The sequence below is a fragment of the Solea senegalensis genome, linkage group LG1, assembly GCF_019176455.1.
Source record: "Solea senegalensis isolate Sse05_10M linkage group LG1, IFAPA_SoseM_1, whole genome shotgun sequence".
Lineage (NCBI taxonomy): Eukaryota > Metazoa > Chordata > Actinopteri > Pleuronectiformes > Soleidae > Solea > Solea senegalensis.
Genome location: NC_058021.1, coordinates 10,706,166 through 10,775,126, shown reverse-complemented (window position 1 = coordinate 10,775,126; position 68,961 = coordinate 10,706,166). Strand labels below are relative to the sequence as shown.

Here is a 68,961-nt window from a genome sequence, read left to right as displayed (position 1 = left end):
CGGGCTTGTCTCTCCTGTGTGTCTTTTACACTGGTTTACCAGCTCAGCAGCAGAGAAGACAGTGATGTTCCACTTCAGGTAGCTGTCACACTTCTCACACCGGCGTGTGCCTGTTTTTATGTAAATGTGACTGTTTCTGTGGCAGTCTGTTGTAACAACGTCATTAGTCGGAATCCTTGGCATAGGCGTAAAAAGGAGGACAGCGAAAGGTTGAAAAGAAGTGCAAGGAGTCAGTAGGAAGAGAGTTTGTGATTCAGGGTGCTCTGGCAAATCTTTCCCTCTTCAACAGCAAGTGAACGCTGGGCGTAATCTGCCTGTCAGCCCTGTTTGGTTTTCAGGAAGACAAAACAGAAATAAAGTTCGGAACCCAAACAAGTTCATTAGGAAAAAGAAACAATGAGCTGATTGCATGATTAAAAGCATGACCCGCCTTTCCTCAAACACAACTATTTCATGTTCACATAATCTGGAACTACAGCAGCAGCGATAACATGAAGTGGCTGTTCTGCTGAGGATTCATTGAGGTCACGCCCTCTGCTCATGTTCAGGTGACCGTAAGAAAATGGTCATGCAATCACCCGCCATCCCTCATTGTGACTGTTGAAAAGGTAGACAGGCAGCCATGCTGTCCAAAGGGGCAGAGTCAAGTAAAGGTAATTGCTTAGCAAGAGAATGAAACAGAGATAGGCTCAGGGTGAAAAGGGGGAGATGTGACAGCCTGTAATTGGAAATGGAGAGAAGGAAGAGGGTGAAAAACAATGGGGGGGGTTAGGGTGGAGGTGATGCACCTCATGCAAACCTGCTGTCATAAGCCATATGCACTGTGCCAGAATGTGACACATAACACATGGCCACACATGTCATGTTACCACTGATCCTGCATCCTGCAGTGTGGCACAAGTAAACACAGCTACGCATGTCTCAGACCACAAACTACAAACACAAGTCTTTGCTTATTTCCAGCAGCCACACAAGTGAACCTATCACATTGTATTCATCATGCATTCATTATGACTGAAGGCTGTGTGCAGGGTAAATATTTAGCCTATAAAAGTTCATGTAATGAGAGTGATGTAGTCACAAAAAGTGAGACGAGTGTTTGTTGAATTTGTCCCTACACCACAGCCATGAAACATGGCAACCTTCCACCATTTATTTACATGCATCATCCCTCTGAAACCATGAAAATGCCTCTCATGCACAAAAATGTAGTCTCAAGATGGTTAAAAGATGGTTGCATGGACAGGAAAACACAGGAACAAATGATTTCTCCTCTTTGTCCACCTTCCTTTGCTGCAAATCTCTGAGGGCAAGTAGAGAGACTTGTCAGGCTGTGTAGTCATCAAGCCCAAAGATCTGCAAACATGCACTGTTGCATTCGAGCGTGTCTGTGCTCTATTGGTAAAAAAACACAGCAACCACTGAGGACAACACGCAGCCTTCATGTCTGTGTGTGAGTGTAGTGTTAAGCGAACGTACCCAGGACTGAAGCGTGGTCCTTGATGTCTCCTCATCTGTCCTGCTGTGTGCGACTGGGTACCTGTTTTCTCTGCTCTTTGCCCACAACTTGCAGACACAGCTCCGCACGTGCCAGCTCTCCACTCCTCAGATCCCCCTCAGTCTGTCTCACTCTGAGACTCTGGCATCAGCAGCTGTACAAAACCTGCCACTCTTCCCCCTCCTCTTTATCCTCCTCCCTCCCTCCCTCCCTCCCTCCCTCCTTTCTGGATCTAGCAGGCTCGTATCTACACACCTCCTTTCACTCCCTGTTAGTTATGGTCTCCCCCCTTCCCAAAAAGGCATTCACGGGAGGAAGCAAAAATGATGTTTTTTTCCCCGAGATTTTCTTCTCCTTCAGACAGCGCCTCTCAGCCAGTCAGGGCACCTTCCATCTCCCCCAGCATGGATGTGGGATGAGAAGAGGGAGGAAGGGAAAGCAGCGTGCTGTTGCTGTTGCCTCTCGCTCTCTCTCTCTCTCTCTCTCTCTCTCTCTTCCCCACTACCACCACTCCATCCCATTTCTCACTCACTATCAATGTGACTGTGCTCTTGCTGTTTGGACTTCAGTGAGCTGCCGGGCGTTGGGCTTAGGGAGTCTCTCTAAATGGCCAGGGAGGAAAAAAAGAAAAACATAAAGAGTGAGAGCAGATATTAAGAAGATGGTGACACAGGAGGGAGGAACAGAACTGCACTTTGAGCCCAAATGATATCTAAAGGATAGAAATAAGTATAGGGATGGATAGGAATGAGGAATATGGATGTGTAAATTTCACTCTTGTGGTAACAATTGTTCTAATAAATTAAAATAAAGAGCAAATGCATTAAATGTTAGGGGTAATAAGCATCTTTCGCTGACATATTAGGTTTTTGCAGGACAATAGCTCGTCATTGGAGGTGAACACTATCCTTCCTTTCAATTACCTTTGTAAATATCCTTGTCCTATTTGGGCTCAAGGAATCAAAAGACAGATTTATGTTTCGTTTTTTGGAAAATGCAGTTAAAAGAAATTGGTATATCTTTCATGCAGCCATGTTTCTCATCTTTGACAGCTGGTAAGTGTTTTCCAAAAACAGATGCTTAGCTCTGTGACTGATATGGAGGATGAAACATTACACACAGTATAAATAAGTAAATAAATACATAATGATAATGATAATAATAACAATAATAATAATACAGAAACAATAACAGAAAAAAACTAATAATTACAGCAAGATGTTGGATGATGTTTATCGTCATGAACAGAAATAATATAATATTATTTGCATCAACTCAGTCTGTCTTGAATTAATTTTATTTCTGTATACCTGACTTAAACACACATTTCTCAAATAGCCACTATACAGATCAAGAAAATGCAGTCTTTGGAGAGACACTAGCAAAGATCAACTTTCCACTTTTGAAGTTAAAAGTTGTGGTTTCAATAAGCTTCAGCGTCCGTCCCAAAAGGTGACAGAACTTTTTTCTTTGACTGGCCTCAACAAAACACTCACACACTTTCATACTGTTTTCTAAATGTAATGTTTACCCATTGTATGCAGTGACTTTGCTCTTACTTGAAAAGACGGCGTATAGAGGCAGAGGTTGCCTGCAGTGACATCAGACTTTCCCAGGTGAGCCTGCAGAGTTTTCTGAAATGACACAGTATTCCATCCGTTAAATGCTGTCTCACTTTGCTAGATAGCTGTTACACTCCTGCCTTCTCTCACATGTGTGAAGAGCGTTTATGTTTAAAAGTTACGCACTACATCTTTAAATGCATCTGTTGGGGCTTGTGTTTTTTTTCTGCAGCAAACTGCTCCAAAAAAAAAAGAAGTATTGTTGGTGCGGTTGCCTTGTCAGGGTAAATCAGATCACAAACACACAGAGGGGGGGCGAAATACACAGAGAAACACACTCTTGGCGCTCAACTGAGTGCACCACAGGTCAATAAGCTGCTCATCACAGGTGGGAGGAAAGACGTCTGACCTGCGACTCTGAGGCCAGGGGTCAGTGACGGTCAGGCATGCCACGATACTCGGTGGAGCAAGAACCCAGCCAGCACTCCAATCTCTGAACTTCATGTGGAATTAAATAAATAATTCCCAAAAAACAACAAGTACTGCTACAGCTTGGAAATACAAATGTTTTGTAGCAGTCTGTGCTTGCGGACAAGTGTCAATAATGCATATAGTTGTAGGCTAGTTAATAAGTAATATCAGAGGGATTATTATTAGTATTATTAATAATAATAACAATAATACTAATAATAATAATAATAATAATAAAGGTTGCATATCATCTCTCAGCCAAACTCAATTAATAAATCTGTAAATCTATGGTATTAAGCTCATGAACAGTGGGAACAAAAACATGTCATGGTTCAAAGCTGCAGCGCGTAACCTTGTGTGACTTTCATTATTCTGTCTCTGTTTATCACCATGAACAGAAATAATGTAACATTATTTGCTATCAACTCAGTCTGTCTTGACATAAAACAAATCCCTTCCTGTGTGCAGCGAGGGAATGTCTCCAGGCAACATGAGATCTTAACTCCGCCATATTGAGAAACACAGAGAGAGAGAGTTGTGTGGCGCTGATAGGTTTAATCAGCATTTGACAGTGGTTTGAGTGCAACAGACATTTGTTTATATACATATATAGATATATGTATGTATATATATATACTTTGTTTTTTTTAAATAACACGCTCAGCATATAACGTGAAATTGTGAGTTTTCTTGCCTCTTCTCTCCTCCAGGTGCTGAACTGAACACATGAGCCACATGAACAGATTCCTCTTTAATCAATGAACAAATTCACCGCAGCAGTGACCATAATTAAGGTTTTCTCTTTGTCCGTGGCTGCTCATGCTTCTGTTCAACTTATAGAGAAGTTTGCTAGTGAGGCTATTTTACAAACTGAGATAAATATTGCTCTGGACTCAACAGAGAAGCATACATTATGTTTCTTCACCGATGTGTGCTCCATGGACAGCGTATGCAAAGTGTTTCCTTATAAAATACATTGATTTTAATAAAATACACTACTTCAATATTACATCTGTATATACCCACACATACTGTACAGGCATACTGACTGCAGAAACCACAGCTCTCTGTAACCAGACCTTGTGCTTTGAGGTCATGAAATCATTTCCATACATCAGGTTGACTAACAATTGGTCTCTTTCTTTAACAATATAGCAAATATATCCTTGTCGTAATAATCGCATGTACAAAATGTCTTCACAGTGGGAGCTGAGTGTAAAGATATTGGCTGCAAATCCCTGCCTTTTTTTTTTTAACCCAGCGGCAGCCAAGGGACAATCTCCTGTCTCCAAGTCGTGTTTTTTTTGGGGAGGACATTCATTTGCACTGACATTTAAGACAGAATGAATGACATTTGAGTTGTGAGTATATGTGAGCCGGAGGTCAGAGAAAAATGCATCAGATGGATTGGATGAAATACAAAAGATCTGAAAACAAGTCGTGCTCTTAGAGAGGGACAACTGAAACTTTAAATTCTAGTTCATTCATTATAGAGGTAAATTTAAAGAAATAAAGTATATCTGATCATCTTCAAACCCAGTAACATACTTACGGTTTAGCTGCTCTGTCATGAAACTAAGGCTGAAATGCAACTTCTCTGCATTTCAGCCTGTTCACAACAGAGACAGTCAATAGAATAGAATAGAATAGAATAGAATAGAAATCATTTATTCATCCCCATGGGGAAATTGTTTCACATAGATGCAATACAAGAAAATATTATAAACATAAAATGTAATTTAACCATAAAATGTAAAATGTGCAACAGTGGGAAAAAATTGTGCAATAATAAAGGAATGGCATAAAGGAGTGCAATGGCATACCGTATGTCATGGAGAGAAAACCTGCATTGTGCAAGTGCGCAGTCTTGCACAATGCAAAGTGCCAAGTGGAATTACATGACTATGATGTAGCCACACTCAAAAATACCACATACCTCTCATGTGACCCAGGCTATTTCCTATCAAGTAACTCTATACTGAGGATGCCACATTCTCAAAGTCCAAATCATAAAGTTGTTACATGTGCAAAATGTATGCTCAGTACTCAAATGCCCATTTAGTGCCCAAATTGTCAAGGGGATCCGTCCAGATCTGGATGCACTCGGGAGCAAAGAGTGACACTAACACACTATTGAACTGAAACACTGATATTGATTTGGATAACTTAGACAGCTTAAATCTCAAAACAGCCGAGTATAGAGTCCTATATCCTACACTGGAGGCGCAAAAGAAAGACATCAACTGTCAGTGTCAGAGTAAATGTAGAGGTTACATCACAAAATCACAGCTGCCACACAGCAAAGTTGACACAAATGAGGAAATAATAAGGTTCATATTAAAATGTATGTCATAAGACTGCAGCATTTGCAATCAAGATAATCTGACGCATTTGTGAATATTGTGGTTTTCATACTGAAAGATGACGTTTTCCCCTCAGACTATGCGACAGGCCTCTTTGTGCGACGGTAAGGTTGTGGTACTCTGTTAAGAATCAAACATTGAAGTTTTTTTTTTTTTAAGAATTTCAATTGAGAAAAAAACTAGTTGTTTTTTTTAATGCAATTAGATTTTCTGCTCCAGCGAACCCACAACATATCAGATAAAGTTAATAATGATTTGCACTTGTGTTAATCTCTGGAGGTCAGACCGAAAGTGTTTATCGGAGTCTGCACCCTAATAAAGTGTCTGCCCTCCAGCTCAACCTGTGGCAGCTTATTCACCGCTACCTGAGCCGGGCCTTGACATGTCAGGTAATAACTTTGTTTTCTGTGCAGCTCATAACAAATAAACTATTTTTGTTTGCTCTCTCTTGTTCTTGCGCCTTCTCACTTTTCTTCCCCGTCTATTCACGGCTCGACTGTGGCTCGGATAGAAATATTACTGATGACACAGTCATTTACAATGAATTAAAGGATGAGAGGTTAGCTGTGGTGCTAACTATGTTTGCGACGCAAGGTAGTTATGCACACACACACACACACGCGCACGCAGTTCCCCGCATTTGTACGTGCATGTGTGTAAGGATGTGGGTGTTAGCGGGAGTCTTATCAGTGGAAACAGACCTGGACGTGAGAAGGGTGGCAAGCAGGAGGAGGATGTGGAGGTGGGAGGGGGTGTAAAGGAGGGATGTGGTGGAAAAGTAACACTGAAATTTATGGCTCTGCTCGCTTGCAAGGAGACTGGAAGCAAGCTGAGACGGGGAGATGGACGGAAGACTCATGGAGGGAATCAAAAAGGGATAATGCATTGAACAAGGAGATCTGACAGATAAAAGACTAAACAGTGGAAGAGTGGGAGGGAAACGGGGTGCGCATGAGACGTGATCTGGGTGGAAAGTGTGTCGGGGGGGCGGGGGGGCACATGGGGGGGTCAGAGATGGGAACAGCATGGTTGGAGTTGGAAAAGATGTCTTAACAGTGATAAGGAGGCCGGCATGGGCAGATGAGGAGAGATAGGCTTGTGAAATGAGGTTTTTGATCGACTCATAATCTGCGCAGATGCCTCGAGTGTAGGCAGTTTCCACCATCTTGTCTTTTTTTTTGGCTCTTATCCAGAATGTTGTCATGTGGCTATAACTTGGCCCGAAGGCTACACTATGCGGTGCATTATTTTCAGTATGTGGGTACACAACAATAGCTGAGACCCTGATGATTTCATGCGTGGCATTCTGAAGCAATGTCCAAAATGGCTCCCGTCTGCTGTGAAGCATCTGATATTTCTTTGAATAATAACTGTAAAAATATCAGACCCTGCATTCTCATTCTCACTCCCTCTACTTTATCCTGTCTGTAGGCAGAGAGCACTTGTCCTTTTAAAATTCTTATACTATATTAATTGTTATATTAGCACACTGGGATCCTGCTTGTCTTTAAAGGATCTACATCCATGCCTTTATTTTCTATTCTACACTTTAGGCTCTGCTTCCCTCCCTTACCTTAGACTGTTAGAGCGTGTGAGGGTTATGATATGATTTGATATTTTCTATCCTGTGTAAAGGGAATTATGATAATACAGAAAAAAGACTAATCATATCTGGGAAGGAAAGAAAGACAGAGTGTGTCGGTCTCTAAGAGAAATCTGTGGATAACAAAATGAAAGAAAGAGGCTGGGAGAGATGGTGTGTGTTTGTTACCTCTTAAGCACCTTTTATGAGTCAAGAACCTCATTTCTGAGGGACTTGCTCATTTTAGGGCTAAGATTTGAATTATGATTATGGTTAAGGTTAGGGATAATGTTTTGGTTAGGATATCCAAATGGATGGAAGTCAATGAAAGTCCTTAGAAGGGGTGTGAGCGAGAGAGAGCCATGACAATGAAGCTGACAGAAGGGCAAAGAAGGCAGAGGGAAGGGACACATGGGGGAGAGAGAAAGAGAGGGAGAGAAAGAGAGGGTGTGATAAATATGAGAGAGAGCAAGATGATGTGAGAAGAGCTGTTGTTTGTCCTCAGGCTGCTCTCTTCAAGGAAGGACAAGGATGTGGGGGTGGTTAGTAACATTTACTGACACAAACTGAGGGAGAGAGAGAGAGAGAGTTAATTTTTACAGCAAGCAGCCACCAATAACATTATATAAGAATGATCAAAACAGAAGAAACCATGGTAACTGTAATCCAACATGCTCTGCCTTCACATATAGAGACAAAACAGGTGTGACAGTGCAATCACAGAAAGAATCCATCTTTAATAACACATGCCTGGTGTCATTTTTTTTTTATCATGAGGTGGAGGAGAGAGGGGCTTGCAGTCTCAAAGCGAAGAGTTATTATTGCCTATCATGCCTCTGCAGACCACCAGCCTCTTAGTCAGACAGATTCCTGACAGGAGTCGAGACGGTGACAGGCGTAAGTTCCCCAGCACGAGCACATTTCAGGCCACAAACATTATTAGGCATTATGGACAGAAGACTGGGGAATCTGGGTCACTGTCCAAAATTACCCCCCTCTCTGCAAACTCACTGCTGTCTGGAGCTCCAGCTTAAGGGGGATGATGGGGGATAAATGAGGTAGCTCCAGAGAATGCTGTTTCTCGAACCAGAGCTTAAAAGCTCATTTACATCTGTTTTGAACCCACAAATGGCTAAACTTGACTTTAGGTGACCTAAATGCCAGGTGCCCCACCTGTCTTTCACCCATAAACCACCAGACTCTCACCAGATTATCGATCACTTGGCCTTTTCCTCGAGTGTTTGTCCTGAAGACATTGCAGTACGAGAGATTCACAGTGTGTCGACCCAAAGCCTGTAGCAGACACATGGAAAAACAGAAATAATAGCATACTAACATTTTCTAAGTAGCTTATAGCTGAGGGTGATGATCACAAAAGTAAAAAAAAATTAACGTGCCTAAAAAATAATCATGACAGTCCATAAAATTGTTGTCAAGGCACAAAACACGGCATAAACCTATAGTGGTAATGTTGTTGTTGTTGTGGTGCAGGGCTTTGAATAGATTTCAGAATAACAAAGATCAATTATTAGGCCACGCGATACAAAGACAAAGTATCACAAAACTGAGAAAGACATATTTGTGTGGAGCTGTGAACTTATTTGACAATGGTTTGACCTCAGTGGACATTTGTTAACATTTAAATGTTATGTGCTACAGCTTTGTGTGACATCACCAACTATCAAACACTGAATAGTTTTATACACCAGCACTGAAGTATAATCTCTTGCTGTTCCCTGTCTTGTCTTTCCACTACACCTCAGGGAAGAATGATTGGAATGGCTTTGGCGCTGGTCATTCTGTCTTTCACACAGCACAGATTTAGATGTTATGCTTCATTCAGTGGAAAGAAGAAAGGTCTGGCTGCTTCTTAATGTCGCCTCTAATGGTCAGGAGTCCTGCGGGAAGCCGCGGGCTCTCGGAGTGAAATAGCAGCTTGAGAGTGGAGTCAGCTGGCAGACCCACTGAGGCCTTTTATACAACAATTAAAACTTTACTATTGAATCGAAAATCTCACTCGGGGGGGCACTGCAGAGAGGACAGCAGCAGAACAGCTATCAAACACATGTGGAGCCCAAAAAAAGGTTAAATCAGGTGGAGGTCTTCTCATCCGTCACATTGTTCTTATTCTATGCTCTAAAGATGAAGCACTGAATGTGAATTAGATGAGATGAGGCGGTGGCTGTGTTCAGCTACCTCTCACCACCACCTGCTGATATAGCATTGTTTTCAAAAATGTGTCAGGAATAAATAAATAAAATGTATAGAGCACCATCTATGTGAAGCAACACATTTTTATTCAGAGGATAACAGGACATCTGTCACATTCACTTATGTAACATTCCATCACATAATTATTCTTGGCCATATGGATTATAGAACAATTCTGAGTATTTAACCAAGCATTTGATTGCAGTATGTCGTTTTTTTCTGTGCCTGGATTGCGATGATGGGAATGATGGAACTGAGGGTTTGCTGCAGGACTATGTTAAATCTGCACTCTGTAGCTTTTAGTGAATTGTGCTGTTGTAGATGTTGTTATTCTGCGTCTGTTTGGTCTTTGTGAACAGAAACAATATAACATTAGTATGCTGCATCTTTCGTCTGAAAACGGTCTCTGTCAAGCAGTACTATTAGTGACTGACGCATCATTTCCTGTTTTATTTTGAAATTCACATGTTTTGTTCACTTCCTGTCCCCCCTTTGATTATGTTCATCTGTCCAGATGTGTTCCACCTCACAGGTGTCCTTCACTAATGTTCTCTGCCAGTTTGTCCTTTAAATCAAGCAAACCAGTATTCTTGTTTTTGGACATCTCTGCCATTGCTTGCTTTATTAAATCTTGAGAATTTTTCACAACTGATTTGTGCATTTTTTTTGGGTTCAACTTGTTCAACATGTAATTTTTAGAATTCTCCGTTCTTCCACTCTCTACATTGGTTTATGTCGCACTGGATTTATGTTGGAGGAGCTGTGTCCTCACAGCAGTCCAGCAGAGTTCAGATGCAGTCCAACATCTGAACTCTGACCCTTCCCTACTCCAGCATCGCAACCTCTCTTTGCTTGTTTCCCCACAAACACTACCTCTATGACTTAACTGCACACGGCACTTTATCTTGCCTTAAGCACTTTAGTTGTGGTCGGTCACTGTGGAGAGTATTTACATGTTTACGCTTTAGATGTCTCATGTCCCAGCTGTGTCCTATGTTGTGCTCTTTGTATCCTTTAATTGCAAATAAAGTGTTCTGAATTAAACTGAATTAAATAAAATGCATGCATGTAGAGAGTTATATGTGCCTATTAAAAGAAACCTTTTTTGTTATATAATTTCTTTTTTCCAGTGCATTTTTTTACTCTTCTGTTTAATTATGATCAATTATCACTCTTTTTTGTTTTTTTTGCCCATTTCATAATAGCTTTTATTGTGCTGTGTGACACTGTGTGGGTGTCCAGGTATGCAAAGCCGCTATGAAGTAGGAGCCGAATTGTATTTATCAATATTATCACATTAGAAAGACAAAGCTGAACAGTAGACCACCATCACCTGCTGATATGTGTGTGTGTATATATAAATATATATATATATATATATATAATATATATATAAATATATATATTACATTACATTACATGTCATTTAGCAGACGCTTTTATATATATATATATATATATATATATATACACACACATATATATACACATATATATATGTATACTGTATATATGTTTATGTAAACTAATCGTATTAAGACACATGTGAGACACAATTGTTTATACGCACATTCAATTTTCATTGCCTTCCTTACCCTGTTACTTGTTGTAATGTCTCCAATAGACCAGCAGAGCAGAGCCTGGAGGAGTTCTTATACATGCTGGCTAGAGATGAAATGGGGGAAAAAAAAAAGATGAGTATATTAATGGGAAGCAACAGGAATAATGTCTTGTGACATGTGGTTTGAAGTGTGAGGATCACATATTTTCACTGCAGATGAGCAAACACAAAAACACAGTTATTGTGGTGATGTGTTTGCCCATCCAGTGATCTTGGAGAATTGTTTGTGGCATGTGAAAAGCCAGAGGACAAAACACAGAATCCCATTGATTGCTCCTGATATTAGATTCTGTTTCCTTTTTTTTTTTTTTCCCCCTCGATGTGACAAGACTCATCTCATACCTGAGGCTCCTCTCACCTTCCTGTTAGTGTGGCATTTCATTTTCTTTCAGGCCATCGATCTGATTTGGACCACACCGTATCATTATCTGCTTTTTATGGGGTGGTGGTGTTCAAAAACAAAGACTCATAGGACGCACACCGCGCAGTATATACCCCAATATTTGACTTTCTTCAACAACACTGCTATTTTCAGTCACTATGTTTCCTTAAAAGTTATATTTGCACTTAAACCTAGTCCCACCTTAACAATAACACTGTGACCTCAGTGAACTAAATTATTTTATGCAATCGGTTTTTTTTGGTTTATGTTGGAGAACTTTAGCGCACTTGCTTGTAGAGTTTTCTTTTCATATTATTTGCATGATAAACATAAACTAGAGAACTCAGAATGAAAACTCTGCCAAGACTCCTCCGTTTTCCCACAGTGTCAGTATACACTCACTGGTGATCTGTATCTGAATCACCACCAAAATCCAATCATTTCTTTTTCGTGCCATAACCTACATAGAAAAGGTTTTATAAAAATCCATCCTTTACTTTTGGATTATTCTGCTCACAGACAGACAAATACAGACAACACATTTCAATGAGAAACAAGTGAAACAATTATTGAATTATCATAGATTGAACAGAACAATGTGATGGTGGTGATGTTTGGTGTCCTTTTGATGGACGAGGAATGATGGACCAGATGAGACTGTGAAGCCTTGATGATGATGATGGGGAAGGTGTGCATGACAGAAAGAGACTACATATTTAAAAAGGCGTCTTGCAGTGTTATCAGGGTAGATGAGAACAGCTGATGAACAGCTGATCACGCCCCAGGATATGACAGCTAGGAAGTGAAGAGTGTGTGCATGACAGAGATGAAAGCAGGAAGTGTGAGAATGAATGTATAAGCTTGCAACAGAGTAATCTTCCGGACTGAACTTATGCTAGAGCTTCATAGCCTCATTGGTGGAGGTAATAAAGACTGGAAATATAACAATGCAACATTTTACCAATAAATTAGAAATATCCTTCCAGCAATAGCACTGTAATAGAACAATAGCATAAAGAAATGTGGAAGCATTGTAAGACCTTGTGGCGCAACGGTAGTGCGTCTGACTCCAGATCAGAAGGTTGTGTGTTCAAATCACGTCAGGGTCAAGATTTTATGTGGCGGCGAAAGGAACTGAACCCATAACTAGAGGATGACTTGCTCAATCGTGGCATGGGCTGAGGTTTGAGATGCCCCTGGTACCCATTGGTGCAATGGGTGTGTATTCTACTGGTGTGTAATAAAATGCAGAGGATACATTCACTATCACTAATTACTGTGTGTACAAAAAATACTAATTCTAATTCTAGTAGGCTGTGAGAACAAATGTTTGATTCAAACACACAAACATTTTTATTTTGCGTTGTAATTTGTTTTTTTTTGCATTTTGCTAGCAGTTTTTCTCAGCAGGGACTGATATTGTTTTTTCCTTCTTTTTCAGAGTACCCTAAAACTTAAAACGAGTGAAACAATGAAGAACTGACAGAGGAAGGGAAAAGGAGAAGAATGCAGTCAACACATTGAAGAAGAATATGTAAAAAAAAACCACACACATATATATAGCAACAAAATCTAAATAAATGTATTCACAGCAACATGTATAAAACATTGCAACATTCGAATTGTGATGAGCTACAGTAGGACTATAACACAGTTGGTGATAGACAGGCACACTAGGTTTACTAGAACACAAACTGAGTTCACAGACAGCCGCAGGAGTCAGTTTCAATGCTGGCAGGTTTGGTTGCCAATGAGCTGCTGGTTCAACTGGGAGCTACATGACTGTATGGGTTGAGCTGTCCAATAATTTTTGGGATGGTATTTTATGGAGACTAAAACCTGGTCCTGAGGTAGAACCAAATTCTTTGACAAACTGGTTAAGACTTGAATTGGGGTTAGGTTAAGGATAGGTTAGACATAGTTAAGGTTGGCTTAGGTGAGACTATGCTAATTAATCAATGTCAGTGCAAGTCCTTTAAGGGATAGATATGTATGTGTGTGTGTGTGTAGAGCTGCAACTAACGATTATGTTCATAATCAATTCACCTGACCATTATTTTCTCGATTAATCAATTAATTGTTTGGTCCATAAAATATCAGAAAACCAGTCTTTTTTTTTTGTCCACAAACCAAAATTATTAACTTTTAATGATTTTTTTGTTATCCAGAGCAAAGAAAGAATTCACATTTAAGAAGCTTAAACAATCATAAATCTTGTTTTAATCATGAAAAAAGCTTCAAACCAATGAATTGATTATCAAAATAGTTGTCAAGTAATTTAGTAATTGATTAATAATCGATTCATTGTTTCAGCTCAATGTATGAGTGTGTAGTAAGGACATTGGCTGGTCCTCACAAGTTTTAAATGGCCTTTTCAGGATTAAGACTGAGGATAGTTTTACCCCCTGATCAAAAATATGGATATAAATGTGAATAAAGCTTTTTCTATGACAGTTAAATAAATACACAGTAAACACACACAGTTACAGCTGTGTGTTTGACAGAGACATGTGTTAACCTGCTTGTGATGTTGTCATCAGTTATTAATCTTTCCCCATCATCACTCCTCTACCTCCCTCTGTCTTAGCATATAACCTTTCATTCTCTGCTTTCATCTCCCTGTTTTGCACCTTTCCACCCTGTGGTCATTAACAACGAGAGGCTGTGTGTGCATAAAAGGAGAAGCAGAGGAGAGACAGTGTTTTAATTAATTTCTATGTCTGTATCAGCCTCATTCACCTGCCCTATAGTTTCACTGAACAAAATGTAACCTCCAGTCAAGCCCAAGTCTCCATGGGAGAATTGCAATTATTTTTCAAAGCCCTTATCACACCTCATGGCCACATCCATCAACCCAAGTTCTCTCTTTTTAAAGAATTCATCCAGAAACGATGGGCTGAGCAGGAATAGTCTTTTATATCTGCCCCACAGCTTAAATTTAATTCCACAAAAAATTACCACAAAGCAAAAATGATCCATTGTGGCATTGTGTCCATTTAGGCCAATACAGCTGAAGTAATGAACGTCCTAAATTACAAGTTGTCTACATTCAGGTTCCTGAATTAGTGTTCATTATTTAAACTAGAGCAGAATATGCTCATCCAATCCTGTAATGTGTTTTTTTTGTGTGTGCCATTTTTGCTGAGATGACAATATGTGGGTATTGTGACAAGAAGAAAATAACATAAATTCTTGTGAACTGAGCATTTTCAGGGGTTTATTAATAAAGGGCCCAGTTAATCATTACAATGATGATTCAGCTGTAGGTTTTGAGGGTCAACCTGTGGCTTCTTTCCAAAGAATCCAATAAACTTACTGTATATAAGGCAATGAACCCCAAGATATGTTTGGATAAAATCCTATTTATTTAGAAATGACGTACCTCCACGTAAAATTATCCATGTCATTTACTGCCGGTGTTTTGTTCCATTGTAGAAAGTAGTCCGACACTGCCCGGCACTATATGCAGTAGATGGGAGGTAACAGTATGGAGAATGGTGTGGTGAATATATGTGTTGCATCTGATGCTTTTTCACCACCCGCACCCTGGCGACCTAATATTTAATGAATTTAGTAGGTTCCTTCACCGGAAATGTACACAAGTCAGGAAGAACAAAATAGAATACTTCAAATAAACAGGCTTACTGTCACTTTAATCACCCAACTAATCCTAGCCCTGGGAGCACATGGTTGGCCTTAAATGTAACATGGACAAATTGACAAAAAGGATCAGAAACGTGAAACAAAATTCCTTCATAAAGTGACTTTCTTTTTACCGGTGCCTCACCTCCTGTCCTTGCACTGTTTGTTCCCTTCTGACGGAGTTCAATCTGCGTGAGGGAAGATGAGAAAGCACATTAATCGCCAACGCTAATATTTAAGTCCCCAGACAGTTTCTAAAGACACACACAGTCTGGTTTCCATGACTTCAGAGGACATTACATTGACTTACATTCACTTCCTAGAGACTTAGTCTAACCGTACCCATGACTTCAACTGGCCTAACCCTAACCCTATAACCTGAACCTAACCTCATTCTAAACTTACATGACTTCAAATTTAATAATTTACACCTGGAACACACACACACACACACACGTTTGTGCTTCATTCAGAGTGAGGACCCTCATAGACATAATGCATTCCCTCACCCCTTAATTAAATGCCTAACCCTAACCCTAACCTAAACCCAATTCTAACCCTAAGCCTAAAACCAGGTCTTAACCTCCCAAAAAGCCCTTTAAAGACATGAAGACAAGCTAAAATGTCCTCACTCCGTATGGTTGATACATGTTTGTTTTTTTTTGTCCTCACAATTTCAAGGTGACTGAATATAGAAAAACAAGTGCATCTGCTGCCTAACAAATGTGAGTAAACTCATCTTGACAATACATATTGTTTCAGGACTGAAGGTTATGATTAACTTGCTGTTTAGCAAACACCACTTGGACAAAATTCAGTTAGTCAAAACAATGGAAAACGTTAAGTTTAATAAAAAAGAACTTAACAACTTGTGTTAAACGTCCAAAAATTGTGAGAGATAAGACTTTATTTCACATAACTAAATGGGAGGATCATCTTTTACAGTGCACTCACCCACACATGCACACTGAAGATACTGAAGCTGCACCCTTAAGCTCTCCAAGCCCTCAGAAAAGCAGTGCGGCTCAATGCTGTTTAAGCACTCGGGGTATCTTACAGGCTGCCTTAGGAGAAGGAAAGCTTACAGCCAGGTTGGATGAGGACGGAGAGAAGGGCATGGAGAGGTGGAACCGAGAAAGAGGGGTAAAAAAGATCCTGGAAAGAAATGGGAGCTAGTGCTGCAGAGGGACGGGTCTAAATGTGAACAAATAAAGCCTTGAGCTAGAGAGTGATTGACAAGCGAGTGGGTGGAAATGAAGGGAATGTGTGGGCTTTGGCAGATATACAGTGTCAAATTGGTCACAGAATTAGTGTGCCTTTGGAGCCGTGATGGTGGGGAGGCCACAAAGTGAAAGGATTGTGCATAGAGGATTCAGGAGAAGGACGGTGACAGAGGATTGAGTGCTTTGACAGTTACCTCTGTTCACCCCAGACTGAAAAATAAATCTTCTGCTATAGGCAAAGTTACACACCCACATCTCGCTCTGTTTTGTATAAACTGTTATGCACATGAGGAAAGATGCTGATCCTATGACCTTTCGACTCATTCCACCACTCTTTCTCTCCCTGTCTTTGTTTCTCTCTGTCCTTGTTCTATATAACTCAAGTGAAATCAGGCCTGAAACACAGCGATTATTCCAGCACAGTGCAGTTTATTACACCACAGCCACGCTCTGCGGCAGACACGTCAGACAGTGAAGTGGATGACCACTATTGCTTTTTGGTAATGATTGTATGGAAAGACTTTGAAATAGACTAATCCTCGACGGCTGGGGCTCTTTGGCCAAGTAAAGACTCATCAAGCCTGAAGCTAACATACCTTTCCATAAACATAGACAGGTCCTAACAGCTGGCACTATGTGCATCCGACTGCACTATGAACTCAGTGACATGATGTAATGTGGCATCATATATGCTCTTTAAATAGCCTGCTGCAGTCACATAATGTGCTGCTGTGGTTCATTAGAACGCGAGACAAATCATTTGACTTTGCTTCCCACTGATGGAACCAGGCACCAGTGTGATAATCCCAAATATTATTTTGTAATAACATGTGTAATTTTCCCAGATTTGACAAAAGCTTCCATCGGGGAGCAAAGGACATGCCAGTTTTACTTTGCAGTTCAAGCTTACGACTATAGCCTTTATGGTTACAGTGTTGTGTATTCATAATGACAAGCAGGTTTTTACGGTAAAAGTGCCAGAGAAGGTATTATTGTCAGTGTGTTTCAGTGTATATTCCCACTGAAGTGCATGTATGAGTACCACCAGGCTCTTACAACATCATTTTAGTTTTCCGTCATGTTTGTGTAGTCGGTGCACGTGCATACAGGTGATTTGTGAGTGTGTATGTGTGGACGCGGCGAACAGTGCAGTGATGTATGGCCCATCTTCCTCTGAGCAGGACATCTGATAATAAGCCAATCACTGGGGCTGATGGAGAGCAGTGAGTGATGTGAGCTTTATCTCCCAGCAGAGTATGAGACTGAGGAGGATAGATAATGTGTGCTGATGCAGGATGGACTGCTTTTTGCCTGGCACAACCACCTAACACCTGAGACCAAGGCCAGTGCAGCACAGTGAAGCCATTTCTTATATAGACCTCATAATTATAGAAAGCTCATACATAGTGAATTATTGCCTTGGCAAAGGTCTGGGCAAAAATGATGGCTAGAAAAAAAATGCAGTGAGGTTTTTCTAAGCACTGCTTGCATTCACAGGAGGCACCAATTATCTTGTGATATATATTAACAAATTAACAAGCATTTGGTCAAGTCTTGTGCCTTTTCATGCACACAGGTTAAGGTTTCATAAATTACTGCACTGAAAAATAAACGGTAATCTTATTTTCTGACACCTGGCTTGGGACTGTGCATATTAAATGAACGCCCTTTGACAGTTTTTATGAAGAAAAATTATCACCAGCTAAAAACACGCACACAAATACACAATCAAGCCAACATTCCGTACACATAAAGTACACAAGCACACATTTACACACCATCACCCCCATATTGATCTGGGTATTGATTGTTATTTTTCATTGCTGCTCTGTTTTGAATCAGGCTATAAATCTAACGCACTGGATTCCTGTAATGTTAGTCCAGGGCAAATTAAAAGTGAGAGAATTACTCTCGTTTTTAATAAAAAGAGTAATTACTAAAATATCAAAATGATCTGCATTACGGGGTCAAAATTATGCAAAAAGCCCAGGGGTGTGGAATAAAAGGCAGTGACAGCAAAAACCTTCTCCTCTCAGCAAACTGGAAATAAAATGTGGATGAAAGCATCCTTATTGCAACCCAAAAAACCTGTTAGTTCCTGTTTCTTTGAGTCAGTTGACAAGCACAAGTACAATTTGAACACACACCAAACAAACAGGTCGTAAGGAATCTGTTGTCAAATGCCAGCAAACAGTCAGTGGGCAAAACAGTCACATATGTGAGTCTGCATGTGAAATCAGAGGGGTTTGTCCGAGAGGCTGCAGCAGTGAGATAAACAAAAAGCTTGCCCATTTGTCAGTGTCTGTGTTTGTGTGAGTGCACAAATCCAAATCTCCAGCTACCAATACAAGCCATGGAGAGCATTTCACTTCAATTACTGAAAATGTGTCTTTAGTATATAGTTCTTCTACCTCCTGCCTTTTTTCCCCACTGGCTTCCTCATTTCACAGCCTATAAATACAAACTGAAACCAGTGGCCTATTTTATATCCTTGTTAATCATGATGTTGCTTTACAGCTAAATATCTGGCAGACTGACTCTAGCAAGTTTTGTTTTTTTTAATTGATCACATTTTGTCACTGTACAAAAGTAAATCTTACAATTATAGCTTGTGGGATAGGTTCAGATTTTTTAAGCCTGTTCTTAAAATAAATCTCTTCTGGTCTTGTGTAGACAAAATGAGTGGTTGTTGTAATGCATCCTCCTCTCTAAGTCTTTCAGTAAGAGAAATGATTTGATAGAAAAGGTTGTGACACTAAATGCTTCATAAAACCTCTCACTTCAGTTAACCCAGCTTTCGTAATGTCAACATGTTGGGACATTTGTACAAGTACATACTGAACTACAAATTAATGGATGTGGTTTTAAAGGTCAAATGCATAAGATTTAGGAGAAATTGGTGTAGTGGTTAGCACTCTTGCATGTGCAGCAAGAAGACTAGGGTTCATGACCCGGTCAGAACGAGGGCCTTTCTGCATGGAGTATAAAGCAGTAGAAGATGAGTGAGCAGTAGAATATGATCTAATTATAGCAACATAATACAGATTTTTGAGTGTACATTCACCTGAAAATGTGAATTATTCATTATACCACAGAACGAGCCCTTTATATTTACATCTGGAGCGGGTCCACCGTGTTTTTAATGGATGAACCTAACAACTTTAAAAGTTTTAATGAAAACTTTAGAATACCACAGGTACTCCTACATGTTTGGAATGGAAGGATGAGGTGAGAGATATTCAGCTGCAGCATTCAACTTCACCAATACACCTACACACCCTACCTTTAATGTATCAAACAATGTCTATATACTGTAAGTGCTCTTCTCTGTTTTGTAACTATGTAAAGAATACAATTTATGTTAAATGGTATTAGAATAATATACAGTGTAATGCAAGACTTTACATTACTGTTTAGTTAGAACACAATTATATTTCTAATGACATTCCCATGTTGGTTATAACAATGTGGTCATAAGGGGATTATATTAAAGTAACATGTCATTTCCAAATGGTAAGAACTTGGTCATTCGAATCACTATGGGCTACTATCAGTGCAACATCTTCACATGAAAATGTTTGTGAATCAAAGAGAAACCCAGCAGTTCAAACAATGAGAAAGCCCTTTGTGTCAGTGGAAACAAAAAGAAATCTCTGATGGAACCAGACTCAAAGATGTGCAGCCAGTTGCCTCGGGTGTTTCAGTTGAAAGTAAAAATGTGGGACAGAGGAGAAGTGGGGACGGGGGGGGAGGGGGGTGAGGTAGAGACAGAAGAGAGAGACCAGCAGCAGATGTATAATTACAATGTAATTTACACAAGCAGTAGCATCAATTGATGCAAAAAAATATATAACGATATCAAATGTAATCATAGCGTAATTATGATGAAGACAATACTGCTAATAACAATGACAATAACTGGATCTGAATCCTCCAGGTGTCCTGGGTCCCTGCAGAGCAAAATCTAATTACATATGTTTGAACTTTTAGGCCCAGTTTAACAGTAATGCAGTTGATGCACTTGATGTCCTTGTGTGCAGTGGTAGAACTATGTGGGCAAGAGATGGAGGAAGACGGGAAGAGAAAGTGCATGTTTCTGTTCTTGTTCTACTTTGATCTCTCTTGCTGTTATCCAGTCTTGCCTGTGGTGAAGCATGCAGCTGTCGTGGCTCCCCAAGAAGCGAGGAAACGGACAGAAACGGAGTGAGGGGTGTGTGGTGGGTTGTCATTGAGAGATGGCTGTGATGGGTCCGCAAGTCTCCACTGCCACTGGACACAGCACAGACAAGATAACAAGTGAAGTGAGGAAAAAAAGGGGAACAGTGAAAAGTGCCAGACAGGCAGTGAGAGAAATAGACGAGACAGAGAAAGATGGGGCGAGCTGTCATCATAAAAAATCTGACTCATTCCAACTGGTCTGGATATAGCACTGTGCTGAGAGGCATGTAGCTAATGTATGACAGCTCAAGAACAATTACAATCCTTCACACCAGGATTAGGTTCATAATGTGTGAAAGAGTGGGTCAGTATCTAAGAAATGGGCTGAGAAATAAAACATTTTCTCTCAGGCTTCCACTAAATACCAGGCTGTGTTTATTTCAAGCTTCCTAACCTAACAACAAATCATGCACATGTAGCTATTTTTACTTGGTTTGAAATATTATTTCTTTCAAGAGGCTATGATTTCTATAGTTCCCTGCATTACTGAATTGCAACGCTCAATAATGTTGCATATTTAATATTTTTTTCCCCATCAAATCTTGTGCTTCCATGTAAGAGATTATTCGTAAAGAACCGTATTCGAGTGAATATGTGATGTGAACACCAGTGTCAATCCGATATCTGATTTATATTCCATCATGCTCACTGCTGTGCCATTGTGTCTGGCTATCTGCAGAGGCAGTTAAAGGCCCCCACTTGGCATGTTCTTCTCCTGTAAGTGCCTTTAGAAAGCACTGGCTCTGAAAGCTGTAGTCAAATAGCTGTAATTATCTACAATCAGTTGACAACCAGAGACGGGGCTGAAAGGCTGCTCGCACACAAACAGCACAGGGAGCTGGGCTTCGGGGGGTGCAGAGGACAAACTATCTCAGGGAAAGAAAAGAAGAAGAAAAACATGTTACCTCCACAATCAGGCAGCAGTGATGTGGAAGAACATGCTTTAGTTGAGATCCCAAATGAAAGTCTGTAGATGTGAGTAATAATCAGACTGGATAATTGCAACATAAGTGGCTATATTGTCTGTTTCTCTATCAAAAGTACCCATTTTTTTCACTTACAGCAGCCACAAAGTACTTCTCTATTAAAGGCACACAATAAAAACAGAGAAAATATATATAAAGAAATAAATGTTACACAATATAAAAATGAGGATAACACCTGGACCTTTTTTTAACAAATGAGAATAAAATGTCCAGGCTGTTATGTTTCATATCAAGTCTGTTCCTGTCTTAACCTCTGCCTCATATTCAAGAAATGATTAAACTGGCAGCTGAAGCACTTGAGAGTCTTTTAACATTGAATACTGAAGCCTCTGCAATGAAAAGTTGTTGTGGAATTGTGTAGAAAGATAAACACAGTTCTCCAGCAACTGGGAGAACCCAAGCTGACCAAGTATTTCATGTGTAATGTAATAACCATCTCTATCAACTATTAAAATTATTTTTTTATGAAATAACTACAGATTTTTTTTCTTGTATTAGTCTGTTTGTTTGGGTTCACTTTTAAAAGATATTTTTCATGCCATTAATACAGTTTTACTTAAAAATGTTACTCTGACTTAGGTATAAAGAAATCAAGGAATAAGGATAACACTTTTTGAGTAGTATGAAGGCTAAGAAGAAGTATATGAGTACATGAGAACATCAACTAGTCTCTCACCCCTCTACCTTTTCTTGTCTTTCTGGTCTTCACCCAACAAATGACTTCTGCTCCCCTTTCTCCATCTTCTTGAATCGTGCCTCATTCTCAGTGTGTACAATGGAAAAAGATTTATCTTGGATTCATTAGGACTCTCACAAATTTTTATAATGAGCTTAAGACACTGAAATTAGTTATTGATTGTAGGTCTGTTCAAGTAAAATGTACAAATGTGTTTGACTGAGGAGGTGGGGCGAGAGGTGGAGAACCCTAATGAAGGCAAAAAGCATCTTAAATCATGTGATCAAAGTTTAAATTCTCTAATGTCCAGACTGTATGTGTGTGTGTGTGGGGGGGGGTCCTTTCCAGAGTGGTCAGCTCTGAGCAGCGATAAATCTCACTCCTCTTTTCAGCCCCTGCTGGAGTATTGAGGCTAGTGTTGTGCTAGTTACTGAAAAATAGTAACTAGTCACTTTGTAAAAACAAAAGTAACTCCGTTAGTAACTCAGTTACTTAAACCAAAAAGTAATGGGTTACTTATAACGTAACTTTTTATTTACTGTAAAACGTTGATTGAGTTCCCCTCTAGCCCTCATTTCAGTTCTGTACTGATGCTGAATAATACAAACTATCAAGAGGCACGGTAAGTTCCATTTTATCATTATTATCATTATTATTATTGTTGTTATTATTATTACCTGTGCACGGCACCATGCTGATGATCTGTCTGAAAGCAGGGTCCTCCACTGTGGAGATGGGTAGCATGTTTTCCACTATATATCTGAGGGGAAAAAACAGTGTTTTTATCTGTAAAATTGTACCATTGGACTCTTGGAATAATAGCCTGATATTGCTAAAAGAGATCCAAATCAACAATTAAACACACCATGCTATTGTTTTATCAAGTTGTGCCTGTTGATGGGTCCGTCTTTCGAACTCCAACCGCTACTGCTTGGGTGGAGTGTGTGTGCTCGCTGCTGTGACTCTCGGTGTCAGATGCTGCGTTAGCTACCTTAGCTGCTAACTTTGTCGAAGCATGCCGCTTCTCCAGGTGCTTCAGCCGATTGCTGTTGCTGTTGTTCGCCGTAGAAAGTATTTTTGAACCGGGACACAGTCTACAAGTTACCGAAATGTTTTCCCCTCTGCTCTCCAGTTGAAAATAATGTGAATACCTCAACGAGGAGAAACTTATCTTCCCCCTCTCGCCCGCCATCACACCGACCTGTCCAGTCCTCTTCATGGCGCGTGTTTGATTACGTATGGGACGCTAGAGGGCGACACGTGCTTTGTTTTTCAATTCAATTAAACTTTATTGATCGCTTAAATGAGTGTGTGCCGTTGTAAAGCCTCACCAAAAGGAACGCAGCGTTTGGTAACGGAAACGGAGTTTAAATAAACGACGCGTTACATTACCAGTTACTGAATAAAGTAACGGCGTTACTAATAACGCCTTACTACCCAACACTGATTGAGGCTGTGACAGAAGCTGTGAAGCACTGGCCTGGAACTGCCTCAAATGAATAGATGGTAATTAATACACATAGCACCCAGGTGACCGCTGCACAATCTCAGGGCAAATTACTCCATCAATAAGGTGGCCTGCAGATACAATGAGAGACATGGAGACAGAGAGGTGAGAGGGAGAAGCCTGACAACCTGCAACTCTGATGTGTCTGTGAAAAGAATAAAAGGGATTCCTTTCAAGGAAAAGAGCCTGTTGCTAAAGTAATGTGAAGGAAACACCAGAATAAATGCTGTGCTATTTTTAAAAGGTGAACATTGAAAGTAAGTAAGCCAGAAATGAAGAGGTGTAGCACACTGAAATAAAAAAAAAACCTCAGCATCAAATTAACATTAAAGTAGTCTCTGTAGTAAGAAGATGATTATGTTCAAATTAATATTCACAATCGAACACTACCGGAATGGATTGCCATTGCCTTTTAAGAAATCAATTATGTTCATCCAATTACACTACTTTCATCTGTTCTTCTGAGTTCTCTCATCTTCCCTTGACCTCCTGTGTGGGCTCAACCCATTATGAAGAAAGACAGCTTTGCGATATTTGGTGGAAAAGATCAATGGGACGAAACAGCCATGATGGAAATCTTTCACCTAATTTCTTTCTCAGATCATCCCATACTCTGATGTTACACCTCGGTTGGCCTGTGTTGCAATGAGACAATGCAGGAAAGATTATCAAATTACTTGGACATTATCTGCCTGAGGGTACAGTCCTGATTACAGTTGCTCTCCTTCATGAACCCAGCAGGGCTTGCACTTGCCATTCAGTCAGTTACACAGTGTGGTCTATACCAGATCAAAGGGTGAGCAAGTTGCCCGAAGACATACAGAGCAGCAGAGAAACACTCGAGAACCACAGTGGCTCCAAAAGAAAGTGAAGACTTTGGTTAAAGATTAAAAGAAAAGAGCAAGCAGCACCGAGACATACAACAGAATCCTTGAGGAACGAGCCAGTGTCATTACTCTTCAAACACAGGTTTTATGCTATCCGTACATCTGAGAGGGACGATTTTAACTCACTGGCAGATCTGTGCTGGAAGGCAGGCAGGTCCTGTGAGGATGTCTGGAAAAAGAGTTGTTGATGCAGTTCCACTGATTTACTTTCAGACTGACAGACTGAGGATTTTTGTCCACGATAATATCAATGAATTTATGTATTCAGTTTGAATACAAGTGGAAGAAGTAGTACTATGCTAGAATAAATTAAAATTAGAAAATCTGTTATTGACAAGAAGTTCCAATCTACCTAATCTGATAAACAATACAAAATATACAGGATAAAGTCTCTTACTTTGGGGTTATACTGCAGTATAGCACCATGTGAGATGCTATACTCTCCTCTGAGCACAGTCCCCATTATATGAGGACAAAAGGGGACAAAATGCTTCACCAAGCTAGGATCTCTCTAGTGTCTGAATTTGGAACGTTGATGTCCGCAAGCAATGTTTGCTCACTTTATTGGACACACTGTGTCCACATGGGGCTTGTGTTGCCCTTGAAATATTCTTTAAGACTTTGGCCCCACATGGGCAGTTTCCTTTTTTTTTAACTGAACATGAGCTGAGAATAAGATATAACAAACTTCTCGGTCAAACAGTTTCACAATTATAATTTTTTTAATATAAACCGATGTCAGGTTTTCAGTATGTGTTATGTCTACTTGACATTGATAACCTACAGCACATCTACATATAACGCATGCTTTTGAGCAATCCACAATCGATATAGAGGCCCACATGATATTCAGTCCCCAGGGCTGGGCTGCCTTTGGCTCGAGGTCACACTTTGGACATGTCTGCCTTAAGTGTACTAATGGCCCCTGCCCCACTGGTGTGCATTAGGTGCCCTTTTAATTCTCGCCCCTGCCCTTCCAAATGTCTATGCACACCACTGATGTTTACCAACACATCCCTCTTCCTCCCATATAAAGTTGGCCTTAAAAACACAGCATTCAGATACCGACCTGTTGCCTCACTCAATGAATATTGTAGGAATATGCACTAAAGTGTCAACTGAAATATAAATAACTGACAAACTGGACCATGTGTCTAAACTTCCTGATATAGAGGATGGTGGTCAGCTCATAAAAAGAAAATGTGTCAGGCCTTATGTAAATCTGATTACCGGTGTGACAGACTGCAGGCATCCACTGTGAGGCGAACCTTCCAAATCCATCTCCCAAGTACAGGGGTGCTCTCTGCTGGTGAAATACAAAACACATGTCCAGACAAAAGGACAATGAGGGCACATACATTTAAAATCTAAAGACTTTGAGATGTCTGACACTTTTTATACATGTTCTTCACAATGATGGATGTAACATTATATAGTTGAAAGATTGCAGAATTCATATCAGTAGATTTGAAGGCTTTCAGTATTCAGTAAGTATTTCTTTTATCACATTTTTTTTGTATGATTTTGGTGTTCCAGTCCATTTTTGAGCAGTATAGTTTATCCCAGCTTGGTAGAACCTGTGATGACAGCTGTATGGTGCATTGTAACGTCAACAGTGCCTCAATTAACTGCACTGACTGACATTCACTGCTTTTTGTTTTTTCATTCAGCGACACCTGTGCTTGGCTGTCACACAGTTTAGAGCATGACTCTGCTGCCATCGCTGTAGAGGAACAACGGACTGTTTGACAAAGGATCTTAACTCTGCCCAGGGAATCCTCAATGTGGAAGCAGGTAGGTCAGGTTATTTCAATCAGGGTCAAAGGTTATTTTTCATCACAGTAGAGCTGAGTCAGTAATTGGTTATACAAGTAACATCAGCGATTTTTTTCATTTTTGTGTGTTTGTATGGAGTGTGTATCCACCTGTCTCTCCAGTGGCTTTGCTTCACCTATTTATAGCTGCTAGGACATTAGCTCCATGTCCATTTAGAAATGTCATGTAAGGGCCTCACTGTATTTATGTGCAAATGTGAAGGTCAGCAAGCTGCTTTGGTTTTATTTATAAATTGGAGAGATCCATGTTTAACTTGTATAGGTTTGTTTATCTAAAGTGAAAAACTAAATATATTACGTTTAAAGAAGAGTGGTGGGAACGGTGGTAGTAACTTTCGGGTTTTGGAGGTTAACAGCTATCAAGGAAATACATAAGCATCTTCAGCTCTACATTTACATTAATGAAGATATATTGACCTAGGTTAGTCCCCTCAAGATCAACGATCTCTTTTACAAGAGAGACCACAGCCAAAATAGCAGCATCACATTTACATTCAAAGTAAGAGCACATAGAGTAGATGAATAACATTAAAACTTGCTAATATAAAACGCTTGCACATAGACAACCTGGACTCTATTTTACGATGAAAATAACCCAGGGAATTATTCAAAAGTATCAGCTGCCACACATTTAAAAGCTTTTCTAACTAAAGATTATGTTGAAAGCACAACACAAAGATGATGACCTTCCACGTTAAAGCAGAAGTGAGAACAAATCCTATCCAGTATGGTTGCCGTAGATTATACCAGTGAGTGGCGACAGACATACCGTGATGACATTTCACCTTAGAATAGATTTCATTTGTAATGATACCAACCATACATGAGCTGAACTGACCTATGACTTCATATTTTCATGATGCTGTATGTACATGTCCTAAACTGCTGAATCATTTTAAAAAACACCATTGTCCGCCCCCCCCCCGCCCTCTTCAGGAAAGGAATGGAAGAAAGCTATGAGACATTTGAGGAGGAGTTGCGACCACAAAGAGCAGATCCTCCTCCACTGAAGCCTGTTCGACAGATTTGCAGACCAGGTGGCGACAGACAAACACACACACACAATCTGAAATATCTGCAGATAAAAGCCCTCACTGTCAATTGTACATACTTATATTGTGGAAATCTATAAATACTTAAGAGTATTATCACAGGCAGCTACTGAAATACGACTCCTGGTCAAAGCAACAAAGTGATAATGCACCTCAGCTGTGTTGGATGAACGTTGGTGTACGGATCATGTGTTCACCCACAGCTCCTCTTGTACGGAACACTGAAAAGCTGAAATCCATCTGACATTTAAAAGGGATTCTTATGTTCATGATCACCTGATTTGTAAAATTATTTTTTTAAACAGATAGTCACTGGTAGTACTTAAAATAATTTTATTGTCTTTTGTGGTGCTCTTTGGTTTCTCAGCTGTTCTGATTGAAGGACTAATTAGCAAATGCTGCCTTGCTAACATGCAAAATTAAGTTAAACATAGTAAATATTACCTTCTTCGTTCAGCCATTGGGATTTTCTGAAAGGGCATTTTACACATGTGGACAGACAGATTACCAGATTGAGGATGTTTGCTTATGAGTTATGATATTTTCCCCTCCGTAAATATCCATCTGTCTGTTTCAGAAATGTACACTACAAGAAAAACCAGAGAGGTTGGTGGGGAAAAAAAGAACCCATGTGATCATATTCTCACAGCTCATATTCCTAAATATGTATTTTGTTCAAAGCAAAATGTTGTTCTCAAACAGGAAATGGCTCCAGTTCCACAGCACACAAGAGCAGAAGCCAGGACTTTAAGAGAACCCAGCTTCCCCAGAACAAGTGAGACATTCCCATTCTTCTCTGCAACCCTAGACAACCGTTACATTTCCCCAGAAAATAAAACATTATGGTCACATTGAGCCACATTTGTCTAACTAACACAATTACAAAACATTGCAAAAATAAGCTGTTGGGTTGTCTAAAAGATGGTGGTAACAAAACTAATTTTATAAAGACACAAACAAATTAAACGATCATTGAAAACGGAAAAATCACTAAGTCAACCAAAGGTTTTGGCCATCTTAGGACACAAAAACCACCTAAGAAATGACTCTCCAACCTCATTATATAAACACCCAACCCAGCTGATTGCTCTCAGCTTTGGGAGAGCAGCTGCACCCATTAGCCCTTGATTAACAAAGAAACCTGTGTGTTTTAGAAGCTGGACATCTGTCCGTAACACAGTGTTCCAAAAGATGCAATTAAAAAATGTTTCCCCGAGTAAAAATGATGCACCATTGCCCGTGGACATATCTTCATTGATTTGACTTTGGTTTTCATGCATATTACAAGAATAAAAAGCATTCATTAATCAACTTTACTAGTGAATATGTGATAGCGTTAACAGACATGACAGGGACAGGTTTTCATTCTCACCAATTTCTCTGCATGACAGTGAAATATTTCAGAATATGTTTTTTCGTCATTCATTTGCTTCTCTTTTACATCTTCCTCAGCATCTTTACACAAAACCATGTCCACCCAAAACTTGACTCAGATTGAAACACCATGGGAAAATGTCACACTGAACAGATGTCTCTTTGTGGCCATTACCATCCTTGTGCTCACGTCTGGCTTTCAGAAGCTTCAAGGTGAATAAACATGAAAGCAACATTTAAATACGGCACACAGAAAGGGTATAACTGCTGTAAATTATCTGTTTGATGAACAACAGAAACAATGAGGGGTCAGAGGCCAGTGGAGGAAGAACTTGGGCTGACAGTGAGACGGACAGGCATATTACGTCACAGAGGACAACCATCAGAAGTACATTTGTATTGGCTATTTATTACTGTGTTATTGAAAGAAATTAAGTTTCATTTCATTTTGTTGACCCCCCCATCATGTTTTTACCACCCTGTAGCCCCAGACATCGTTGTGGGAAGTCATGTTTTGGTGGCTGCCAGACCTTGATGACGAAGACGATGAGGAGGATGAAGAGGATGACGATGGAAAAGCCAAAACACGAAGGTCAAAGAAAGGAGCAGTAGGACGAACATCAAGAGGTCGCCGTAACAAGCCACTGCCAGACAGAAACCTCATGAAGCGAAGAGATGGGAAATTAAAGGACAGGAGGGCTAAGAAAGCCATGGATGAAGAAAACAAGGTTAAAACAGAAAAAGATAAAAACCAGGACCTCAAAGAAGCAGCAGGTGAAGAAGATGAAGATCAAGGCAATGAGGAGATGCCAGAAAAGAAAAATAACATGAAGGAAATGAAAGAGAAGAAACAAACTCATGCTGGATGAGTTGATTATTTTTCATCTTCTCTTCTAAAGCTTTTAAATAGCAGAATTAAGACTCAGATCATCTGTGTTTTCAATTTTAAGCCTCTTTCTTATCAGTAGTTCCAGTTTACTCAGCTGTTGACCGTATCAAGTCAGACCTAGTTTGGACAGAAAGAAATTTTTGACCCCCACCTGAGAACTGCTTCAAGTTGACTGGTCAGGGTGTCTTTATCAATTCTTGCTGCTTAGTTATTCTAATCTTTAAGGTCCAGTGTGTAACATGTTTGAGGTTTTATGCAGGGGGAAGAATGGAAATTATTTCTTTTATGGTAGTTGCAACCTGAAGTCTCACCATTAGTGTCTGTAATGTTTTGTTTGTTTTTAAGTAAATGGCCCGCTCACACAATCACTGATATATCAATAAATCTTTGTGTGTGGTCTTAAAAAAACACAACACTTCAAAAATGCATTTGTTTGTCTCCACAGTATTTAATTACAAAAACAGACTCTTAAAAGATCTTAATCAAGCATTTATACAAAACAGTAGAGCCATCGATATACTGTTGAAATAACAGTCTGCTCCACACTTTTACATAAACCAGTGTACAAAAATGTACTACATGTGAGCTTTACACATTAACTGAAAAGATAAAAAAAATCAAATGTACCAACTGTATCTAAAACTAGATGGACATAGTGAACAGGCAGGACAGTGTGAGAGCAGATAATGGGGGAGTAAAAAGAAGCACACTGATCGATTATCAGTTAACTGAAAGTACATCAGGAGGTGGTGGCCTCATTGGCATTGGGGGCATGGGCATCTGTGGGGCACCAGGTGGGAGAGGGGGAACATTCATCCCTCCTGGTGGGGGAGGGGGCATATTATCATTTAGGTGAGATCCAGGTCCACTCATTAGAGGTGGGGGCCGCTTCACACCTGCAGGGGGCACTGGTCCAGTGGACTGGGGTATAGCTTTCTCCATTTTGAAATGAAACTGCAGGAAAAACTGGCAATAAAAGCAACAATAGGAAAATTGGGTTAAATTACGTTTTCTCAAAATCAAAAACCTACATTTGCTTTACAACAGAAATCTATTTCTAGTACCTGTTTCGTTTCTCTGTTCCAATGGGTCCAAAAGCGGTTTTCTGCCTTATCAATTTCTCTACTGGGGACCTAAGAGACCAAAAGTGTTGATGTCACAACTAGCAGAAAAATGAACAAAATCAGAGAAACAAGTGCAGTTTCCACTCACTTTGAAGGCGATAGTCTCGTATGGCTCAGCAGCAAGCAGCAGGTACTGCCAGCGACGGTCAGGTGGCTCAATGCGCTGTTCATAAGCAGACATGAAACGGTGCCTGGGCCCAATTCCTTCGGCAATCTCTGGATAGTCAATCTAATGGACAAAGTACATAGCTGTATCAATGCTTTCAAGTTTCGGTCACAATTGTACTTGTGTGTATATAGGCACTTTATCAGTTTACATCAAACAAGACCAACTGTGTCATTTTTAAACATACACACAAAATCACATCTGCTTTAGTGAGGCTTTTTTAATTTGACAAACTATGTGGGACTACTAAACATACTGACAACATCTCTGCCGGTGATGTGAATAGTTTAATCCATGACAAAGATGGTTAAACAGTGAGTACAAGCTTATGCAGGCAACAATGACCTACATAGGCGTGAGATGCTGAAAACATAAGAGACGTGACAAACAGGAGTGGAAGAGAATGGAGCTAAAAAGTAGTTAAGCTGGAAGAAGAATCTTTATGCCTATAAAAAAGCTTTTTACTAATTATATCTTTATTCTGCTCCAGAGTTTTGGAGCATGTTCTTTGAGAATTATGTTTACGACAATAAATCAACTATTTCAGATAGTTAAGAGATTCCAAGCAATCACATACCTGGAAAAGTAAAGACTGCTGTCCCGTTTCAGGGTCTCTCTGTTTGGTGACTATAAGACAAGAACAAATATGGACTGAATATTACAATACATTGTTTATACAGTGATATTACTGTCTAGATGGAGTAAATAACAAACTTACCTTTGTATCCTGGTCGACCAATTTTGACAAACTTTTTGACCTCAACTTTGACTTTGGCTGGAGCTGGCTGAGCAGGAGCTTCCTTTGCCTCTTTGGCTGCTCTCCGTGCTCTGAAACAAAGAAAGCATACAATAATCAACACAATGGAAACATTCTATTATAAACAAAATAAACAAACATCAAAATGTGAAAACTAAACAGGACCATTGACATGGAACTACAATGTGTGTCATTTCCATGTGTAAAATATTAAGGTAAAAATAAGATGTGGGCTTACAAGTTGGTCTGATGTTTCTTTCCTTGTGTGTGGGCCAAGTAACTGCCCTGTAATAGAGGAGAGTTGTTAGTAATTATTAAAACACACATTTGAGATAATTTAGCAAAATTTCACTGTGCGTCTCTTCACCTCGTTGTTGTGAAGTGTCAGACAAAGTTTGCACTCGTATGACCCCAAATGATTCTTCATAAAATATGGATCTTTGTTGATGTCAATGGTCTCCAGGGCCAGCTGACGTAACCGCTCTCTTCGGTCACGGTTACTCTCTGAGGCAGAAGCGACACCGCCACTGCCCGTCTTCCCTCCAGCTCGATGTTGGAAATCCATCTTTGTAAGGTGATGGACTCAAGACACACCAACAAAACTGCACCCGAGTGTCCCGTCAAAACTATACAGGCACTTTACATAAACCGCTCTTGATCAACTGGAAAGACATAAAGCACACACTGTTGCTAAGGGGATAAAACCATATATTCCTGGAATAAAGTTGCATAGTTACTTTTAAATCAGCTAAACAAATCATGGCAGGTATTAGTCAGAAACACATAAACAGAAACACACATATATATATGTGTGTGTGTATGTATGTATGTATGCATGCATATATGTGTGGAATATATAATATATATACACATACACACACACACACATATATATATATAAACATTTTATTATATACTGTTTTAAGCAGTTGAGGAGAAAATGTGGATACAGATCTTGATGCTAACTCAGCTTGCAAAGAATCAGTCTAACTAAACGGAAGTGAAGCACAAAGAGAGATAGCGAGGTTTATAAGCACTTATCACCGAGTAACACAAGATACCCTTTAACATTAACAAGGGTAAATAATTATTGCGGCAACACAAAGGAATCTCATTTAACGAAAGTCTATTTAGATGCGGTATGTTAGCTGACGCTTTACGGTAAGGCTAAGGCTAAGCTAATAGTGTTGCTGGATACTAATGAATGGTTTTAACAGACAGGAATGATCAAACAGCGAGTAAAACACAGACCGTGTTGCTATATGTGATGGCTGATTGGTTTATGACACGGGAAAACTCGAAGTATACACGAGGAGATTATTTTTAACAGCATGCTTTCTTCAAAACACTCACCGAGTCCGGTCCACACTGCACAACGTAAAGCTCACGCCAAAGCAAACTACTACAGCGCATGCCCAAATAGTTTTTTCTTCTTTGTTTTTCAGACCTTTGGCGCATTTCCGCCAACTCCTGGATTGGAGCGGTGTTACACGTCTCCAATCTAAAAGAAGTAACTGTGTCATACTTTATCTGTTACAAAAAACACAAGAAATATTCGTAAGGAGAATCAGTGATATTAAGATTAAGATTAGATTTCAGATGGCTGGTTTTTGAAAGTGAATGGACGAATTCAATATTATTAATAAAATAACATTCATTTAATTTAATTTCTAAAAAAAATAATAGTTTTTAATCAAACTGATTTTAGAATTGGTGAATAACTATATCTAGGCAAACACGCAGGTAGTTAAGCATCACCTTGACACTGTGCGAAATACCTAATTTATATTTATAATCAAATCCAAATCCATTCTATTTTTTGATTTATTTTTTTTATCTTGTAATGGATCTTGTGCCAGAAAAACTGATATTTACTAAATTGTCCCTCAGTGGTTATTTCTGTCTCTGTGTGTTTGTTCAATGACACTTTTAGGTCATTATTTTGTGCATGCTGGTTGTTTGGATCGTCAGAAAAGCCTGTTATAACAGACATGCTGTGGGGGGAATTTGGTTTTTACACTCGCGTTTTCCTCCTACTTTATCCCTCAGCAGCCGCCATCCTGTTAGTGGTGAGGCGTGTCAATGGAAGCCGAGAGGGCACCGTTGTATGTCCGGTGTGTAACACGAAGGATAGGTCTGACACTGCCGTGTTTGCTCGTCTGCGGAAATGAATAAACACTCACCGTCACTTTTCGAGAGCATCGAATAACGAAAGATTGAAGTTTGCGACTTAAACAGTGAGACTGTTGTTATGTTCCGGGTCGTGGGGACGTCTCCACTGTAGCCCTCACGGCGTATCTGTGGTCAGGCTGTTATCACATCAGTGACCGTGATGCGTTTTAACGAGAAGGAGCTGGCTTCTCTGAGCCGCCAGCCTTCAGAGATGGCAGCTGAACTGGGGATGCGAGGACCCAAGAAAGGAGACGGTAACTGTTTATGACCCAGATTCATTTCACACACTTTCACTTTCTCTGAGCGTGACACATTGCGACAGTCCTTAAGCCTTAAACATTGTTTGCGTTTTTCCATCGACTGCTAACTGACTCTTGTTAATGTCCGTTTTCTTTGGTTTGTACATAGTTATTAAAAGGAGGCTGGTGAAACTCGTCGTCAACTTTCTCTTCTACTTCCGGACTGATGAAGAGGAGGTGAGAATAAATGTTCGAACACATCATCGACTTTTTTAATAACGTCTCAAAGTTGCATCTGAATAAAGTTATTCTTTGTTTGTCAGCCAGTCGGAGCGCTGCTGTTGGAGCAGTGCCGGGTGGAGAGGGAGGATAACCAGAGCTTCTCCATCAGTGAGTTTCGTTTGTTTGGTACATTGTTATAGCACTAAGCAGCAAAACATAAGTATATTAAAGTCCAATAGTCATATCTTAATATTATATCTGTGAGATTTCCATTTAACTCTTCTTTTATTTCATCTTAGCATTCCTTGATGAAGCAGAAAGGAAGTATTTATTCGAGTGTGATTCAGAGGAACAGTGTGGGGAATGGGTTGACTCCATTATCAAAGCCAGGTAGTTATGACTCAAAAAATACTTCTTTTCATCTCAAACCTGCACATTTAAGCTGCTTTTAAACATACATTATTATTATTATTGTTATCCATATTATCCTTATTATATATATCATTATTGAAATCTTGTTTTCAGGACATGACATAAATGTAAAAACACAAGTTAAAGATAAGGAAAATATTCATGAGGTTGACAAACCAATAGTCGTTTTCATATTCATTTGGTTTGATTTTCTGATTAGGTAACTGTAATAAACTATAATCATAATTCATTTCAGTAATTTGCAGTCATAAAAATGCCAAACGTTCTCCAGTTTTACCCTGTACTATTGTCTTTGTCATTAAGTTTATGATGGTTAAAAAGTCAGACAAAACAAGTACATTCAAGTTCCATAGACTTAGCAACTAAATGATAAAATCCAATAAGTAAAAAAACAATTATTATTTGCAGCCCTAGAAAGATATGGAGGGAAAACTAATACTTATATTAAACACTAGCCAAGAGTGAAGCGAGGCCACGACCCCATGATTAGAACTTATGTGTTGTCTGGATGCTTTATGTGCAGTGTTGTTAGTGGCTTTTGCAAATCTAAATCTGAATTAAGATGCTGTTTTAACACAATGGAAAGATTCCCTTAAAGGGGACATATTATGCAAAATCAACTTTTTAACCATTTTAATACTGATATTTGGGACTCTGGAGGCCCTACCAGTCGCCAAAGTGTGGAAAAGAATACTCAGTCATGTTTTCGTGGTTCCGCTTAGTGTAAGTATAGGCGATAAAACGCTCGATGTTGAATTCCCTGCGCTTATGACGGCAGCATGCGCATTTCACCGCGAATGTTACCGCCCCACCAGTACGTTTACTTCGCAAGCTCCACCTTAGCTCCACCTTGTCCCTGCGAGAGTGCAGGCGAGGGAGGAAGAGCGGTATTATGTCAACGCAGAGGGACAAGTGTGCTGTTGGTGGCTGCACAGTGGAGCACAGTGTTTTACAGAGGATTTTATTTATGAAGCTAATGTGCCGGATAAAGTCAGCAAACGTGTGTTCGTGTGTTTGCACCACTTCACATCAGACTGCGGCCAGCGGTCGCTGTATTTAGTCAGGGGACGTATTTCACCGACGTACAAACACACACATTGTTAAGAAAAGATCGCACAGAGCTCATAACTGACCATTCTGACACGTCCTAATTAAACATATTTGTTCAGTACGTCCTCCATGACCGGAGCACAGACTCAGTCTGATACAATCACATAAAGCAGCTGTTTATGCAGCTCGCCGCTGACAATCAGCTGTGGCGATCAGCAGTGCTGCACTCTCTGTGCAGCGGTGCTACACTCTCTGTGTCACCGCTGATCGCCACCTCTGATCGCCACCGCTGATCAGCGGTGCTGCATTCTCTGTGTCACCGCTGATCGCCAGCGGCGAGCTGCCTAAACAGCCCGGAGCACTGGAGCTTGTCAGCGGTGGCGATCAGCGGTGCTGCACTCTCTGTGCAGCGGTGCTACACTCTCTGTGTCACCGCTGATCGCCACCTCTGATCGCCACCGCTGATCGCCAGCTCACCGGAGCACCGGAGCTGGTCAGTGGTGGGGAGGTCTCCGGAGCACAGTCTCCGGTCTGATACAGCAACATGCAGTTTATTCAGCTCGCCGCGCGCCGCTGGCGATCAGCAGTTCTGTTCCTAAGTGTTTTTAACTGATTTACAGTTGGACACTGTTCGGCTCGATCTTTATGTAGGACGTCTCTTCCTGTGACGGCACTCTCGCTGTTTTCCGCGCACGCTGCCATGTTGATATTGTCAGAGAACTAGTGGAGGGAGGGGGAGACGAATAGAGCTGTAAAGCGCTGTAAAGAGGACAAATCAGAAAACCCCTGGAAGAAGTGGGTGTGTGTTTGCCTGTGTCTCATTTGCATGTAAAGGGACCATGCACGAAAACCGAGCGTTCTGAAAGGGGCGGGTTTAGCAGGGTTATTGAACTACTATGATCCTTATGGTATTTTGACCAAAGCATGTCACTAACATGTTCATTAGGACACCAGGGAACTATTTTAATGGGGGAAATAGGGTATAATATGTCCCCTTTAAGTGAAACCTACAAAGGAATAGTCTATGTTGCAGATTCAAATTGTCAGATGTCAAATGAATTTCTTCTCCTCTTCTCTTGCAGTTATGAGTTTATGAGGAAAAATCTCATATTTTATCGAACCGAAATCCACAGGCTCACTGGCAAGGTGAGGCCTCTCACAACAGCACGTCATTGCACTAAATGCCACACCGATGGAGTCTCTGTCTGACAATGTTTGTGCCATGCTTCCACAGTATTATCTGTTTCAGTTTAAGATGAATCGGCAAACAGTAGAGGAAGATTTAGTTTGAGTTTTTTTTTGTTGTGGAAGACCAAGATGTAGTAATATTCACAAATCCTCAGTTCAAAGCAATTTCAGAAAAGCTTATAATATTGGGATGATCCACAGGCACCAGTCAAAGCTGTTAATTAAAAGTTGAAGTCACACACTGCAGGGCTACAATTTGCATTACTTTTTCAAAGTAATTGAAAATCTGAGCATTGCAGTTTGCAGGCTGTTTATCTTCATACATCTACTAAAGTTTTTTTTTTGGACATATATATATTTCCAACATGTACTGTACATCAGTGAAAATAGGCTCATATAAAATACTCTATAATGATAGTGTAAAGGTTCTCTAAAACAAAAAATGATGTCTTAACATTTCATGACAGAGAATTTGTTCTGTACACACCAAACATTTGTTTCTTACTGACTTTATCTGCTCTCTCTGCAGGACCCCCTGGAGCAGTATGGTATATCAGATGAAACCCGCTTCCAGGTCAGCAATGGGCTGCAATCGATGCCTGTGGAAACCTCCTCACTGTAGACCAGCATCCTGCCATTCCAAAATCCACTCCTTGCTCATCTGAAAGCCATGGCATCATCATTCAGACAGAGACATTTCCACTGCTTTGATTATATGTAGTGTTGCCTCTGATGTACATTATGCAGATTTTACAGCTGGATATCCAAGGCCATCTTCTACTACTTCTCCTATTTCACTGTCAATCATTCCAGGTAATGCAAGGCTTTAGATAAACATGCAACAGTCTTATTTTTGGTTTATGGAACTTAATACATAAACTTTTCTCTCAAGGCCTTTGTCTTAGCTAATCATTTATAAAATTATATATTTTACAATATCATTTTGAGCACCACTGTTTGCACATGTGTTGTTGAAATGCAGCTGTGACTTTCTTTTAGGGTTATTAGAAATTTTAGCATCACTGTTAAACAAGCAATGATTCAGGATATATGAACACTTAATCAAGTGAGTGCACACTGTAGCAGAAGCGCGCGGCCAACTGAAAAACCTGCGGCAGTATTTGCTGTCTTTATTTGAACTTCATGAGCCATTTAACCTGTTCAGTTTAGCCACTCCTTTTTATGCGTTGCTTGTGAGAAAAGAGATTCTCAATAAATACCATTGTGTATTTATTAGTCAGCCCATTTAGAATATCAATTTTTTTTTATTATATATTTGCACATATTATTTTACTGGGTTTTAGGGTTTCTTTTAAAATAGAATTCTAATGATTTACTTGAATGCTGTAGCTTTTCTGTTGCACCTTGAATGTTATTTGTTTAGCTAAGCTGTGGGACCATGTTGGGAGACAAGATTCTTGAAATAAATTTGAAAATATTACACACACACTTCTTTGTCAATGTAGTGTAATAGTGTCAACCACATTTCACTATAGGCCATTGTTGTGTCTTGCAACTTGGTCAAATGTGTAGTTAATCAGTCGGGAGTCTAACCACAAATAGACATGTCACTGAATGTGTCTACAGTACCTTTTGCACATACACTGTTTATTCTGTTTTTACATAAGCTTAGACTTTGTTTCAACCTTTTTTTAAACTAATAAAGTCATTCGCAAGATATTGCAAATGTTTGCAGTGTGCCTTCTGTTTTTTTAGAATCAGGTGTGGTTTAACAGAGTAGACATTGCTTGTGATTGGCCCCCCAAATATGGCTGTGTATGTTCAGTAAATCCTTCTGGGGTCCTGCATGACACCAAGACCCAAATTACAGTTTTGTGCAGGACACTGTATTGACTTCCATTTTTTGGACAGCCAAACCAAAGCCAAATTCCAGCCTTAACCACATCTTAAACCTGACTTTAATCAGAGTTGAGGTTCTCCCTCATTAGAACAACGCTTTTGTTTCTGGTTACTAATAACAAAAAAGGGGTCGCGCATTACGTTAAACATGTTGCGACATAAACATAGTCCAAGTAAACACGTTTTTCTTGTTCACAGTGAACGAATACCTGCGACTCCGGGGTTTGCGTGAGAGAGAGAGAGACACGTTTCCTTAGCAACGCAAAATGTGTGATTCAAAAATAGTGACGTCACGCCCTTCCCGTGGTGCTTTGCGAGCCCAGTTTGAGCCATCGGCTAAAGAAAACAATACATATCCTACATGCTCTATTTTTAAGGTGTAAAAGAACATAAACCTGAACCATTTCATCTGGAACCGACGCGACGAGTATACAAAGTTAACGGTACGTGACGGCAATAGCTTATCGATGCATACAATGCGTTAATACACGTGTAGTTGGTGAACAAACAATGTTGCTAATGCATTAGCCGGACAGCTAGCTTATCTTACGATGGGTTAGTCAGCTGAGCTAACGTTAGCATTAGCTTAACTGCAGGATCATTTATAATGTTTTGTTTATACCTTTGAGTTGTAACGTACGATGTTGTTATCAGTTTGATCATACTAAAGCAATAACGATATATGGGTTGTCTCGTGTTTATTTTAGGAGGACTGTCTGGAAGTGACAGTGAAGTTTGTCTTCCACAATCATGTCATTGTCATCAAGTCAGCGACTGCTATTTTACGCGTCACCTGATTAATGCAGCATTTAATGCTCCCGTACTTAAACCAAAGGCTTGTCTTTTTTCACTCAAGTTGTTTCTTAAAAGTGAATCGTTTTGTCGAGAAGCATTCATTTCACTTTCCTTGGAATAACTACCGAGATAATAAATCTGTTGATCCACAAATAACTGCCAAACACATAAAATGTATAGTCCAGTCATGTTGTAAATTAATAGTTAAGCAGAATGACTAATATTCTAAATTCTAATATCACAACTGACTTTGAAATCACTTAACTTCATGACATTTTATGGACACAGTATAATGAGCAGATGGACTTAATTTAAATAGTGGCATAATTTGTCGGTATTTTACATTATTCAAACCCACTTGTGTAAGTGAAACAGAATTTCCAGGAGTTAAGGATTAAGTTTTCATCGATGAAATGGCTATCTCTCTTCTATTTGTGTCATCTGATATATCCAGCCAAAACCAAATAATTACCTCCACTAAAACAATGCTTTTGTGGGTGTCTGAGCAGCATCACTGAGCAGTGTAGATCATGGCCTAAGGAAGAAATTGATCTGGTATGGATCTGGTTAAGTTTTATTTATTAATTTTAAACCAGTCGTGAAGTTTAGTTGAAGTGTACTGATCTTGTGGGAAACTGAGTGGCCTTGACAGGGTTTGTGTTGTCTGAGTGTTTTCTCTGGTTTTATGATTGTACTGATCAATTTTACCATGTTTTCAGGCATCATGGATCAGGACTATGAGTGCAGGCTGCTCAGGCAGATCAACATTCAAAATGAGAATGCAAGCCCCATAGTGAGTAAACAATGCAGTTACTGTTTTTGTGTCTAAACAAATGGCATTTCCTAAAGTAACAAATTGCTGGGCAAAGGAAAATAATCTTGATTGTATCATGATAATGAGTGATGCCCCTCCCAGAGAGGATCAATGACTGTAGAGGGTGTTAGTCATTTGTTGACAGAATAAAGGCTTTAACAGGGCAGTCCTTCTTTTTACAGTGTCATTACTATTGAGTGACAAGATCTTACCAGCCAAATGACTAGGTTTTGTGATTGTTCCTTCCTCTTGTTAACACCTCTGACAAACACACCATCTGCCACCTTATCTCACTGTTTTGTCAACTAATTTTCAAATTACTGTCCAAGGCTTGTTTGTGTTTGGCCCCCAGTCAGAAAATGCTATCTCCTTCTTCTCCCGGTGTAGAAATCGGTAGGAGCCATGCGAGCTCTGACACCCTCCAGCTCCCCTCTATCCTCCCCGAGCAAACACGGCGATCGCTTCATTCCCTCCCGGGCTGGAGCCAACTGGAGTGTCAACTTCCACCGCATCAATGTGAGTCTGTTGCAAACACCCAGGGCTTCACTGTCTTCTCTACCAAAAGAACAGTGTTCTCAGGGTGTTAGTGTTGACGATCTCTTCCAAGGAATCGTTATGTATTTTCCTTTACAAATAAAACTGAAAGTGAATGATTATTCATTTTTGTTGACAGGAAATTGAAAAGTCACATAATCAAAATAGGAAAACCAAAGATGGAACAACAGACAGTAACAAAGGTAATGAAAATAAAACTTTCCTAGATTAGGACTTGGGCAAATAAATGTAATACAACATATTGTCTCATGATAATGTCCTCACAATTTGCTTTTCAGAGAATGGCTTTTAGAGTTCTGTGTTTTTGATTTTGAGTTTAAGTGGCTGTCTTATTGTGCTCTCCGGGTTCTCCGGCTTCCTCCCACAGTCCAAAAACATGCAATGTGGAGATTAAATTGGTCACTCTAAAATGTCCATAGGAGTGAGTATGAGAGTGAATGGTTGTTTGTCTCTATCTGTGTGTGACCCTGCGATGGACTGGCGAAGTGTCCATGGTGTACCCCGCCTATCGCCCGATGTAGCTGAGATTGGCACAGCACCCCCCGCGACCCTCTGGTGGAGGATAAAGCGGTAGATGATGACTGACTGACCCTAGTGCTGGGCGTATACAAATTAATCGCAAAAAAAACAGTATTTTTTTAATGATTTTTCTTAACCTGCAAGACTGATAAATGAAAAACAGAACGTGAAACGCTGTTTGACGGAGGACCATTTTTACTGCTGCACTACACGCGCTAAGTTCTTATCTGAGGAACAGTGGTAGTAATTGTAGGAATGATCAATTTACTCCACCACCGTAGCAGAAAACGTGTCAGAGAGTAGCTAAGAATGGATACAGTTATGTTAACACACACGCAGCTGCGTCGCTCCCTTTATCGCGCAATCAGAAATTACCGCTGTATATTTTTGGAAAATACCGTGATATCAATTATTGGTTATTTTCAGCCACAAACACAGGTATCATTGTTAGTTGAATCCAGTCATTTTAACACATCTAGCTTATATTTGAAGATATATTTATCTGCTCCAATTAAGCTCATAATAATTTGATTTTGTTTACAAAGCCTGGTCAGGCTCATGGAAACTGGAGATTATATATATATAATAATTTCAACAACTCGAGTTGATTTCCACTCTGTCGTCTCCTCCTTCTCTAGCGGATGGTCTGGCTTATTCAGCTCTGCTGAAGAATGAGCTGTTAGGAGCAGGTATTGAAAAAGTTCAGGACCCACAGTCAGAAGATCGCCGTCTACAGCCATCAACTCCTGCTAAGAGGAGCCTTTTTAGTGTAAGAACTGTTCAGCTGTAACTTTCCATATACTATTTGTTTGTGTTTTTGTGCATCAAAATAATCTGTTTTGTGTTTTATAGTACTCAGTCAGTGCTAAGAGAGCGCTGCCAGAAGAGGATGGAAATACAGTATCACCATATTCTCTATCACCTGTCAGCAGCAACAGGTAATGAACTGATCCAGGTACTCATCGAGTCTCAGCTTTTTTATTACGAGGGAAGGAAATGTAATATCTCTGCCTGTTTTTTGTTGTGAATTGCAGCCAGAAGCTGCTACGATCTCCAAGGAAACCTACACGCAAAATATCTAAAATCCCTTTCAAAGTTCTGGATGCTCCAGAGCTACAGGATGACTTCTACCTCAACCTAGTAGACTGGTCCTCTTTGAATGTGCTTAGTGTTGGACTGGGTACCTGTGTCTACCTTTGGAGTGCCTGCACCAGCCAGGTGTGTGTCATCTAATCAAATTTAGAACAAAGATGTGGCTATTAACTAATTTAAAATATAAATTTTCTTTCTGAGATTAATGTTTCTAATCACACTGGATCTGTAATGTTCATACTCGTCATACTCATTAACTGGAAACGTCTTTGAATGTAATTGATCTGCTTCTTGGATACGAATGTTAATCATATCCCCCCTCAATTTCTTTAGGTGACACGTCTGTGTGATCTTTCTGTAGAAGGAGATTCCGTCACATCAGTAGGCTGGTCAGAGAGGGTGAGTTTTTCCACTTGAGTGGTCACATTAGCAAAAACAAAATGACACACCTAATCTCTGTGAAAGAGTCACTATTTATACGCAGACACAGTTAATCAGAACAATTATGCTTAATGTAAACACCCCTATCGGAATACTCTGGTCCTAGCTCTGTTTCAACCTTCAGAAACTCACTTTCTTGTGTTTTTATGAATCATTGTAATATAATGGTGTCTATTTTTAGGGTAACCTGGTGGCAGTGGGTACTCACAAAGGCTATGTACAGATCTGGGATGCAGCAGCAGGGAAGAAGCTGTCTGTACTTGAGGGACACACAGCCAGAGTGGGTGAGTTAAAAGAGGCTGTAGACACGAAGACGGGAAGAATTGCACTTGCCTTTGTTTGTTTTCACACTTGTGAAACACACATCTCTCATTCATGGTCAGCGAATCATCGTGCTTTGAATCTGTGCTTCATTCTTCAGGTGCATTGGCATGGAATGCAGACCAGCTGTCATCTGGGAGTCGTGATCGAGTGATCCTGCAGCGGGACATTAGAGCCCCTCCCCTTCAGTCTGAGCGCCGTCTCCAAGGGCACCGACAAGAAGTCTGTGGGCTCAAGTGGAGCACAGACCACCAGCTTCTAGCTTCCGGCGGAAATGATAACAAGGTACACAGACACCGTCTCCTCTGCACTGCTGTCAGCTGCACATCTGCACACTTTTTCATAAATGACCACAAACGGATTTCTCTCCCTCCTCCAATTTTGTTCTGCTGTCTGCAGCTGCTTGTTTGGAACCACTCAAGTGTCCTCCCCGTGCAGCAGTACACAGAGCACTTGGCTGCAGTGAAGGCCATTGCCTGGTCTCCTCACCAGCACGGTCTGCTGGCGTCAGGAGGGGGCACCGCCGACCGCTGCATCCGCTTTTGGAACACTCTGACGGGCCAGCCGCTGCAGTGCACCGACACTGGCTCTCAGGTCTGCAACCTGGCCTGGTCCAAGCACACTAACGAACTGGTGAGTCACCTGATCCCGACAGTTCTGAAATGATGAAGATACAGAGAAATGATCTTTATCTTCCATGTGTTACTGATGAGAAGGTTAGATCTGTGTCTGTTACTGCTCATATAGAAAATGTTCCCTCCCTTTTTTTTATCATTTTCCTGCAGGTCAGCACTCATGGATATTCCCAGAACCAGATCTTGGTGTGGAAGTATCCATCTCTAACTCAAGTGGCCAAACTCACTGGACATTCGTACAGAGTTCTGTATCTGGTCAGTATACTGCATACTGTGTGTTTATACTGCAGCTGTCTGTTTGCAGAACATTGTCTTAATGTTGTAACAGTAAAGTTAAAGAAAGACATTTTAAATGAAGTTGAGTTAGGATTGAGGAAAATATAACCTTTATTCACTTTTCAGTATATTATTTTATATAATAGTATAACTATTTCTCAATCACTTTATTGGAGCGCATCCAGAAAATACAGGAAACGAGTATGCAGTTTTAAAATAACCAAAAATAAAGTTCCCTACTGCGCTACCCACTCACACAAGAAGGGTGTTAAAAGAAAACAATTCTATATGGTAAAAAATACTCTCTATTCAGTGTTTAATAATGAGTTCTGTGCAGGCCATGTCACCTGATGGAGAGGCCATTGTGACGGGGGCTGGAGATGAAACCCTTCGGTTCTGGAACGTCTTCAGCAAAATGAGATCCACTAAGGTATTTTTCCCCATTTTGTTTCTTGCACATGTACGAGTCTATTTTTAATGTTCTGTCTTAAGTCTCCAAAGACTTAAAAAAACAGTTAACAGTTAAATGATCGGTCTGTGATATTTGTGTCTGTCTGTCTCCCTCAGGAATCTGTGTCAGTGCTTAACCTCTTCACAAGGATCCGGTAGTGAACACACCCCTGTACTTTGAGGGAATGACACCGGGAAGGGAATTTACCTTTGCATGTATCGAGCTGTAAATTGGCCTCTTCTTTGAGCATTCACCTCAGCAGTCTACAGAGGACCTCCCCTCCACTGCCCTTAGTTCACGAGTCAAGTTGTATTGCTGGAGTTGGGACGAGCAGGAGAGATGAACAGAGTCTGTGTGTCGAGGACAGAAGACATAACATTCAGTACGTACAGTATTCCACCTCCTCCCTGAATAATTACAGAGACACTTTCTCCTCCCAACAGACCACACATCTCTGATGATGAGGAGCATTTGGGAAGTTATTTCCCAGTGTGATTGTTTTGTTTACAGACTGACGTGAATGCGAATACCTGCCAAATATTGAGGGTTTTTTTCTTTTTGATTGTCTATTTATTTTTATTTTGTTGTTTTTTTTGTTTTTACATGTTTTAACTCATATTCTTACTCAAGTGTTTGTTTCCTAGGCTGGTAGATTCCCCTTTTGCTTGTAACAGCAGTTCTCGGTCGATCTGTAGGGTGTGTGTGTGTGTGTGTTTTTTCAGGTTTACAAAAAAAAAATCCAGGCTTGTCTTTTTATATTTTACCGACTCATCCACACTGAGAGCATATTTTGTAAAACTGTGCCATTTGAACACATGAAAAAGGTTGAATGAATGGGCCTGATATTCTTTTTTTACAAGTTCATTTAAGCTCAGCAAATATCATTTGTAAAGAACAGTTGGCAAACAAATGTGACTCATGGATGTTTTTCACTGGTCTTGCATCCATTTACGAGATGGAAAATTTGGCAAAGAAAAAAAACAACTATTCTGGTTCATCAGCAAATTTCACTGTCAAAATATTTCCCATTAAAGCAGATGGTGTAAAACTGTTCTGTACTGCATCAGCTAAAATAATCAAGCTATGGGCACTTGTCATTTGCTACTTCAGATCATTTCTGTGTTGATCAGTCATGTTATTTTTTAAAAGGATGATCATTTGCATAATTTCTCCCAGTTTTAATCTTTGGTTTCCCCTGTATGAATGTTTGCTCGCGTGCCACATTTAAATGAATGGTATTTATTTGTGTTGTGAAAGCTTTTTGTAGGTGGGATGTTTGTTTGCTGATGTTATCCAAGGGAAGGTGATGAGCAGTTTCACTGTCGAACTCTGTGGAAATTTACTTTAACGCCACTTAAAAATCAAGACAATGCTGCCAACTTGAGTTACAGAAAGAATGTTGAAAAGGAAAAAAAAATATTTCTGTACTTAATCAACAATTAAAAGACCATATCTTGTACCTGTTGTTGTTGTTGTTGTTGTTTCATTGTCCCATTGTAGAGAGGACATAAAGTCTGTTGTTAACAGTTATAATAGTAATAGGTTTCATCACTGCCCTGTTTGTGGCAGAGGTCAATTTTACACAAAGCATACTTAATTAATGAATTGATGAATTAATTTATTATAAAAAAAGGCCAATAATTATATAATATATGATAAATGTATGTAAATATTTGCAATACAAATAAAATAAGCACTTGCATGTTTTTAAAAAAAAAAAGTATTTTCATTACTCTTTTTTAGTTAATTATTGGGGTTTTTTTGTATTTTATTTTTGACATGTGAATGATTCTGTTGTTTTTCCACCTACAAATCTTAGCATTCTTCTTATTCTGCCATAATCTGGCAGCAGAACAGACACATTACCTTCTAATGCATAATGCTATCATGCTGGGAAAAATAACTAGGTAGGAGACACATTTAAAGAAATAACATGACATCTTAGAAAGGTGTTGAGTCACCATGAGCTGCCATAACAGCTTCAATTCTCCTTGTCAAAGGTTTTGAAGCTTTACTGCAGATATGTATATTCCAAACCTCAATAATATTCATTCATGTAGTGTTTTGATGGGGTTTTAGGAAATATCAGACCAAATATTTCAATATATGATCACTCAGTTAGTGCCTGTAAAAGCTACTGTATAAAATATAGCTTGCATATTGTACAGAATTATTTAATTTGCCACCTGTCTGAATGCTTGAATTGGCTTTTTTTTGTCCTGTCCAAATACAAAGTGAACACCAGAGGGAGCCCTCCTGTGAGCAGATTTAAAAATACAACTGCTGCCACACTTACGCAATCAACAACTATCATGTTACCACAGTGGTAAAAATCTGATTTTAAAGGAGTGAGTCCCACGCCGCTTGCCGATGTAACTGGCTGTGAGGAAGGTCAAACGTCCCGACAGACAGTGGAACATCCCCGCAAGGACTTTCACCACCACATTTGTATGAAGGAAAAGCACACACACAGAATCTTGTGCCTTCACCTTCTTCCCATGAAGTCTGTAAATATTTTTTTCTACATATTCCCAGTCCGTCCCACGCAGGCATAATTTTGACCCAGAGCATGAAAAATAACAACTGTTCACCACCTCCCAAAGCTCCCACTCGTCTGCTTGTGCCCTGTGGCCTAACCAAACTCACTCTTACACATTTAAACAGAATTGTTTTTTGTTTGTTTGTTTTTTTATCAGCATAAACAACAGCTGGAGGGTCTAAATACATGCATCATTTGGCTCCTGTGTTTCTAATAAATCTAACAAAAGATACTCAACCATGGATCGTTCACAAGGAAATGACAGGCAACTCTTAATTTTGTGACCACAAAAAAAAACTAATTTATTTTTTCTTGTCTGCTGAAGATCAGATCAGATACTATAGATTTAAGTGCAGCTTCTATAAACACAGGAGAACCTGAGCCTTTCTCCCCTTTCAGAGTCCATTATAATGTCATCTCAACAACATGTGTAGTCCATTATCGTGATCAGATAAATCATCTGAATGGAGGACATTCAACACTGTCTTCCAGCTCTGGGGGCTCTCGGTGGGCAGATGTTAACATTAAGCCCTGAAAGCAGAAGGGGAGAACAGAGGGGGATCACTAATATGCATAATCCTACCTCCTGACGTTTCTATCAAGAGGCACAGAGTGTGATGTTCGTTACACAACTAAAGCCTCACAACACAGAGAGCAGGATCTTCCCCCAGGTTCCTCGCTAAGCCTGACTCTTAAGTTGCATTGACAACCAGCCTGTGAGGATATCAAAGGAACACGGCCTTTGTGATAAGTAATAGTTGCAGCCACCCAGGCTCCTGTTTGGTCATTTCTGTCATAAAGGGAAGACAGAATCATTCATGTGCCTTATTTACAAACAGGCAGTATAGTCGCTCACTGCTGCGGCAACTTTGCATTCATAAATGAGTATTGGGTGTTTTTCCACAGCCTGTAAACTGTAACGAGCCGTCATCTAGCAGGTGTCAGAGAAGATGCTATGATTTAAATAGCTTCCTGGGGGCTCACACAACAACATACACATTTAAAGGTGGCTGATATACATATATGACACTGACAGCAGTGGGAAATGTTCTTGTTGGAGTTCTGTTTGTCATCGCTTTTGTGTAGAAGATGAATTTGCGATTGTCCTTAAATTAACCTCTGCTGTAATGATGAGGTATTGATTCACACAGATGAAGTACGTTTTATTTGCTTAATAATACAATAACAGCTTCTTTTTCACTGAACACCCTGTAAAGCTTAGGATTCTTCTCTAATCTGTCTGCACATGAGCTTCTAACGCTTAATATTACGAATACCTAGGCAAGAGACACATCTAAAGAAAGGACAGGACACAAAGTGTTTTTTTTTTTTTTAAAAAAAAAAGGTGCTGGGCCACCGTGAGCTGCCACAAGCTTCAGTTCGCCTTTGTCCAAGTCTGTGATGCGTCACTTGAGAAGTACATATTCCAAACAGCATAACAGCCACTGGGTTTATTAGGATTTGTGAAAAGCTTGTCTTTTCTTATTATTCTAGCTGATTGTTTTCATATTGTGAATTTACATAATGTGGATGTTTAGGGACCGTTTTTATAAGGCAGATGCCTTAATTGTTGACAAAGTGGTTTCTAAATGCATACTAAATATTGGTGTTGAGGGATCTGAATGAGGCAAACTATCATCGTGTATGAATATCTCATTATATATGACATATGACTGTGACAATGCTGTTCAGGTCAATAAAAAGTACCAGATCTATTAGTATTAAAGCCAGTGTTTTCAAAGCACAACTCCAAACCTTCAACCCTCAAAGTGTGACGCTTCACTATCTTGTATTTTTATACCATCCCAAATCTTCATTACATGTCATTAACCTTGTCCTTCCTCACCTCTCTCTCTCTCTCTCTCTCTCTCTCTCTCCTCATCTTGCTCGCTGCAGGATCCAGATCTAGTTTTGAGGCTATTCTTATTATTGTCATTCATATCATATCCTCACCATTATTATTATGCTATCATTTTTTAACAACAATCTCTCCCCTCCCTCTCCTCTGTCCCCCATTTTTCCTTTCACCCCAACTGGTCGAGGCAGATGGCCGCACACCCTTGAGTCTGGTCAGAGATTTCTTCCTGTTAAAAGAGAGTTTTTCTTTTCTCTCTCTACTGATGCCTAGTGCTTTGCTCATGTGTGAATTGTTGGGTTTCTCTGCTCAGCAGTAAGGATTTGTACTATGTACAGTGCCTTGAGATTGCTGTACAAATACAATTGAATTAAGTTGAATTGAATTACAAATGAATACATACAAACAAAAAAATAGAATATTTCCAATTTAAACAGTATTTATCCTAAATGTGGATATGATGTGCACAATGTCAAGAGTGTAGACTAATTGATTTCTTGTCTGTATGAGATTCTGTGTATATGTAACATTTGCCTACTGTTGTTTCCACTGTAAAATAATTAGACGCCTAATGTAACTCGTCCAGCATTAATTGAATTCCATGTGAGCTCTTGACTATAGTGTCAGGCACGGGTGCACAGGTGAAGTCTGTGGGGATACGTGATTTCAATTGAGTGGTGTGGTTTTTTTTATCACTTTTGAGGGGGAATGGGGATGTATACGGTATAAAATTGCACAAATCCTTTGCTTTAACAATCAAAACTGTACAATATATCCTTCCCTTAAATATAAATTGCAACCCAGGTATTTTCCATCCACGCACACCTCCCCTCAGCCTCCATATATTGCATCCATATATGCATGCTTAACCTTCATATAATGTAATTTAGCTGCTGCTTTGGGCCGCACCCTAACAAGGTCTGAGGAGGGAAAAGATGGACGTCAATTGGCTTCCTCTCGCAGTCGTCACTCCACACAGACCCGCCCTCCTCCTCCTTGTCTTCTCCGAGCAGCAGACGTATATATAAACACACGGTCCCTTCTTCCTCCAGCCTACCCAGTAACATCACCAAAACCATTACGTGGAGCAGTGATGGGAGGGCACGCGCGCGCACACACACACACAAACACAGACTCCGACTGTGGCAAGAGAGGAAAGAGAAAAGAGAGGAAAGAGAAAAGGAGAAACGGCCGCATCATCACCTGTTGTTCCTGTCGATTGATGGTGAGTCCATCACTTGTGCTGAGGACGATATGTCAAAGCTGATGATTTGCTGTATATTAATGTGTTTTCTCATCGTTGTTATTAGGACATTTTGTGCACATGTGCACAATTAAAACGAAGGGAGGAGGAAAAAAAAAACATGACTTAAAAAAAGAATAATAATCTAAAGGGAAATGAAATGTCAGCCTCTTTCTCCTGTTGCCTCGCCTAAAGGTGGTGGTCGTGGTGGTGATGGAGGGGAATGTTTATCATGTCATGTTGCCGTGAATTGTGGAAGAAGAAGAAGGAGAAGAAGAGAAAAAAAAATGAACTGAGCTGACTCTAGGTCGGGAGCAGTGTCGCTGCACATGACACATGTGGCTTTGATCGGGTGTAATTTGTGGCGTTATCGCCTCCTGAGAGAAAACTTCGGTGCAGCAACAGGTGGCCTGTTTTTCGCGGGCCGGAGATCCTAAGGAGGAGGAGGAGGAGGAGGAGGACGTGGAGGAAAAGTAGGGCGTCATTCAGCACCGAGACACTGGACAGCTCCCACGACGACGGCTGTTCACCTCTCTTTAGCCGCGATCAGGGTGAAACGACACGTTTATGTTGTCGCTCATTTAGTGAATATTAACCACGAGCCTTTCAATCCTGCTTTTGTTTGGAAACTAAACTGAGGGCAAATGTGCTTGATTGTCATCCTGCAATAGCAAAAAAAAAAAACCCTCACATGTTTAATTGTATTAAAATGACTTTAGAGAACATCTGTTTTTGGGGGGTGTCCTCCTGTTGCCTCTGCTCAGCACTCTTCTCATCACTTGGCACTCAAGGACCCTCTCTCTCCATCTCCCTCCCTCCTTCCTTGCTTCCTTCTTGTCTTCCTTCCTCTCACTAAACTGTCCCCAGCTTCCCATCCCCCTCTTCCACTGACTCCCAGTCTTGTTGCATAGCTACCAGCTCAGAGAAATACTAGAGATGCAGGACAATCTGTCTGTCTCTTCTCTCTCTTTCTCTCTCTCCTCCCCCTCTCTCTGCTCCCCCCACAGTCCAGTTGTGACTTATTGTAAAGAGAAGCACAAATCACAGAGTCGATTTGTGAGTTCACATTTCCGTTTCCCTCAGTTTTCTTAGCCGTGCACAGCTTTTATAGTGTCTGTTAATTTCATTTGGTGAGCAGGATTTTTTAAGTGCTGAGCTGTGATCATTTCTCTCTCGATCTGTTCCTCACCACCACCACCACCCCTCCTCCTCCTCCTCCTGTCCCCTCTTTTGAGAGGAGCTGAAAGGTTAGCATTGTAACAACAAAGGGAGGATGGAATGTCAACAGGCTTCAGAGAGAAATGGGCTGAAGAAGAAGAAGAAAGAACAGGGACGGGAAGTGTTTCCATCTCTAATATATTAAGTTCACAAATGTGACACTCTTTGTGACACCTGTTACTCGTGTATATCCTGAAATGCTTCCTCTCTCCAAAGTCCACATAGGTGACACTGTAAATGAATATATCATGTTGACATCAATACAGTGGAGGGGGAATTATGATATAAATACTATACTAAAAAAAGCTTTACATTTTTTATTTCTTTCATTCCAGATTGGAGCAGCGAATGTGGACAGAAGGGAGTGGATGCAGAAGGGAAACATTGGTAGTGCTGAGTGGAAGACTAGTGATTTTGTTGTGATGCTGTTTAATAAACAACAAGTCCCAGTCTGCCTCTCAGCACAAGCAGTATGCTTCCATCTGTACGTCAGCTTGAACCTACATGAATCAGTGGTTCCAAAGCCTTCAGTGTTGGATGTTCCCGTTTATGCACTGGCCTCATTCAGACACCGACCCTTTAAATCACACTTATCATGTTCTGATCCAGCCCTGCTGTGCCTGTGCATATGGTCTTAATGCTTAGCAGTGTTAATTATGATCAGAATTGCAATCAAAAGCATAATTTAACCAGGAATATTAATGGAAATGAGTCATGCAAATGAAACCTTGGGAGGAAAAACCTGCTATAATGCCACACAGCAGCACATTCTGTTCAATACGGGCTGAAATAACCTCGTATTACTAGTCTCTTCACTTCATGTCTAAATGTGTATTTTTCATTTTAATCCACTTTCATTGGAATTAATGCCTTTTGTGTCTGTGGAATAAACCTTGACTGTGAAGCTCCTATGTGTATTTCTGAATTTTGTCGCATTACAACATCCATGCGACTGTGGACAGAAATCCTGTGAAGATGGAAACAAAGAAAAACACCGTTATGGTTTGATCGCGCCATCATTTTCAAACATATAATGAGATAACCTGCTCCCGGACAATTTAATGTTCTGAACGTGCCACACTTTGAGCACTCTCAGGACTAAATACATGTCATAATAAAATAATATGAGGTTAAATCCCCAATTCAGTCACTGTTATGGACTGTGGATCGTGCCGCAATAGGTTGTTTAGGATGTGCCAGGAAAAAGATGTAAATAATAGTATCATATGTAACCTATATTACCATCTGAAGGCAACATGTTGGCTTCACAAATGTTGGCAGTTGAGCTGTGTGGAAAATCATTCAGTGTGAACTTTGCAGCAGCAGCTCTATGGTCCTGTTACGATCACAAATAACTGGGAGAATGACATTTAAACATCAAAGTATCTATTTTTTGCCCCCCCGTGTTAGATTTCAGAGACACTATTTGCTCTCCTTATGAGATGGATGCAGAGCTGGGCCTCTACTGAGTTTCATTTAATACAAGTAAACAAACCTGAAGAAATCAAAGATCCACAGTCATAAACAAAGACTCTGAGGTGTGTCCACACATCAGTGAAGATGCAAGTCTCACCCCGCTCTCTGCTGCTTCACAGACTGTTGCCATAGAAGAGAAAAACACTAACAGACAGAGACATGCAGTGCAATTAAATGACTTAAAATCACTCTTCATTACAAGGAGACTGAAGCTTAAGTCAGATTCCACCGGCTGAACTTAAACATGCACATAAAAGAGTGGAGCTCAAAAGAACCTGAGCTCTTTTCAATAGAGAATAACTTAAATAAGACTGAAAGGCTTAAGGCTATAAGCAATGAGAATACAAATCATATATGCTGCCTTTTTCCTGTTGTTACCAGGTTACCCTACATCAGACACCTGACATGATTCCCATTTTTGCTTTGCATGGCAAACATGGTGCCAACCTACTGTGAAACAAAGTCCTATCAGATCAATGCAAAGTAAAGATTTATTTCAAGTCTGACAATGACACCAACATTCAAGCCTGAATGACGAATCCTCTTTATGTGTACTCAACAGAGAGAAATCAATCACGTTTTTTTTTTTTTCGCTGATAACAATAATCACAGAAAATACACGCGTCCCCCTTTTTCCCCTCAGGTAGGGTCGCAAAACATTTTAATTAAAAAAGCATTGTGGATGTTTCATTCACACTGCACCCTATGAGTCTCAAGATTGGCAGCATGCTGGTTTTTCATACATTTAAAAAAAAGAAAAGAAGAACAGGGACTGGCTTGTGTTGCTAAGCAACACAAAAGAGTCAAGTGCATTTGTTTATTAGCCAATAAGAATGCAGACAAAGTTTCAAGGTTTTCAAAGAAGGTCCTGTAATAATATAACACAGAAACTACAGATGCAGGCGGTGTTTCTGTAAGAACGATCTCTCATGTATGTCATGTCAGGGAGTGAATATCAGGGATACATAGTGTAGTACATATGGATGTTTGCTTATTTCATCTCTATACAGCTCATGAAACACTGTGGCTGATTTAGTGCCCCAGTAAATCTGATTTAACTGAATATGGAACATACACATCACAGATCATTCACATTCTCTCTCATGAGAAAGAGGCTTCATGCATTTGTAAAGTGGTCAGCGGTGAATATGGTCACGACTGCTACATATTCTTCTGTTAATAAAGAAATGGGGGGATGGAGAGTCTGTGACATGTGCACCCCAAGACCCTGTGACTGCCACCCACTGGCTGGGGACAGAATCACACATCATATCCACTACCAATGGATATTTGTCCTGGTTTGGCTGAATTAAATCTGATCTATATATATATATATATATATATATATATATATATATACATAGATCCTTATACATACTGTATATATATAGATAGATATGTAGTGACCTTGTGAGGAAATTCATAATGAAAAGATAATCTAATTCATAATAATTACATCTAAATAACGAAAGCTGTTGCCAAGAGTCCAGGCAGATGGTTTCACAAAGAAAGAAAATGGGAGAAAACAGTGAAGGAAATGCACAACAAGTGTCAAGTTGCATCAGACACATTTCTCAAGAGCACAGACCTCGTGTAATTGCATGTACTCCCTCCTCGTTGTTATTACTATCTGGGCGTCCAGCCTGGCGTGATGGTATGCCAACTGTTCCCTGATGTCTGTACTGGCACCCATCACAAGCAGCACCCTGACACCTTGAAGGGACTCTGGGGGCGTGAGAGGCAGTCAGCAGTCAGCATGTGGCTAAATGTGTGGTCAGGAAGAGCACGGGAATCAGGAGAGAGCTTGTTTGCTCGTCATCAAAGCAGGGGCTGACATTTGATGAACAGACGCACGCACACACACACACACACACATACCAACGAAGCGGTTATCAGACAGAAGCTGCATCTTATGGTAGAGTGTGATCAGGGTCATCTCTAATATTGCAACAAACACTAAATAAACCACAAAACAAAATGCAGTGGTCAACATCAAAAAAAGACAAATGGTGATCGTTCAAGCTAATGAGTAAAACGTGGTGTTTTTTTAGTTTTGTTTTTTAAAAGTAAGGACAGATTCTGTGTCTCTGACAGTTAGTTCCATGGTGATGGAGCTGTCACTGCAAAAGCAGCCTCCTGTTTGGTTTTGAGGTAGGTGCAAGGATGGGAGTGATGACTGGTGTTAGTGGGGAGCCCAGCGGATGCATTTTCTATGATTTGGAGACAGGGCTAATTGGCTGGCAGACGAGAGGAGGACAGCGTAGAAATCTACATGGCACAAAATCAGAGCAGAGATTAATAAATCTATACCTATTAGAGAGCATGGATTTGATGATTTGGGGCTGGTTTCTTAATCGGAGGTAACATGTTAATACATTTGTTTATGTGGACGCTGAAATTTAGATTGAGGTCAAAAATGATTATTTCTAGCAGAGGAATGGATATGAGGAATGAGTGCACCCATACTCAGTTTTATTGCAACTTGTAATGAAGTAAGACGTAAGAAGAGCAAGAGCCTGATCTGGTCAAAACAAAAATTAAAACCAGAGCAGAAATGAAACTGAACAGCAGTTCTAATAGCCATGAAATGAAAATGTGGTGGCAAAGAAGGAGCAGTTATAAATAATTAAATGTGACATTATACTCAAGTTCTAATCAGGATGCTCCATTTAAGATGTTCCGGTGGCTGTAGGTCAAAAACAGGAGAATTTGCACAGGGTTTGCAGCATTTCATCTTTAGTGCAACTGAGACAATAAATGTTTGTGTCCCTGGGTGTTCCTACATGTGAAGCTCTCCAAAGACATCTGATGGACAACTTTGTGTGTCGCTTAGATGACTCAGAAAAACAGAGTCATAGAGGCTTTAACCTGCAGCCCTAGGAAGAGCTGCTATCGGTACTTACTTTATTTATTATTATTATTATTATTATTATTATGGACCACCACACGGTGGTATAGTGGTTAGCACTCTCGCCTTGCAGCAAGAAAACCCGGGTTCGAGCCCCGGTTGGAACAAGGGCCTTTCTGCATGGAGTTTGCATGTTCTCCCCGTGTGTGTGTGGGTTCTCTCCGGGTTCTCCGGCTTCCTCCTACAGTCCAAAAACATGCAATGTGGGGATTAGGTAAATTGGACACTCTAAATTGACCATAGGAGTGAGTGTGAGAGTGAATGGTTGTTTGTCTCTATCTGTGTGTGTGGCCCTGCAATGGACTGGCAAAGTGTCCAGGGTGTACCCCGCCTATCGCCCAATGTAGCTGAGATTGGCACAGCACCCCCCGCGACCCTCTGGTGGAGGATAAAGCGGTAGATGATGATGATGATGATTATGGACCACCTGTGAGTTCGCATTAAAGACTGAATTAAACATTCTGATGATCCTTATATCACATACACAAGTACAATTACACAACAATACATCAGGATTATGATATTGCTCTTCATCTGAGAATCTACAGCCTTGTGGATGATTCCTGACCTAAATTAGCGGCTGTGTTAATAGCTTCTAGTCCTCTGATTTCATTGGCCTTTAAATACAGAAGCTCATCAGGAATTTGATTAAAATGGGCAACAAAAAGGTGAAGCAGCCGAAACCAGAGGGAAATTTTTTTATCACTTGAGTCACTTGACTTTTTAAAGCTTCACACATACATGGACATTTATTTCATCAAGCCGGGGGATTTGGTCCTGACTGAAAAACAGCTATCAGGTAGACACGCCATTATATTATTTCATGATGTTTTATTTAATTGCCGTACAAATACATGCTGCTAATGCTTCTAAACACATCGTCAGGGATGTGTCAGTGGCAATTTGTAACATTTTACGCCAAATATCACTATATGGGGTTACCATTACAGATATCTGTGATGTCATACATGTTTTACTTGTCAGAATGAAATCACTTTTAACATTTGTGTGTGTGAAGTTTGTAATTATAAGTTTCTACAATTAATAAAATAATAGTAATTGAATTGCAAAGATCTGTAATTCCAGGTTCAAATATCTACAACGTCATTATGACTACAGTCATAGATCAACTTAGCCATAATAGCGTTGCACATAATCTGAAACTGGAATTAGATTAGAGATATCTACAATATCTATAATGACACATGAATGGGAACATTAGTTTGAATTGTACTAGTAAAACTGAATTAGGGAATAAGAACAACATTGCAGATATCGGTAGTTAATTATCCTGTGTTGTTATTAAATGTTAACACTACTACTACTACTTGCCATAAGTGTCTGATTGCTGGATAGGGGGAATTTGGTCCAGACTGAAAGAACTGTGGAAGTATGTGCAGACAAATGGTCCCTGACTTCTCCTCTAGCACCACCATGAGGTCCACATTTGTGGATTGAACTGGTGGACGGACTGTCAAGACATGTGTTATTGCTTATTATCAACATCATGCATGTGCTTCTGTTGATGTTTGATTGTTGTTATTTGGTTCCTCTAAAAACAGCTTTTGCATCTCTGGTCTGAGCAAGAACCTGATCCGATCAGTTTCCCGTCATTTTGGGACAAGTCCAGTGATTTTCTTCTCTCTTGTTTTACAGGTGTTAAGTTTGAGCAGCATGACATGTTGAAACCTGACAGGGGATGTTCTGCTCACCTCTTGTGATGAGGCTGGACGTGTGTTTCACATTTATCGATTGCGATGTCTCTCAGTAATCAGATGTGTTTTTACAGACTAACACCTGAGCTGCATGTGTTCCTCTCTCTCTCTCATGTGTTCTGTGCTCTTGACATAAGCCACACCAACTTCCTGAAGTCATTATTCATAGCGTGGAATTGTGGGGAATAAATATGGAAAGCTGCTACTCATAAAGATCAAGAGGGGGCATGATAATAAAAATGTAAGACCTGCAGTTAATCATTACAAAAAGGTATTAAGATTTCTTATCATTATATTTAGAAGAGCCGGGTTCATGACCCGGTTGGAACAAAGGTTTTTTCTGCATGGAGTTTTCTCCAGGTTCTCTGGTTTCCTCCCACAGTCCAAAATCATACAATATGGGGATCAGGTGAATTGGACACTCTGAACTGACCGTAGGTGTGAGTGTGAGAGTGAATGGTTGTTTGTCTCTATATGTGTCCCTGTGATGGACTGGCGAACTGTCCAGCTTGAACCCCACCTATCGCCCTGTCAGCTGAGATTGGCACAGCGCCCCCTGCAACTCTCATGTGGAGGATAAAGCGGTAGAAGATGGATGGATTTTTGGTTCATTTGCTCCATTTACAAACAAAACTATTTAAACTGAAACATGTTTACAAATATACAAACACGGTTTAATTTTTTAAGGTTTCCTGACATTTGGCTTATTTTGTGCTTATCTTTTAAATGTGTCTGAGTGACGAGATCAATCATGCGCTGCGGCGTTAAACACATCACCACAAGAGAAAATCTCTTTCAAGCAGCTTTGTTTTATGTTCATAAAAATGTCTCAAGATAATATTTACAGAACAAAACATGATAAGGGTCACAAGGAACAATATTTTGAGGCCTTGAGATATCATGTCACATTTTTCATTTTTGGCAAATCATAAAAACACTTTCAGTCCAAACTACCGAACCAAGTTAGTGACCAACATAAACATTGTGTAGCACAAATACCACAGAAACAACATGACATCAACACTGGTACTTTTTTTATATATATATATATGTATATACATATATATATATATATATACACATATATATATATATATATATATATATACATATATATATATATATATATATATATATATATACATATATACATATATACACATACATACATACATATATATGTATGTATGTATATATATAACATTATCATTTAAAAACCAGAAAAGATATGTGATGATAATTCAGATCTGTGTTTTATGATAGTCTCACCGGTGCCTGTAGACGTCAACTGAATTCTGGTAGTTCTAAACATTGGTCAAATTAGCACACTGGTCAAATGTCTATTACTTCTACATTCAGCAAACTGAGGACTACTCAGTGACACACATGAAGCACACCAGACCAGTAGTACAGCCAGAAATTCCAAATTAAATAAATAGCACGGGCATATAAAAGTGAAATGAAATATGAGTAAAACACAGAGGTACAGGTAAGAAGGCTGTGTTTCTTTAGTATGCTGTGTTGATTACAAAAAGTATGAATTTGGAGTTTGAAATTTGCACTATACAAGTGTTTTAATTAACCAAATCTTACGTCTCGCTCCATGTCATCTGTTGGGCTATACAACTGTCTCAGACCAGCTTTATTTACACTGAAAAGGACCTATTAGTCATGTAATAGGGTCAAATTAAAAGTGAGAATCACATACCAAAAGGTCTTGTTGAGTAAGAATGAAGGAAGTGTCAAAGGACAAAAATAAAACAAATTTTAAAAAATAAACTGGGCTTTTGATCTTCGGCACCTTTTCTTCCCACTGTAAGAGATCTGGTTCTAACACTTTGACAGGTAACGACTGGTTGAGAAGAAAATTAACCATCCGCTGAAAATGAAACCAGGTAGTCCATACTAGGTGGTCTTCACAAGATCATAGACATGAATGTGAACGTCATCATCATATTTGATGTAATATACCGTCGGCTTCGCTGGAACCTGGTAGATGACCAACCCTGTCCTCTTCACACCGTTATCTGTGACATACTCCACCTGTTTACCCACAAGGCTTTCTGGCTCCTCACCAGGCTTCCTGTCTGCTGGCAGCAGGTGTTTGTTCTCTGGGTGACAAATGGAAAAACACAAGGCAGTTAAGATGACAGACAATGATAAACATGTGTAAGGGTTGGTTTCCCTTTGTAGCAGACAGAGTATAAACATTGGCAAGAAATGAATTATGTGCAGATCTTGAACCCTGACCAGACACACCCAGCTCAGTTCATTCATGTGCTTGACCTTGACTCCTCCAGCTACTCCTAGATAGTATTGTCACTTCATCAGAATAACTCAAGATCCAACTGTGCACAAAATGTTCAGGGAAACAAGGCGGAGCGAGTTTCGTGATGTACCATGACTATGTAAATCTGTCCTATTCACCTCCTCCCACATTTCCATGAGAATCTGAAAACTTAACTGAGGTTTTTTTTTCCACATGGAAAATGTGAAAATGTGAAATCTCATTACTGTACCTGATTCCGGGAGGACACGTAGATCTCCGTCCTTGTAGTCGTCCCACAGTTGGTACATGTACAGCACCGGGTCCTTCTCATAGGTGATGTAATACCAATGGGTCATGATAGGGGCTCTGGACAGCACCATTCCTCGCCACTCATTTTTCTCACCGTCCTCCTTCTCGAACAGATGCTCAACAGCTCGGCCCACGAGCTCCTCTGCCCCAGGAGGCACCTTGATCTTATTATTCACTAATGAAAGAACAAGGCACTGATGAACCTTTAATTAAGAAAATGTTACAGATACCCCAGATGATATGGACTTAAAAAATATGATTATAATTCTGAAAAAGGATCGAATAACCCATGGAAATAAGGGTTTTTTCTGTAATATATAAAAGACACATTAAAATATGTAAAATCTTAAATAAAAGTATTCCGATTTCTCAATGTCCAGCTTTAACTGGGCTCAAGTGTTCGCGCAATGAATGCTAACCTAAAATGACAAGCCATTCCATATGATTTTCTGTTCTGCCATTGTTTGTAATAAATCAGTTCCTCAAAAGTTCAGTTTTATTATTTGAGGCAGAAACATGGTAATATAATAATATAATATTTCATGCATGAGTCGGCCAAAACAGCCGTGTCTAGAGTAAACCAAACAGTGAGTAATAGTCACATCACTGGAGCTGTTAAGAAAAACACCAACTCAAACTCTTAAAAGCCACCTAAGCGTTTCCCACCAAGCGGTACAGTGCAGATCAGCTCACCAGGGGGCAGTTTGGAAGAGTACACCCTGATCTGACTTGTGTCTCTGCTGCAGGGTGTGTGGGCTAGATATGTAAATGATGTAGCTATTTATGCAGTTGCATCACCTACCTTAACAGCGTGACATCATAACAGCATGACACAATATAGCTTGCCAATAAATTCCAAAAAGCAGAAAAACGTGCCACAGTAAACAAAGAGCAATATTGAGGGACATCCAGCTTTTTTTCAGTGTTATTTTCTTCTTGGCATGTGGCTGCTTATCACAAGGAGACGAAAAGCTTCTCAACATGCGACAATGGAAACGGAAATCATAGTGTGGCATTCTGAACTGAACCACGCAATACCACTTGGTGGAAACACAGCTTTAGTATTATTTCATTTCAGACGTTCTGGTCAACATACTGCCGAAAAGACTGAAAAAAGTATGACCAAAAATGCTAAAAGTTAAAAAGCACCTGAGTGCTTTTCAGTAACAGGCACGGCCTATCAATGCCAAAATATGTATTAGACTCACCAACTTTCTCTGACAACACCTGCAGGTTGGACACCCGGTTGTCTTTGAACAGCTCAATGCCATAGACGCAGTCAAAGCCGTCATATTTGACCATGTAGAGGGAGCTGTTCACACTGAGGCGCTCTAGAACGGTGCCTTTCCACTTGGTCACGTTACCCTTCTCCCTCCAGGTGTGCTGGATTCTGCGGCCTAGCAGGTTGTCAGGGTCTGGGCTCAGGGTCGGTGCCGAACTCTCACTGAGCTCTCCACTGCTGCGCTTCCTGTGAACATAGAGGGAATAAAGTCCCCTTTAGTAACAACACATTAGTTAGAGCTCTAGCTTTAAGCATGATGCATTTTCTGTAGTATGTTTGAGGTATTGAACAAAAATATTGGATTCTTTTTTTGAATGAGGAGGTTTTTAAGATATGAAATTAGAAACAAAATGAATACCTGACAATGAGAAAATGTTTCACAGAATGACACAGGTCCATATATAGTAGCATTTTTTAACTGTCTTTTCTCTCCTCTCCTCTGTTCAGACCTGGAATCATCATTCGTCTTGAGAGATTCAATCACATGGCAACTCAATGCATTTAGGCATGTAGACATGATGAAGACATGAGTTCAAAATGAGCATCGTAATAAGAAAGACAGGCTGGTTTGAGAATTTAAAAAAACTGCTGCTCTGCTGTTATTTTTCCAACCAAGTTTATCTAAGGTTGACTGGGGAAAAGCAATGACAGCGTACACCATTTCTCTGGGTGTTGATGCCACAGCTCAGGGAAGAATGACAAGACAGGTTCAAGAGTACCGCAAATAATTATGATGTCCCAGACCTTTGCAAAAAGAAGAAACACCTTCTGATCTAAATGACGTCAGACTCTAGTATCCATTAGTCTAGAACTGAAATGAGGAATAACACAGGAAATACATGACTTACATATACGATTTAAATGGTATTTGTTTACAGTGTAAATTTGATTATTTCCTGGTGTGCCACTGCCTGGGTGCATAATAAATACACACTGTTGTTTATTAACCATAAACCAGAGTTTAGTTTGAACCTACCTGCCCCGTTTCTTTGACATGTTTCCATAAATCCACACAATCCCTGCGAGACAAGACACAGGTCGTCAGTGAATGTGACAAGGCCAGCTGACGCTCTCATTCTTCACACGCTGACAACATTCATTCATTACAGATAAAATACACATTATTAGCATTATAATGTATAAGCGATAGGCTATTGTCAGGCACCAGTCCTGCTGTCCGAAGCTCTGTTGATTAACCTCGCAGCACCGGATGTAAACAACCAAACTGCGACAAGCCGATGCTAATGCTAGCTAACGCAGCTCAATGCAAATATAGACGGTGTACAGGTCTTATATTTACACAGCTAACTGTATGGCGAGTAAATATTCAAAGTTCTTCTGAGCTAGCTACGAAAACACCGAGCAAACCATGGTCAGACACGTTTAACGACGCCGTGTCAAAAATAGAAAACAGACATTACAGTAGCTCATGTCAGTGGTTCATTCTGTATGAACATAAACGAGCAGCATTTCTCAACGTTTTGGTTTGGTTTCTGCATTTCTAGACATAAGCTAGCTGAACAAAAGGAAATGCATCGCCATGTAAGCGCAATTTTTTTTGCATTCTGGCTAAAACAACACTGGCGGAAAACATGAAGAGATCTGGCTGTTAGAAATTAAATTGTGCTGTCAATGCAATTATTTGTGTCAATAGGCGGCCGCTATTGGCATTACCTGATCAATAATCTCACATGTGTTTGTCTTTGCAGAGTAGATTCCACCGAAACGCTGGGTCGATACACGGAAACTACTCCGATTTGGGACAACAACTCCCAGAAGTCACCTGCGGCTTTCAAAGCATTCTGGGCCTTGGAGTCGTGTTATTTTAATGCCTCTCTGTTTAGTTTATTTGCTAATAATTTACACAACATTTCGGCTGTTTGGTGTTTTCTGTATTTTACCCGTTGAATGTTCAAGCTACGAACAAAGTGTTTTTTGAAATATTCTCCGACATTATGAAGTAGTGGTAGTCATACAACTACATTTCCCATCGTCTTTCGAAAGAATGATTTCACCTTTTCCTCCTTTTGACGACTGTTGCGAATGTCCACATTTTTCCCTCAACATACCCCGCCCAGTGAGTAATGATTGCAGTCGAGGTCTAAAGGTAATGTTATTAGACACGTTCTCACATAGTTAATTTAAGCTTAAGTTACATTATTTATTTTTAGGGCAACAGTTTAAGCTATTTCAATCTATATATCCAGAATTTCTCAGTAGTGAACAAAAATAACACTCATCCCTGAGACATAAAATAACATACCACAATGACTCATTATTATGTCATGTTCAATTTATCCAGAATGTGTTTCATATATATGTTTTTTTATTTGAAAAGTTTGAAACCAATAAACACAGAAGGTATTTTCTCTCTTTTTGTGTGTGAATCTGAAGTGCTTATTTGTACCACAAGATGTCAGACTAAACACAAACTCCCTGCTACCGGCTGTACTTCAGATGATGAACTGACCAGTGTGGAGAGTGAATAATGCAGTATCCTTGGGCGCTTGTCTGACAGCTTTTTCGAGGAGATAACTCTTGGTTTTATCTTGTGCTGTGTCACCTGTAAGTGTATGACTCAACTGTGATGTAGAGATACATTTTATATATATATATATATGTGTGTTTATAAATATAAAATCTCACCTTCTGTTGACGGTAATCAAAGGAATCAGTAGTATATTAAAGATTGTGACTACATTTTCATTGTCAGTGTTTAACTCACTTTTGTTTCACACAGCTTTATTACCCATTCTCTAAAACTCCATCTCACTCACTCACAAATACACATTTATCAGTCATTACACACTATGACAATGTCCAGACTCATGACAAAAAAAGAACAGTGATAGTGATAAAAGATGTTTGCCCAAATAAAACTAAACAACATAATATAGACAAACAAGGCTGTCAAATAACAGCCAAAACAAATGCTGTGTTGTTCATGTCACCGTGATTATCGAGGTTCTGGCCACACTTGAGGTCACAGAGGTCATAGGCTTCGGTTGAGATTCTGCAATTTGACCATTGATAATTTTCATTAAAAATAGATACATGCAAAGGTTTGAGCTTGAGGTGGAAAACAAGAACATTTAGACCTTCATGTTGGGGACATGAAATGTGCAGAACATGTATTAGAATTGATAGATTATGATTAATAAAAGAAACTAATACAATAAAGAGCCTCTTTATAGGAAGAGTATAAGATATGATGTTTGTATAAAATCTATGCTACAGCCCTGCTCATAATGTACATGCAGTATATCTGCCTTAAACCTTGAGTGGACCTCTGCAAAAACAGGCAGTATTGTGTATTTTGCTCAGTTACTTTTGCATTTTAATTTTATTTTGTGGGAGTGTTTGTATGTATACAGTTGAAGTGCAGAGGTGGGTGGGGAAGAGATGCATTTATAACATCAAATTGCTGAACAGCTGTTTGGTTGGGTTTTTTTTGAGCTGTACAATTCATTTCTAAAACATTTTGTGAGCACTTCTTTGTGTTTTCAGTCATACGCCTACCTGTTTGCAGCCGTCTCACTTTACAATGGCAATGATCATGTTGCCTCCATCTGTTTTGATATAAAAAATCACTTCCTGTATGCAGCACAATGATTGCCGGCTACATTAGCTCTAAACACCACAATACTGAGAAACACTTAAAGAGTCATGGGGAGCTGATAGGCTTAATCCTCATTGTGTGAACATTTAAAAGTTACATGCTACAGTTTTAATGTTACTTAACCCACTTGAATTCATCTTCAATCTGCCATTGGTTTTTCCACAAGAGCATCATTTCCGTCATCGGTGTTAATGCACAGTAAGACTGACAGCCTTCATGGGAGAACTAGTATTGTATTGACACAAAGCTTTCTCGCATCCAAGGTTGTCTCCTCTTGTCCTTGTTGTCACAGCAACAGAAAAAAAACTGGATGCTGGAGAAATAGGCCTGCTTCTTTTTTGTTTCATTTTGTCTCTAGAATCTCAACAGCGGACGGGAACTGAATTAGCCAAGTCACTCAGTTTTCAGGGCAAACATAAAATACTAAGTGACATGGCAACATATTCCCCCAAAACAGGCAACATCATTTTTCCTTTAAATTAAACTGAGCATATTGCCATTTCTCAGTTCGTCTCTCTGACTGACAACTTTTGCTGCAGGTTTCTCCGCTGCTGTCATCTGAGGAGGGGGAGCCCACAGCCGCCGTCTCTCCTGGGACACCATGAGAATACCATCTCCAAAAATAGAGGTCTCCTGCTCCTCCTCCTCCTCCTCCTCCTCCTCCTCGTCTTCCTGCTTTGTTGCTGCAGTCTGCTTTACTGGATCGCACACACACACACATACACACGCACACACTCAAAGATCATTAACACATTCTTGCACAACAGTGATGATGTGCACCCTGCTAGCTAATACACGTTGGTGTTTCTATATCAAATATTGCAGAGAGACTGCATCATAATGTTAACCCAAGGTCCAAGGACTGAAATAACTACAATAGTACTTTCTGAGAGCCAAAGGTAACCTTGGCATCTACCATGCACCACTTAACCACATAACACTTACTGCTTCAGTGTAATTGTCGACAGACATACTGTGGTGATAACTTAATCCTCTCATTAATTGAGTTTTATTGTGTAGCTTTTGCTGTCACAGCTAATTGACCCCGAGACTGAGGTGGAATACATCTGCCTTCATTTATGCAAAACTTTAATTAATGCCACCAACCAGTCAAGGGGATACGTGTGTGTGTGTGTGTGTGTGGCATGAGATCTCTTGACCCTGTTCAACCGTGGGCAGACCACATGTCCTGGAAATAGAACTGTGCTTAATGTCAGTGTATCTGCTCTGTAGAATTTCTCTACACATGTACGCTGATTGTACCATGATCTCTGACTGCAAACATGAGACTTAATGCAGGCTTATGACTCTTTAAAACTTTGATGGCTTGTAAGTACTCACAACAGCTGACTCACATTGATGGAAAATTACCCTGTTCACTCAGCCATTAACCTGCAATAAATGATTTTTTTTAGCTGCTTAGAAGCAGTGAAAACAACCAGCAAAAACAACACTCAGATATTTTAAGTTGACATGGGAAACCTGCTACCAAACAGTGATACATTTACACATCTAGTATTTACCAAGAGAGTCATTCATCATTTATTTATCATTCAGTTCCGGCCACATGATGAATGTGAATAAACTAGCTGCGTTCCATCAACTCCAGAGAGAAATATCTGGTGTTTAGCTGCTTATAAAATACATAAATGTATATATGTATAGTATTTTTTATTTGTCAGTCCCGCAGGGAATAATACCATCTCTGTATTTAACCCTTCCTCTACCAGAAACCTTCCTAGAGTTAGGAGCAGCGGGCAGCCACTCAGCAGTGCCCGGGGAGCAATAGGGTTGGGTACCTTGCTCAGACGTATCCCAGCCCTTTTTAAACAAGCAACCCTCCATTTACAAGCCAAGTTCCCTTTCCACTTGGCCATGGGCTGCCCAGAAAGTAAAGGTCACAGTCAGTATTGAACTGTACACAGTCAAACATAGCTCTGCTATAACACTTTGTCATAATATGTGCCTGCTATTGTGTTCCGCACAAGTTTTTAGAGCCTTTTCACTGAAAACAAATGCCTGAGTGCTGAGTGCACCAGTGAGAGGAGACCTCTCTACACCCTGTGAAGAGGTCATGTTTTGGGCCGTGTGTGTCTGTCTTTTTCTATGTGTGAGTTTATCGAAACTCAGAACATAACTCAAAGACAGATTTTGATGGCATTTTCATCAACAAATGGTAGTGATCCAAGATAGGGGAGTGCACTGACACTGTGGCAAACTGAGCAGGCTTGGTGAAGTTTTGCACTCTCTGAGTCCGGTGATCAGTTTTTAATATAAACTCTCCATCAGTGCTGTGTGAGGAACAAATACACCTCTGTGTTTATGTCTGGATGTGTGCAAATAATGGAAATATTTCACTATATAAGGTCTTGCATCTTGCATTTTCTCAAGACAACTGACTGACTACAGTAAATGGGGTTGGCTCATCTTCTTGCTCAAGGACACTTCATCAGGAGGGGAGATGTAATCGGACTCTGTCTGCATACGTGACTTCCTCATTGACTGCCAGGCAATCCTCCTCAGAGGACACAGACATGTTCCTCCACGGTAAGAAGTGATTTGCCCCACTGCAAAATAAAAAAGTGCTGCGATGGTCCCCCAGGGGTGCCGTTACATCGAATGCTGATTCCAGTCTATTTTGATGAGTAACAGTGATGTTACTCTCTGCAGCCTCTCCAGCAGGCTACTGGACTCTTAGTGGACTCAATCTGTCTGCCCACGCTTTGTCTCCCTTGCTCCACAATCCTTTAATTTCTGTATAAACCCTCTTTGACTCCATAGCCCTGAGTCATACTGTGTCACATCTGACTCCTCTCCTCTCCTCTCCTCTCCTCTCCTCTCCTCTCCCTCTCCTCTCTCCTCTCCTCTCCTCCTGTGTCTGCATAGTTAGGTTTCAAACTGACCTAACGAAGTCCAGTTGCCTACAGCTAACCCCTGAAGAGTCAATACAATCTATTTACTGTATATCAGCATCAACTATTTCAAATTCAATGCAAAGTATGTTACATCTAAAGAGAGAAAAAGAGAAAGATATTTAAGAAGAAATTGCAGTGGGATTGCTGCCTTCTGCTCGAGCTGAAGCCAATCTGGCATGCTGCGCTGCAATTTGTATGAATGAAAAGTTGAAAAACATAATCCAAGTTCCTCATTGAATGTCTGAATATTTTGAAAAAAAAGTAGCAAATTAGTGAAAGTAGAAATATATCCAAACCCTTAATACACACATCAGGGCTGTCATGGTAATAGCAAAATGGAAATCCCAGGAAATGACTGATATATCAGAAAAAGACAGCGCAGTCATGCGTCACATCACCTCGTATTAAGACTGGTTGCAGTAGAAACATGACATTGACTTTTGTGTTCAGAACCTCTATGACGACTAAGTCCTACGTGTGTGTGTGTGTGTGTGTGTGTGTGTTCACATGTGAGCAGCCCAATCA

General features: G+C 40.0%; 6 protein-coding genes, 1 long non-coding RNA gene and 1 other non-coding gene across 9 annotated transcripts in view; 5 read left to right on the top strand and 3 right to left on the bottom strand.

The window, feature by feature from the left end:
- The window catches only part of LOC122779141 (leucine-rich repeat and immunoglobulin-like domain-containing nogo receptor-interacting protein 3), a 30,098-nt gene extending 28,386 nt beyond the window's left edge, over positions 1 to 1,712 (bottom strand). The window contains exon 1 of the mRNA XM_044041246.1: positions 1,480 to 1,712. The gene's annotated coding sequence lies outside the window, so the exon portion shown is untranslated. The remainder of the gene's footprint in view (positions 1 to 1,479) is intronic.
- Positions 1,713 to 12,727: 11,015 nt separating this feature from the next.
- Positions 12,728 to 12,799, top strand: trnaw-cca. The gene has a single exon. It is a non-coding gene; the product is annotated as a tRNA-Trp (tRNA).
- Positions 12,800 to 26,518: 13,719 nt separating this feature from the next.
- Positions 26,519 to 30,407, top strand: LOC122768095. The gene is made up of 7 exons (XM_044023839.1): positions 26,519 to 26,623; positions 27,601 to 27,701; positions 28,294 to 28,322; positions 28,419 to 28,491; positions 29,169 to 29,303; positions 29,387 to 29,478; positions 29,576 to 30,407. The coding sequence occupies exons 2-7, from the start codon at positions 27,608 to 27,610 to the stop codon at positions 29,957 to 29,959; spliced, it is 807 nt and encodes a 268-aa protein (XP_043879774.1). The 5' UTR covers positions 26,519 to 26,623; positions 27,601 to 27,607; the 3' UTR covers positions 29,960 to 30,407.
- On the bottom strand, positions 30,404 to 33,454 carry sf3a2 (splicing factor 3a, subunit 2). The gene is made up of 8 exons (XM_044023711.1): positions 33,380 to 33,454; positions 32,394 to 32,688; positions 32,265 to 32,311; positions 31,988 to 32,097; positions 31,847 to 31,896; positions 31,192 to 31,332; positions 31,044 to 31,112; positions 30,404 to 30,945 (listed from the first exon to the last, which is right to left on the bottom strand). Exons 2-8 carry the CDS (start codon positions 32,589 to 32,591, stop codon positions 30,700 to 30,702), a joined length of 861 nt encoding a protein of 286 aa, XP_043879646.1. The 5' UTR covers positions 32,592 to 32,688; positions 33,380 to 33,454; the 3' UTR covers positions 30,404 to 30,699.
- A 630-nt stretch (positions 33,455 to 34,084) lies between these two features.
- Positions 34,085 to 39,020, top strand: plekhj1 (pleckstrin homology domain containing, family J member 1). Its single transcript, XM_044039340.1, has 6 exons — positions 34,085 to 34,452; positions 34,607 to 34,674; positions 34,761 to 34,827; positions 34,959 to 35,049; positions 37,224 to 37,287; positions 37,859 to 39,020. Exons 1-6 carry the CDS (start codon positions 34,359 to 34,361, stop codon positions 37,949 to 37,951), a joined length of 477 nt encoding a protein of 158 aa, XP_043895275.1. The 5' UTR covers positions 34,085 to 34,358; the 3' UTR covers positions 37,952 to 39,020.
- Positions 39,021 to 39,498: 478 nt separating this feature from the next.
- On the top strand, positions 39,499 to 46,547 carry fzr1a (fizzy/cell division cycle 20 related 1a). Its single transcript, XM_044027651.1, has 14 exons — positions 39,499 to 39,632; positions 40,704 to 40,777; positions 41,186 to 41,314; positions 41,472 to 41,535; positions 42,511 to 42,641; positions 42,725 to 42,810; positions 42,907 to 43,090; positions 43,298 to 43,363; positions 43,587 to 43,689; positions 43,827 to 44,011; positions 44,126 to 44,359; positions 44,512 to 44,616; positions 44,975 to 45,067; positions 45,205 to 46,547. The coding sequence occupies exons 2-14, from the start codon at positions 40,709 to 40,711 to the stop codon at positions 45,244 to 45,246; spliced, it is 1,491 nt and encodes a 496-aa protein (XP_043883586.1). The 5' UTR covers positions 39,499 to 39,632; positions 40,704 to 40,708; the 3' UTR covers positions 45,247 to 46,547.
- Positions 46,548 to 50,618: 4,071 nt separating this feature from the next.
- Positions 50,619 to 52,852, top strand: LOC122770680. Its single transcript, XR_006360539.1, has 2 exons — positions 50,619 to 50,707; positions 52,279 to 52,852. It is a non-coding gene; the product is annotated as an uncharacterized LOC122770680 (long non-coding RNA).
- A 6,368-nt stretch (positions 52,853 to 59,220) lies between these two features.
- LOC122770672 (spindlin-Z-like) lies at positions 59,221 to 63,658 on the bottom strand. 2 transcript variants are annotated; one of them, XM_044027661.1, is made up of 5 exons: positions 63,577 to 63,658; positions 62,879 to 62,921; positions 61,829 to 62,088; positions 60,562 to 60,795; positions 59,221 to 60,153 (listed from the first exon to the last, which is right to left on the bottom strand). In XM_044027661.1, the coding sequence occupies exons 2-5, from the start codon at positions 62,896 to 62,898 to the stop codon at positions 59,948 to 59,950; spliced, it is 720 nt and encodes a 239-aa protein (XP_043883596.1). In that variant the 5' UTR covers positions 62,899 to 62,921; positions 63,577 to 63,658; the 3' UTR covers positions 59,221 to 59,947. The 2 variants fall into 2 exon arrangements, with proteins under 2 accessions (XP_043883596.1, XP_043883603.1); XM_044027668.1 differs by having other exon boundaries at positions 63,594 to 63,642.
- Between the last annotated feature and the right edge of the window lie 5,303 nt (positions 63,659 to 68,961).

Excerpts from the sequence above, each read along its gene's own strand:
- LOC122768095 (XM_044023839.1), top strand. The coding sequence starts at position 27,608 with ATGGAAGAAAGCTATGAGACATTTGAGGAGGAGTTGCGACCACAAAGA. Across the intron at positions 28,323-28,418 it reads CTACAAGAAAAACCAGAGAG|GAAATGGCTCCAGTTCCACA; the intron begins GTTGGTGGGGAA and ends GTTCTCAAACAG. Across the intron at positions 29,479-29,575 it reads ACAGAGGACAACCATCAGAA|CCCCAGACATCGTTGTGGGA; the intron begins GTACATTTGTAT and ends ACCACCCTGTAG.
- sf3a2 (XM_044023711.1), bottom strand. The coding sequence starts at position 32,591 with ATGGATTTCCAACATCGAGCTGGAGGGAAGACGGGCAGTGGCGGTGTC. Across the intron at positions 32,098-32,264 it reads AAGAAACATCAGACCAACTT|AGCACGGAGAGCAGCCAAAG; the intron begins GTAAGCCCACAT and ends TCTTTGTTTCAG. Across the intron at positions 30,946-31,043 it reads GGAACAGAGAAACGAAACAG|TTTTTCCTGCAGTTTCATTT; the intron begins GTACTAGAAATA and ends TTTTATTGCCAG.
- plekhj1 (XM_044039340.1), top strand. The coding sequence starts at position 34,359 with ATGCGTTTTAACGAGAAGGAGCTGGCTTCTCTGAGCCGCCAGCCTTCA. Across the intron at positions 34,453-34,606 it reads AGGACCCAAGAAAGGAGACG|TTATTAAAAGGAGGCTGGTG; the intron begins GTAACTGTTTAT and ends GTTTGTACATAG. Across the intron at positions 34,828-34,958 it reads TAACCAGAGCTTCTCCATCA|CATTCCTTGATGAAGCAGAA; the intron begins GTGAGTTTCGTT and ends ATTTCATCTTAG.
- fzr1a (XM_044027651.1), top strand. The coding sequence starts at position 40,709 with ATGGATCAGGACTATGAGTGCAGGCTGCTCAGGCAGATCAACATTCAA. Across the intron at positions 43,091-43,297 it reads GGAGTGCCTGCACCAGCCAG|GTGACACGTCTGTGTGATCT; the intron begins GTGTGTGTCATC and ends CAATTTCTTTAG. Across the intron at positions 44,617-44,974 it reads CGTACAGAGTTCTGTATCTG|GCCATGTCACCTGATGGAGA; the intron begins GTCAGTATACTG and ends AGTTCTGTGCAG.
- LOC122770672 (XM_044027661.1), bottom strand. The coding sequence starts at position 62,898 with ATGTCAAAGAAACGGGGCAG. Across the intron at positions 62,089-62,878 it reads ATGTCAAAGAAACGGGGCAG|GAAGCGCAGCAGTGGAGAGC; the intron begins GTAGGTTCAAAC and ends CTATGTTCACAG. Across the intron at positions 60,154-60,561 it reads ACGTGTCCTCCCGGAATCAG|AGAACAAACACCTGCTGCCA; the intron begins GTACAGTAATGA and ends TTTGTCACCCAG.